This window comes from Lupinus angustifolius, chromosome LG06 (genome assembly GCF_001865875.1).
Source record: "Lupinus angustifolius cultivar Tanjil chromosome LG06, LupAngTanjil_v1.0, whole genome shotgun sequence".
Classification (NCBI taxonomy): Eukaryota; Viridiplantae; Streptophyta; class Magnoliopsida; order Fabales; family Fabaceae; genus Lupinus; species Lupinus angustifolius.
In genome coordinates, this window is record NC_032014.1 from 11,889,022 (window position 1) to 11,959,121 (window position 70,100).

Below are 70,100 nucleotides of genomic sequence, written 5' to 3' on the forward strand. Positions count from 1 at the left end.
TTTTAAGAAACCCAAGATTTTGTATGTTTGAATATTTTGAATATATATGATTGTTGATGAAATGTGTTGAATATTGTATATGAATGTTGTTGGGAACTTTTCTGGGTGTAGATGTTTGAAAAATCATGTTTAAATGTGTTTCGGTTGTCGAAAAGGGCGAAAGTTGGTATTCTGTCCAAGTCCCTATCGCTTGGGCGAGAAACTCTCGCCTGGGTGAGCACAGTCTCGCTTGGGCGAGGACTGGGCGAGGGGAAGTTTTTGGTTCTGCAACTCCTCGCCCGGGCGACCAATCCTCGCTTGGGCAAGCAAGCCTCGCCTGGGCGAGCAAGGGTCCCGCTTAGGCGAAAAATGCCCAGGATTTCGATGAAAATTGAGAATTTTCTCGCTTGGGCGAGCAAAAGCCCGCTTGGGCGAAAAAAATCCAGAATTTTAATGAGACCTCGCTTGTTGTGATTGAGATGTTACCTTGAGCACGTACGGTTGACGTACTATCGGGTCTCACGAGAAGCATTCCTTGTCGGGAGATGGCTTAAGGATGGGCCGATCATGTGTTTGATTAATACATTTGCATTTGATTCTGATTAAGAATGCATTGCATTGTGACCATGAAGTAGTGGAGAGGAAATGACGGGACGTCTTAGAGCACCGTGATGTAAGCAGGGACGACACTGATTGGACGGTGATTCGCCAACAATGTCTTGAGGGAGAGTCTGGGTGAGACGAGTCCCTTTGTAAGAAGTTTTTGGGATCATTTTGGGTTTTTCAATTTTTAAATAACCAAAGTAGTAAGGTCGAAAAACGTAAGAGACTGAAATGAACGTTTACTCTATTTTTTATAAAAGAAATCAGATAGAATATACGTATATTCATAAAGTATTATAGGTTGAGTAGAGGAACACTCATACCTTATGGAGCACCTAAGAATTTTTTGTGGGAGTTGATAATCTACCAATATATGGTATCTTCATTTATATAACTTGTGAAGAGAAATTAAAAATCTTAAAAAAGAGATAAAGAACTTGTTTGATGTTATATATAGTCGGTCTCAAGCATGAATAAAACGTTAAAGTTATAATAGATAATTGACGATTAATGTAAAAGTTTATTAAATCTCCATGACATGTGTAAATAATATGATAGGTTAATAATAGGTCGTTGTTCAAAACAAGGTGTTGCATCACTCAAGTATAATGTCAATTGAGGAAAAGTTGCTAAATCAACGTCTCGATGTAGTAAAAAATAAATAAGGTAACCAAGTGTACGTGAACGAATGCTGATAAGGAGGCTATTTCACCAAACGAGGATACAAATTGGAACATGGAATATGACATTCTTATAGGTAAATCAATGAAAATAGTAAACATGTTTATGAGGAGAACCAGTTTCATGTGCTTACAAGAAACTAAATGAATTCATTGAAGGTCAAAAGAATTAGATGCTCAAGGGTTTAAGTTGTGATGCACTAGTAAGATAAGATTGAGAAACGACGTAGGTGTAATTGTAGATAATGTATAGTAGAAGAATGTGGTACATGTAAAAAGAATATGAGATGAAATCATAATCCTAAAGTTTTTAGCAAAAAAAGTAACATTTAATGTGATTAATGTTCATGCACCCAAAAAAGGCTAGAGGAACATCACAATATAATTTTTTTGGAAGAATTGAAAGGTGGTCTATAGGGAATACTATTAGTAGTAAATATTTTCCTAGGAGGGATCTCAATGGATATGTAGGGAAAGACGGTAGATGATATAAAGGTTTGCATTGCTTATGACATATGGGAGGCAAATATAGAAGGTAAGGCTTTTCTAGATTTCTCACCACCTTTTGATTTTACAATATTTAACAAACGTTTTAAAAAGTGAAAGAAACATTTTATCACATATAAGAGTGTGGTGACATGTTCTCCAATCAATTTTTTTATAAGGAAATCATATTGAAAATTTTGCTTAGACTACAAAAGTTATATTTGCATACAACTTAGTGACAATACTAGAGTTTTGTTCAAGAGTAGAGTGGAGAGAGAGAGAAAATATAGAATCTCAAAGAATCAAGTGATGAAAAGTAAAGGGTGGAAATAATGAGCTTCCAAGTAAGGCTTTTAGATGAAAGATTTTGGGAGGAATGAGGAAATGGTAACTATATGTACATGTAATGGCTAAAAGAATTACTAAGATAGAAAAATAGACAACAGGTGAATCTATATGTTCTGAACCAAAGAGTGATAGAGAAAACCCTAATAATAGCTCTTTGGAATTACATTGAAGTAATTGTGTCTTCTACTTTTCTTTTTAGTGCATGGTATGTATAGTCCCTTCACTGTAAACTGCTTTACTATTCATTAGAAACTTCTCCGAATACTTAAATCCTTTTTTCCTTCCATTTTCCATGTAAGTTACGTAGTGTGTATCATCTAGAGATGACAATGAATATCCACACTCACGAAAACCTTAAGCCATAGAAGTAATTAGTTCAAATCCTAAAAACAAACTCTTTATCTGCAATAATAATTGCATGAATGCGAGTCCCTTGGCTTACATGACTTGCCTACATCAAATAGGCTGTAGTGGTACAATCATTTTCCTGAGAAGCTAGACTCATCTGAAACTAGCAGTTTTGTGGCTTTTACCATGCTACAGCCTTTTTGTCGACCATATTCTATGATTCACCAATATATTAATTTCCTTTCCATATATATATACTCTATGATACATATTTTAGTCAAATTTATTAAAAAGTAATTATATTATAAATCACATATTTTCATATTATATTAATGTTGACAAATAGATGAATTTGGATTTAGATGAAAAGTTATGCATGAATCGATATAATTCAATTTAAACTATATTTTAAGTTATCAAATTCATCCATATCCTAATGGATGTATTACAATCCATCCATAACTCCATTTTCATATATTTGGATGGATGAATATCCAATCCATTTAATTTTTTTTATTGGAACTAAAAATAATATTGAAGAAAATCTTTATTTTAAAAACTACAATCTCATCAACAACAAAAATTAAAATCACCTTTTAAAAAAACACAATTAAAAATCTATTTTTAAAAAGGTGATTTTTTGAACTCTTAGAAGAAAAAAATATTTTTGTCCCCATATTCTATAAGTATGTGACATTTAAGGTTCTATATATAAAGTTTTTAATCAACACTTCTCACAATTTATATTGTATTATGAAAATCCACATTTTAGTGTTATATAATTTCTTTACTCTATTATTGTGAAGTTGTTGCATGCATTTTCACAAGTAGGTTCAATAGTCAAGATCTTTGAAGCCAGTGATACATTATCTTAAGACGGTTTGATTCTAATGTGTAGATTTTTAACTATGTAATATTTATGTAGTCTTAGTTTAAAGATTTATATATAAATATTACACCATTCATCATTTATTTAGATTATTTTTTTAAGACCCAATAATGATTAAATATAAATTATAGATGATGCAATGATAATATATAAAACTCAAACACTGTTATTACATACATTTTTTTCTCAAACTTACATATGTTACATATTTAAAAATAAACTTTTAATATTAACTACATACATATGTGTAGGCGTGTAAGTAGTTACGGTTTAAATCGCGAAACCGATGGAAGCAAACCAAACCACAAAATGTGGTTCAGTTTCACGGTTTGATTATTTTTTCAAGGAACCATTTATGTTCGGTTCGGTTTATAGTTTTAGAAATTTAGGAACCGTTGAAACCGAACTGAACCACATATTAAAGAAATAGATACTATGAAATGATATTTTATTGTTGTTTAAATTCTTCAACGAATTTTGTGGCTTAAATTATCAATTTTGTGTAAATTGCAATGTTATATATGTTATTAAATTGTTATATATATGTTATTCCTTACTAAATTATTTTCTAGTGTCTTGACGATTTGGAAAATATCTTCCAACTTTTGTGGTATTGAGTTTGAAACTAACATATACCATATATTGTTATACGTGTTACTAATTGTGAATTATGTTGTAAGATTATATATGTAACAATTATTGTATTTTACTAATTGATATACGTTACCGATAGATATATATGTTACGAGTTGTGGATTATATTGTTATATATGTGATAATTCGTTTTTCTCCATAAATTACATAATTGTTATACATGCTACTAACAAATCATTATGAGTTTCAATTTTTTACTCATCTATATATGATTCATAATTTTTTATAATAATAGTAGTAGTTTTTTTTCTTTTATGGATAAACAAAATTTCGTATAATATATTTTGAACTTTCAATTGATACAATATTTTTTTATAAAAAAATAATTGAAAACTGTGGAACCGTCTTTTTATTGTAAGACCCACTTTTGACATGCAACCTTTTAGACCCATAAATTTATTAAGCATGTCACCCACAAGCTTAAATACCTCTGCAGTATTTTATTTCCCACAAAGGGGAGCATTTCGCCGCGACTCGAACTCGTGACCTCAGGGATAAATAGTCACTATACCACTGGGTCGCTACCATTAACTTAATGGTAGTGATTCATGAGAATACTGACTATTTGTCCCTGAGGTCATGAGTTCGAGTTGCGAGAGGCTCCCCTTTGTGAGAATAAAATACTGTAGAGATATTTAAGCTTAGTATATTCATGTGTCTGGGAGGTCACATATCAGAACTGAGTGTTGCACATATGTCATATAATTGATATCAATTTAATAAAATATTAAAGTGAGAGTGAGAATCATAGATGAATTTGCTTGAATTAATTTTCTTAAATATTAAATGTAATTGAAAAGCAAAGAACGTCATTTTTTAACTTTTTGTTCTTTTAGATGGATTTGATCCATGGTCCATGGATATCTATTGGATATGACGAATGAATTTGAATCCATATCCATTATAAACACTATCCATTATATTATATTCATTTAAATCAATTAACTCTAACAAATGGATTTGAGTGAATTATAGATTATGGATCATTTTACCACCTCTAGATTATATCATATTTAAACTCACCTATTTAGATTTATTATTTGTGGTCCATATTAATGTCACATGGATATATTATAACGAATAAGGCTATCTCATATCCGAAAGCTAATTTATTGGGGAAGGTTATTCATGTCGTTATAAATGATTCATTTCTCACACAGTTAGTGAAGTAGACTGAAGAGGAAGTACTTCAAAACAAAAGGATAAAATAATATAATATGACACTTTATTTATATATGTAATGATAATTTTATCTTAAATATAGAAGTGAACAGAATAAGTTGCATTTTCCTTTATGTATGGGAAGGGTATAAGTTTTAAATCGAGAATATCCGAAACTAATTCAACCCAAAATAATCTAGCTCATAGGGGAGGGTTACAGTTCATTATTCATATACTCAACCAATGTGGGAGTGTGAGACTTAAGCACTTAAAAGTCCATGATTCCTTATGCTACACTAAAACTGCTAGGCTTAGATCATATTTGTCTTCTTAGATATTTTATTCGGATACTCAGAGTGACTAATTTGTTCGCCTCATTTGACATTAAACATGAACCCAGGTATATTCAATGAAGGGAGAACTTTGCATTAATTGGTTTCAATATATATAAATCTTTTACCCTTCACAATTACCCAGCAAATGTACTATATATATATATATATCTAGAAGAGATATTGCAATACACCACTATGCTCAATTTATTGATGCCATTATGTATCCCATGCTTAGTTACTCTTCCATCATCCTTTTGTGTACTCTTCCATCATTCTTTGTAACCAGCAATGTAGTATGCTGGAACCATAAACTAATCGATTGATCAGTAAATAAAGCATTGAACAATTTCATGTCCTGTTATATAGGAAAGGAAACTTTAAGAAGAGAAGGGTGTTTATTTAGTAATGTAATGCTATGAAACCTAGGCACTTCAAATATTTTTAGTATTTGTTTGCGAGTTGTGTTTTGGAAGGTAAGAAATTGAAAGAGTAGGCTTTAGAATCCTCTTACAACTCATAAGTGTGTTTCTTAGCTCTCAAACATTTCCTTTCATTTATTTCTCTCCAAAACTCAACCCGCAAATAAATTCTTATTGTGTGTCGTGTCCATATTTAGAATGTTTTTCACATACACTTGAGATTGAGATGCTTGTATTTTACAACTTTTTACATTTTTTTCTTTCAATTTTCAAACTTTTAATGTGTAGAAATGACACAACAATTAAATAACGTTGCACTTAGCATTTTATTATGTTTACAATTACCCACACTAACTTTTAGAATATTATTTCTGTTGTTGGTGTAAGATTTGTATTTTTATATTAATTATGTACTGAATTATATTGTTTATCATATCATATAATTTTTAAATTTTGTCATATTCACATGCGTTACTTCATATTTGTGTCGTATAAGTAATTCTCAAAATGAAATGATGTAATGATTGAATAGTAAATAGATGGTACTTTTTTGTTGTTATAGGGATTAAACAGAACTTTACATCATAGACCAACAACTTATTGGTTGATAGGTTGTATTTGCATTAATTTACATGTTATTATGCTCCAGGTTCTGCTATGTCTTTATGGTGATGGCTTTCTATTTATGTGTTAAATGTGTGTATGGTGAGGAGCAATGAATATATCCTACCTCTCCCTTTTTCTTTTCATTTTTGTAAGGAATATGGTACTAATAGAATCCATCTTATTGGATAAGAAACGAAACGAAGAAGGAGTGTATTTGATTGATTGAATTATACAAGTGAGAGCCTAAGATATATATATAGCTTGAGATTGCTTGTAAAACAAGCAATATAACTAACTAATAAACTCTTAACTAAAACCAGCATATTTAACATGTGCTAGAAAAGGAAGCCAAGATTAAGTGAGACTCTACTACTAAAACCAATCTAAAGAATAACAATCAAACAGAATGAATCTTGATGCACTAAAGCGTGCAAGACAGAACTGCAGTGATGCACCAAGGTACTGATGCGTGCCATGAGCCAAGTTTCCTTCATCCATGCTTATCCATCCAAGCTAAGGTTCCTGCATCCATGCTGATCCATGATGATTCAATCCAAGCTTGTCATTGTGAACCTGTTACAATAAATTTGGTGCATCATACCTAATAAGACATGTGCATGTGCATAATAGATAACATAACAAAATAAGGTGCAAATATAATGTATTCAATAGGTACCTCTACCTACTTCTTTTTTCATTATAATTTGGCGTCCTATTTGTTTACATATGAATGATAATGATACAATTAGTGTATAGATTTTATAGTAGTAGCCGGAAGAGTTAATGTTGAATGCTGAACAAAGGTTTTCAATAAAAGAACATAGGAAGAATGTTAACACAGGAGTACAGGACATTAGATTTTGACTTATAGTAAAGTTTGGTGAACATTTATTAGTGCTTTTCAGGCGGCAACAATAGCTTGACACATATTATTGATGAATTAAAATTATGATTTTATTCTGTTTATTACTTTGATACTTTCAATAATTACCCCCTCACACTTAGTTGTGAGTACATTTATTCTTTACTCATAGATGATAAATACAATAATTAAATTTCATGAGAAAATAGATGTGTATTCCACTTAACTATTTATTGCTCAGAGGAATACATATATGATTTTTCACTCTTTTGTGTGACTTTATATACCATGAGATATGACTGACCATAAAAATATTTAATAATTATAATTTTAACTTAAATAACTTTTTTATCAATAAAAAATGATGATACATATAGTGACATAAAAAGTGAGACATAATATAGTAAGCCCAATAACTGATTTGTCATAGGTGCCTCAGTCTTGGTCCTATATAAATGGTGTAATGGCTTACATATATTCAGAGTTTCTGATTATTTCTTGTCTTCAGTATATTGATCATGGTTTAAACAATACAAGAAGTTTTATCTTAAGAAATATGAGTTACTAATCATTAGTCATTACTTTAGAATTTGTATTAGCTTTAAGAAAATTTGTTAACCAAATCTTCATTCAATTAAATGAGCAATCTAAATTCTTCTATCACATTCTCCTAATTTCTTTTTAATTACATATAGAAGCTTTTTCAAATAACAAAACAAGTACATTTTCATTAAATTGTCCAACTTAGACCTTTTGACAATTGACAAACCTGAATAAAAATGAATATGGGAGCCCTCTTGGATTTTCTATTTCCTCGTAAGATGATAATAAAAACTGAACTTGTGAGTACCCGTCCGAACTGAACCCGAATTTAATGGGGAAAACTCGATGTGATTGGATTCGGGTTCGGGTTTTACCCGAGTTTAAATTTCGGGTTTGGTATAGCAAAGACTCTAATCCGAACCCGCCCCGAAGTAAGGTAATTCAATTTAAAATTGAAATTTCTACCATTTGCCAATTGTTTTTAATTTTTAATTTTACTTTACATACTATTGGATTTTCACACATAAAAGAAATGAAATAATACAACAGAAAATAGAAATGTTAGAGAAAAATTACACGAAAATTAAATCATATTTTCCTTAATATTTTATTTTTTTCGGGTTTTTTTGGTTCGGGTTACCCGAAACCCGACGGATTCAATAATGATATTTTTATTTTCAACCCCATTAAGTTTGGGTTCGGGTTCGAGTTTGGATATGTGCAAACTCAACCTCATCCCGCCCTGTTGTCATTCCTACTTATTCGTATTTGAAAATAAAAAGTTACTATCATTGAATTAAATATTGACAAATTTATGATAAATATCAGACTGATGAATTTAATTTAGTCAACGATGAAGTCTTTCATGACTCCAAGAGTCAAGAGTAAAAACGAAAAGAAAAAATAGGATATCTTTGGTGAAGAAAATAAATAGCACATATACCCAATCTTTTTAGTAACCAAATCGGAATACGAATTTTTTTTATTAAATTAAAATATTAATATTATACTAACATCAACCGAACTTTAATTATTTTTTCTTACTTACTATATAAAAGCAATAAAAGATGGTAATGACACGTGGAATGAAGAGTGAGAAATAGAAGGTGTGGGTCCAATTGAAATAGCGTAGAAGATTTCGAGAGATTTCTAGAGTGTGAACTAAACTTCTTCCACACTTTTCTAGTTGTTGTTTATTTATTATTTATATAAATGAACCATAACTAAAACAATCACAATAATCTCTGAAATTCAAAAATGGCTGGTTCTGGAATGAAGAGAAAAGATGTGTTAGACAAAGTTAGCGACGATTTCTCCGAATTCTCTCTCTCTTCTCCCCCTACGAAGATTCGTCGTTTGGTTAGTGTAATTCTAATCTTTCTTTTCATCTTTCAATTTTTCAATTCTGCTATTTACTCACTCGATTATTATTTGTTAGGATGTTGAATTGTGTCCAATTCCGGAAATTGAAGATGAAATGGAATCAGATGAAGTAGCTAATGAGGAAAGAGCTATTGTTGTGTTCAATCCTCTTCCTTCTCCTTCCCCTTTCAATTTCATCGTTCAATCACACCTTCTCTCTCCAATTAACAACAGTAAGTAACTTCCTTCACTATTTGTTCGTCACTTTAATATCTATTATAAGGTTTTTCATTCGATTATGTGTCTTATTTTTATTTTATTTAAGAACTGATTATTATTCAAAGTTGATACCTTAAAAGCTCTTAACCCTGTTTTTGAAGTTGGATTTAATATGTATATAAATTGTTTTTTACTCTATCATCCACTATTCATATATTAAACAATTATTGATTCACAAAAAAGTAATATAAATTAATAATAATGGAAAAAATCATTGTATACATTTTAAAAAGTTTATGCTGGTGGCACAAATAATTTTTTAACAAAAAGATTTACTGACACTATTATTAATTATTTTTTATTCTTCAAAAAATATTCTAAATGAATAATAGATAATGAAATATAATATCTGGATATAAATCTTTAGATTAACACTCTGAATTTTAGTTTTTAAGGTACCAATAAATAGAGAAAAAGGTGCAAGGACTAAATTAATGTAAAGTATCAGGACCAGAAGGTTATATCAATTTTAGTCTTAATTAACATTTTTCACTTTCTTTGCAGATTGGTCAAAACAATACGATTCTGACTGTGACCGACTCATAAGATCAGAAGAAGAAGAAAAGAAGAAACAGTGCTTGGCTCTTGTGCCTTGGGTATCCTCTTCTTCATATAATTCCCATGTTGATGATTCCATTTCCAACAACACAAACACAGAAGAAGCTGATGAAGAAATTGGAGATATGGATATAGAAATAGAACAACAAGATATGGATAGTATTGCTAATATTAACTCTTCTTCAACTTCAACTTCAACTATTCACCCACTAAGTATGCATCAAGGTTTTTCTGGGATAACACCAGAGGAGTTTCATCAATGGCAGCAACAACAACAACATTGCTTTTTACCACAGTTTTCTCAAAACACCTCAACTCCAATCACGTGGACTCGTTGAAGTAATAGTAATGCTCAATTAGTTAGTTATAACAATATTTCTTATGTTGTCTGTCTTAGACTCTAAAATCATTTTTGGAGGTTATGAGTTTAACTCCTGTAAACAAAATAGTCTATTCGGTTCTATCTTCTCTAGAAGGAAGAAGTGGGTTTCTCTTATCCTTTCCTTTATGCATCACCAAAGGGTAAGTGTAACTTGGGGAAGTTGTAGGAATCCTTGAAGAAAATTACATCCAACTGAAAGAAGTTCATGCCTGTGTTTTATGTTTCTTTGCACTCAGCTGCTTCATTGTTTTTTAAGTTTCTCTTATCAGTGACTTGAGTGCTTTCTAGTTTTAAATTTGATGTAAAATCACACTTTTGAAGTAATAAAAACACCCTTGCCAAAATGTTTCTGCAAATCATATCCATACTTACAGAAAAAATGTGTACACTATTCCATCATTCATCTTTTATGTTTTATTATTTTTTTTAAAAGTGATATGAAGAAATGATGGATATACAATATGTAAATCTTTATAATTTTTGTGTATCTCTTTTTAATATAGTACAAGATTACTAAACAAGTAACATATAACATTAAGTTGGTTAATATGAGCATATGGAAACTAAGCAATACGTTTCATTATTTTTCTTCCCTTCCTCTCCTCTTGCAAGGGCCTCAATAAGTGTTCCGTTAATGAAAAGAAAAAAGTGCAAACTGCTACAGGAAGTAGCTCCTTTTTTCATTTACTCATCCTTTTAAGTTTTCTACACATACAATTCAAAGGGATACTATGATTCATTTAGAATAATGCTTCTAACTTATTTCTACCAAGTACCATCAAATTGAGGTAAAAATAGATACTTTCATGCTGCAATTCTGTTACTTATAATACACTATCAGAGTAATCAGTTCTTAATTACAGTACTCCCAATAAAGCTAAACCATATGTCATAATATGGGAGCCATTCAGAGGACAAGCAAAAATATCAGATTTCTAATTATAAAGCCACAGTGCTCTTCCATGTCATAATCTGCATTCTTAATTCATAGAGTGTGTGTAGATTCCTTCTATGTTCAGCATGTTCATGACCTTGTTAAGCTCAATGAAGAATGAACAGTAGCTAACTAAAGCTGCATCAATATTATAATTTATAAATATGCTATTCTCCAGAGACATACTTTTTTTCTTCATAGTATCTTTGCTCACTCAAACCCTTCTTAGCATTGCGTTTCTGCATTAGGAAACAAAAAAAGCACACAATTATGCCACCTCTAAAACTGAGAATTTTCAATAGAAAACAAAGATGAGTGAAGCTCCAATGTTGTATTAGTTTGCTTTGAGAGGGATCATGGGTTTTAATATTAGCCTAAGCTATGACAAATTTGATGCTGGTCACATACACTACAATACAAAAAGAAATTCTGAAGGTTGCTCAAATATACAAGAAAGCCAAAAGGGAAAAAATATAAATAAATATGATATAGAAATTACCATGTAAGCTTCATGATTAGCCATTATCCTTTGGGCTACTGAAGTAGTAGTAATATCTTTAGGGCTTTCAAGCAAGTGGAATATTCCCATGTTCTTTGGAACTTCATATGAATCACTTTCATTCTGCAAAAACAACTCCATAACCAATATGCCAACAATGGAATTTGATGGTGTATTCCAGGTGAACAAACAATTAACAATGGACAAACTTACATATAATGAATTCTCAGCAACAGTTCCATGCACAACCACTGAGATGTCGAAAGTTGTGATCTGTTTGATTCCAAATAATAAAGAGAATGAAAACATGCAATCTATATAAACACCTAACAAAATATGCTCAGTGAAACATAAGCATGTTTTTCTCTCTCTGATAGTAAGTATGCATGTACTTGTACATAGAAGTTTTATTTGTAGAAAATGAAGAAAACAAGGGAAAAGCTATGGATGATGTCTAATGAGACTGCCACACATAATGAGAATTAAATCCTTGGCTTGAGTACATAACAAAGCAATAGCAGTTAATATGAATTTATACTACAAAAAGTAAGAAAGTAATCTTTTTAGCATTTCAAAGACGTAATTGATTAAATAGTTGATAGATTATCCCGAGGTTCTATGAGAACCTTTGCTGTATTTCGAAATGACTACAGTGATAAACCCCACAATTGATTTTAAATGAAGCAGCTAATTCAATGAAATCTAGCAAATCTAGAATTGAATGCATACCATGTCCTTTGTGATTTGCCAAGGCGCACCAATAATGACTTCATCGACATGACGACAAGCAAGTACGCTAAGGCTACGCTCGTGTAGATGCATGATTGGATAGTGATTCCCACGATGTCCACTGCAGGGAAATTGTTAGTTTCATACATATGGTTCGCACGAATATATGGACTGCAGGGAAGGTGTTAGTTTCCGACGATGATCACATGATTGAAAAGGAAACAACACACACCTCACAGTCTCATCTGAGTGGATACCAACTAGAAGAAAATCTCCAAGCTTCCTAGCCCTTTTAAGTATCTGAAAGAACACAGAATGATGAATAAAACACAACAGTCATACCAAAACATTTAATTCAAACAGTATCTTCTGGATCATGAACTTTAGCATTTGACCAAGAGAAAACAAATTACACCCTGTATGAAAGTTATGCATACCTCAACATGCCCTGCATGGAAAAGATCAAATGCCCCATCAATGTACACAATACGAGCATTCGGTCCAGGTGCCTAAAATAAGATGAAGTAACAAAGGATTTTCATATGAATTAGTTCCACAAACGACCTTGAAGACAGTAAATTTCCTCTACTTGTTTTCCACTTGAAACCACTCATTGTGATATAAATATCAATTTAGTGTTTGTTGGTTGCATTAATTAAATTTGTAACTATACAAATAATTATATATTGATATGATTTAGCATACCTCTATAAAAGACAGTAGAAAAACATCAAGCTAGATATTCACCTAAAGAAACTCACTAATCAGCTAGTAGAACTATGAACCGAATACACAGCATTTATTTGAAACAATAGACCACACAAGCAACCAGAATACCTTGCCATTTGAAAACTGGACAATACGTTGGGAAGTTGGTAGGAATTGATAGATTATCCCGAGGTTCTATGAGAACCTTTGCTGTATTTCGAAATGACTACAGTGATAAACCCCACAATTGATTTTAAATGAAGCAGCTAATTCAATGAAATCTAGCAAATCTAGAATTGAATGCATACCATGTCCTTTGTGATTTGCCAAGGCGCACCAATAATGACTTCATCGACATGACGACAAGCAAGTACGCTAAGGCTACGCTCGTGTAGATGCATGATTGGATAGTGATTCCCACGATGTCCACTGCAGGGAAATTGTTAGTTTCATACATATGGTTCGCACGAATATATGGACTGCAGGGAAGGTGTTAGTTTCCGACGATGATCACATGATTGAAAAGGAAACAACACACACCTCACAGTCTCATCTGAGTGGATACCAACTAGAAGAAAATCTCCAAGCTTCCTAGCCCTTTTAAGTATCTGAAAGAACACAGAATGATGAATAAAACACAACAGTCATACCAAAACATTTAATTCAAACAGTATCTTCTGGATCATGAACTTTAGCATTTGACCAAGAGAAAACAAATTACACCCTGTATGAAAGTTATGCATACCTCAACATGCCCTGCATGGAAAAGATCAAATGCCCCATCAATGTACACAATACGAGCATTCGGTCCAGGTGCCTAAAATAAGATGAAGTAACAAAGGATTTTCATATGAATTAGTTCCACAAACGACCTTGAAGACAGTAAATTTCCTCTACTTGTTTTCCACTTGAAACCACTCATTGTGATATAAATATCAATTTAGTGTTTGTTGGTTGCATTAATTAAATTTGTAACTATACAAATAATTATATATTGATATGATTTAGCATACCTCTATAAAAGACAGTAGAAAAACATCAAGCTAGATATTCACCTAAAGAAACTCACTAATCAGCTAGTAGAACTATGAACCGAATACACAGCATTTATTTGAAACAATAGACCACACAAGCAACCAGAATACCTTGCCATTTGAAAACTGGACAATACGTTGGGAAGTTGGTAGGAATTGGGATATGTAGGAACTTTTTGACTGGTTTTCTTCTTGACGTCTCTCGTCAGCACCATTATGGTCGTCACAATTTGTTGGATCTCTTAAAGAAGACATTATTCTACCTGTATTGAAGCATAGTTAAATAAGATACATATGCTTATCTTAACAATGATTAAATGATATTAGTGTGGGCATCAGTTATCAAGCCTCACAGATTTGACACTTTAGGTATATTTTTTCAACTTAGGAAGCCTAACCGTACACAAACACAGCCAATTCTTCTCTCAGAAAAGCACTTGGAACAAAATAAGATTTCATCAACAACCCCAATGATGTATTCACGGTTCAAAAACATCTGGCTTTCCTCTGATCTAAATAATGAAACTTAGTACCTACGATATCTGTACTGGAAACTCCTTCAGTACGCTTAATTTGCTTGTAACGGCCAGCTTTCTTTGCTGCAGCGTAAGCATCTGTTCCATCCGGAAGCATGCAAGGGTCATCACCATGTATGACATAGTCAATTTTGTATTCATGAAATAGACGATTCAAGAATTCCTCCGTAATTGCATATGGAGCCTCGGTTATGACCTCATCCACCCACTTCAATCCACTGACAAGGGCCAGCCTGAAAGATAAAATACTCTTAATTCAACATTACTGTAAGGGGAAAAGGCAAAGATACACAATTTAGAATTAAGAAGACTATGATCTTAATTTCTGGAATCAATTACATGATTGTGTAAGTTTCACCCATACAACTCGATAATTTTAATTGTGTTTTACAAGCTTCGCTGGTTCTTAAGTTATTCAAGCAAATCCAATCTTTTTCATGTTATGTAACTTCTGTTCTTACAGTTAAATTGAATGGTGGTTTCAGCTAAGAGAAAAAAACCAAAGGTTTAAAGAACAATATGCAGCATCTCACGAGTACAAGGTACGAAAACCAACAACAAATATTTGTACCTCTCCTCCATGGACAAAACAGGTGGTCCTTTATTGGCCAAGATCTCCTCATCACTGACAAGGCCAACAACCAATTCATCTCCTAGAGCTTTTGCTTGCCTGAGTGCATTGGCATGACCATAATGCATCAGATCAAAACATCCGTCCATGTAAACTCGAACACGCCTCTTCCCGGATTTCTTCTTATCGAAAATCCCCATATTAGACCATGAGTAAGGCAATGGCAAATGAACACCAATCCCACCAAAGAAGCTTGTTGACAATCCCAACAAGGCTGCTGTGACCATTAGAGCACCAAACACATTGGGGTAATAGTATATCCCCTCCCAAATCCAATTGTTATTTTCATAATTCATGTGGTCCTTCTTATTTTTTGATCTTTTGTGTCAGAAACTAAGTTCCTAATGCTATTATATAAGAGGAGGCACAAACCTGCAACCAAAAAAGCATAGCAAAAATTATACACATAGTTCATTATTTTCAAACTCATTTCATACAAAGATAACTTAAAAACCTCAAAAGAAGAAAATCATGCTCCACAAATTGTAGAAAAAAATTGGCCAGCCATGACAGTAAAATTAAATAACCAGTGCACGTAAAAATTAAAATCAGAAAATTAGCAATTGGGGTATCCTCACATTCCTCATAAAACACATAAAAATTATAGCTTTATTGGGGAAAAATTCAAAAACAAATATCCAAAATAGGAAGGAAAACAAACCCAAATGAAATCCTAAAGAGAAACAATAACAAAATTGAGAATTGATGTGTAAAGTGTAGAGAAGTGCAAGAATAATTGAAGATGGTAAAATGAGAAATGCATTTAATGGCATGCAAATTAAAAAGTGAAAAAAAGGAACATTTGAAAAAGAATGGGATCGAATCTGAACTTTTTTAATGCTTTTCTGTTTCTTTTGTGTCTGTGTCTCTCCTCTTTCTCTTTCCACTATGTTTGGATTCTTATGTAAGAACTTCTCACAGTTTTCTTGGCAATCACAAAGCTTTGTCTCAACTTAATATATATGTCACATTTTTCAAACAGTTAATCAATTAACTACTACATTTATTTATAATAATGTTGATTCCACAACCACTCGCAGTTATAATAGCAAAGTATCTTTCCTTTTTTCTACCACTACATATTATTATTAATTAATGAAATATACTTGCCTTACGTTATGTCTACCTTTATAGTTTTGTTATTCGAATATGAAAAGTTGGCTGGCCAGAAATATTAATGGACCCACATTTGATGCCATTGAGAGGGTATTTTTTTCTATTATATTCAGCATTTTCACTGTCATATTATTCTAAAACTTTTCATATAGTGTTATAAGGTTTCATTAAATTTCAGAACGATAAAAAAATGAAGAGTTTGATTCCTATAAGTAAACTGTGGTGTGAGAAATAATCACATAACTAAATGATTTATTTTTTACCAAAAGATGAAAAAATACAGTACCAAAAAAATATTATGCTAACATATTTCAATTATATGTGCGAATAATATTGAGAATTCAACGTGCATGTTGAAGCTTCATATAAATTAATTATGAGTAATTCAAAGGCTTTATAAAAAGGATGAACACATGTAATTCATGCCTTAAGTTGTTTTATTCAAGTTGTGATGTGAATTCTATTTATTATGGTTGTTCTTTAATCTTTGAGTCATTTATTCTTAATTTTCAAAGCTGTATTACTTTCGATTGAAGTAAATCAAAATCTTAACTCAAACTTAGAGGTCACTTTACCTATATCATTTTGATATTTGTTTGGAAAATGAAATTTCACCCATCTTTTGGGCATTTTGTTCCAACTTCCACCCACAAAGGGTACACTTGCATGATCGGCTCTTATTCTTTATAGAGATCAATAATAACTATGTGGTTCCAATTTTCATTATAAAATACTAATGTATATTATTTGGAGTACATCTGCTGTTCCATAAAGTGTGTCACTCTATGTGTCACTGTTTGTGATTGGTTGAAAAAAAATATTTAAATTAAAATTTTAATAACTAATATACCAAGGAGCGTTGGTTCAAGTGATACATGTTTGATTCCCCTTAAGTAAGGTCTCAGGTTCGATTTTTGTGGATGAAAAAAATGTCTGTTGGGAGAGATAGTCCCACGTACCTGTGGATATTCCCAGCTCAGACAGAATTGCCTCAAGTACGAGAATACATGTGAGAAACAAAAAAAACTCAAATATATTTATTTATATTTGGACCTGTTTTTTGTTCCGGAATAGTATGGATACCTTTGTGTTATTATTTATCCTAGATCCGTGAATATCCAGAAAACGGAAAATATTAAAAAAATATAAATAACTTGTATAATTATGCACATTTTTATGTGATCATATATATTCTTTTTGACAATCAGAATATGAAAAAAAAATATAAAATATAATTCAAACACAAATACACAATTTATAAATGTCAAATAAAAAATTTCATTTTATTCAAATAAATGTAAAAATAAAGTCAATTAATATAACATAACATGCCAATTGTGAATTAACTCAATATTTCAATTATGAATATTATTGTTATAATCAACATTATATATGTATAGATTTAGAAATTGAAAGTATGAATACATATGGTTTATCTATTACTCATACCTAATCCAATTTTGTAAAGATTTCAAAAATTTCAATTTCAATTATCTACGGATTCCAAAACTCCAATTTGATCCATTACAAATATTATGTGTGGGTACCCACAAGTATGACACCCATTATCTTCCTAGTAATTAATAAAGTGAATAGAAATACAATAATAATCTATCATTTTCCTATTATTATAAAATTTTAGTAGTAATTTCTGTCCAAAAGATTAGATAGATTAGTGTGTAAACTTTTTTTATTTAATTATACATAATATTTTAATTTGTACTTTATATCAATCGTATGAAATTTGACAAACTTGATCCAATTATATTAGCAAATTACAGTTGAATTGATTTTGTTTAGCTCATTCTATATACATCCCGTTATTTTGTAATAGTAAAATTTTCAAATATAATCAATTATAAGCTTGTGTTAATGTATGAGTTTAAAAGTTTGTTGTAAAATCTTTTTATTCATTGTTCATTTTAATAATTGGTAAAAATATTGAATTTTAGGATAAATGTAAAAAAAAATATACACAAATAACCAAACTGTGTTTTTATTAGGTTGATATTGTTTATAATACTATTTTTTTGCAGTCCTAATTTTACTTATTAAGATTTTCACTCAAACTTTTGTATAGAACCCAATTATGGAAATACATTCATAAATTTGGTAGAGAAAAGGTTACAAAATGATAGATTTCTATTATGATTCAAAGTATTTTAGTTATTACGGGACCATGATTGGAAATAGTAGCTTATTAGGATGAATTTGCCTGTTTTAGTAAAATAACAAAAATTAACAAACATGGCTGAGAATGAAATTTCTTATCTATAAATATTTGTAAATTAGTCTATCAGAATTTTTTTTACACGTGCTATTTTCTGACTATTGATTTTTAAAATTTCCATGTTTTAGAAACTATCAAAGCTTTAATTTATTTTAAATTCAATATTTTAAAAATTCTAAATATAATAATTTATCTTTTTGATTTTTTTATATATATTATCTTTATGTTCTCTATTCAAAACTACCAACTATTGAATACGGGTTAACCTTAGCTTGGAATTTGGGGCATCTCAAAGTTATATCGGAGAGTGACTAGCTGGAGGTAATTTACATCATTACAGTTAGGATGCAAGTTTGATCGGTGCGTCTCTTGGAGGTTAGAACATCTTCATTAGCAAATAAAATTTTCATTCTTATTTAGGTTCTACATATTATTTTATAATTTATTATAACTCCTTATCAAATAAGACCAACGTATATTTTTCTCATAATGGCAAACATCATTTTTATTGTTATTTGGCTCCCACAACATTTACATTTTTCCCATAACATATAGTTCTCTCCTCACTTTCCCTCAGCTAAGAACCCAAAATTATTCTTTTTTAAAAACAAAAACTAAAAAATAAAAATGACATAATGAAAAAAACAAAGTAAAAATATTCTTTTTTTTTGTTACGAGCAAACCCTAAGAAAGATAAGTGTGGTTGCTTTTATAATGAATGGTGATGATAATGTAATGCAAAGCTTCTTCTAAAAATATAAAATTTATTTTTAGTCCCTATCAAACTTAAAATTTTGCTTTTGGTGCCTGCAAAAATTAAATTTTGCTTTTAGTCTACCCTCCAAATGACATGTTGATTTGATGATGGTGAAGAAAACCAAAGCCAAACCAAAGTACAACAATTAAACACTTAAAAACAAGTATTGATAAATTATACATTCAATTTCTTTCATTTCTTTGTTTCCATTCAATTTCAATCACTGAAAATGTTTCTATCACTTCCCACAATTCATTCAACTTCTTTTCTTCATTTATTACCAACCACCACTTCATTTTCCATCAACCGCCGCCGTTACCTCACCACCGCCACAGCCACCGGCAGCGACTTTGACAAAACTCCGCCACAGCCTCTGCTTCAAGTCAACGACCTCAAAGCTAAGATCGTTGAAAACGGCGTTGACATTCTTCACGGCGTTAACCTCACCGTTAACCATGGTGAAGTTCACGCCATTATGGGAAAGAACGGTTCCGGAAAAAGCACTTTTGCTAAGGTAATTAACATTTATCTATGCCTATCATGAGTGTATTATGTATGATTTCAACGATACAAGGAAATGATAAATTGAAGAAAAAAATTGAAGGTTTAGCTTAGTGTAATTAAGGTTTGATTGTTGGTGTAGCTTGATTACACTCGAGAGAGGTAATTGTAATTTGTGCCATAATAAAATGGTTGATTTAAGTTTGAAGTATTTTTTGAACTCGGCTAGTAGGATTAAGGCTCGGTTATTGTTCCCCTTTTGCAGGTTCTTGTTGGGCATCCGGACTATGAAGTTACCGGAGGCAGTGTCGTGTTTAAAGGGGAGAATTTGCTTGACATGGAACCTGAAGAAAGATCCCTTGCTGGTCTTTTTATGAGCTTCCAATCCCCTGTTGCGATTCCCGGTGTTTCAAATGATGAGTTTCTAGTGATGGCTTATAATGCTCGAAGAAGAAAGCTTGGCCTCCCTGAGCTTGGACCACTAGAGGTATCTCAGTGTAATCAATTATGTTATTTATTAGCATCACTTTCGTAGTTTTTGAATTGTGAATAATACCTTAATTCTGTCTTGCAGTGCTTTTCGTACCTGATGGAGAAACTCAAACTTGTTAATATGAAGCCTGACTTTCTCAATAGGAATGTTAATGAAGGATTCAGCGGTGGTGAACGCAAACGCAATGAGATTTTGCAGCTTGCGGTATCTTTTAACTTCGATTTCAATGGTATATACTTGCTTTGTACTATAACCTTTTGCCTTTAACTTCCATCCATGGTGCAGGTTTTGGGGGCAGACTTGGCTATTCTGGACGAAATTGATTCTGGATTGGATGTTGATGCACTTAGAGATGTAGCAAATGCAGTCAACCAGATTCTGACCCCAAAGAATTCTCTATTGATGATAACTCATTATCGACGTCTTCTTGATCTCTTAAATCCCACACATGTCCATATTATGGTAAGTTATAAGTGATCTCCAATATTATTGTAAGTTTTGGAGTTGAAGAGAATGTATCGGGCTCAGAGTGAATAGAGAGAAAGTAGTGTTTTCCCTTGCCCAATGCTCTCATTAACTTTACTTGGATATAAGGTACACTGAGTTGCTTCCAGAAACAACATTCAGCACTCTGATATTTATATATGCAGAAGAATACATACAATTTACATTTTGGTCTTGGGGGTTTTGGTAACTAAGAGGAAATCACTATATATCGGAAAAATGTCCAAAGAACATGTAGACATGAGAAGACTACTAAATCTAGAAATTCAAGTAAAGGAGGAACTTGATAAATTAGGTTCGCTGAACCATGTAGTTGGTTTATCAGATCTTTTAGCTCCCAATGCCTCAAATGATAATGAGATAGGCTCGGACTTTAGTTGCTGTCAAATAATTTTCAAGAATACTGTGTATAATATAAAATTTGCTGCATAGTCATTCAATGGTAACAGGCTGTCACTTAATCATCTGATCCTAAAAATGTTTTTTTGTCTAAAATGGCAACTTCTAGAAGAGTTGGAGACCATAGAGTCTCTGCTAGTTACATTTAAGATTATTTTTCTTAAGGGAAAAAGGTGGTTTTAGAATTTAAGGTATATCTTTGTCATTATGTTGATCTGTTTGATGTTATTACCATTACTTCTAATTCCTCCCTGTAATACAGTCATGTGTATATATGTTCCTTTATTAGCCCTCTGAAAGGATTTTGCTTTATTTTGACTGGAAAACAATCATAGACAGTGCATTGATGTTGAGTGTGTGTATGTAATGCATCTATGATGTAAAGTAACAGAACCAAACCTTTTTTTCTTAAAATTCAGGACAAAGGGAGAATTGCAAGGACAGGTGACAAATCACTGGTAGCATTTATTGAGGATGAGGGATATGAAACAGTCTCCGCTTTAACTTAGTGCAACTACTTTTGGTATGATGGTATCCTCTCTAACTTAGTTGCGAAATCTATGTGCTTGTTTCAGTTGAAGTAACTTCTTATATATCTCATGTTGTGAATATTTACATGACTTTATCATGATTGGGAATCTATAATAACATCTAAATAGGTGGAATGGTGAGTAAAACTTTCTTTAAGCACTAATGACAGACCTAGTAAGTTGTACTCATCTGATGAGTCATATCTGTTCAAACTTGACACATTTTATTTATCTGCTTTGATTTTGGCGTGCTTGCTCCAAACTTAGATGAGCGAGTATTGCATTGGGCTATATATTTAGTAGTTGAATCTTTTGGAACTTTCTTCTAGAAGATTGGGTTTTGGAAATTGATTGCTTCACTGTTGGAAACTGTCATTATTCAACATTACCCTGTCAAAACTTGATATAGTTGCGTTTTGATGGTTAACTCTTAACTACATTTGGAAAAAAAATGTTTCAATGAACACAAGATTTTGTACTTTTGCATGCCAGAATATCAGTTATTGTCCCTATGCTATTATTGAAGTCATGCCTGATGAAGTGTTATTTATATAATCATACTTTATACACTCATACTTGATACACGGGGTTGTTATTTAATATTACTGAAGTCATGCTTAGTGTCGAGCTTGCAGTGTTAAGAATATGGTGTGCGGTAAATATTTAATCGTTTACTTATTTGCCTACTAATTTATGGTTTCAAACTGGAGCTTGTTGTAGATGCCTTTCTCTGTATTAATATGCTGAAGTTAACAAAAAACTAGGGTTGAAACTCATTGCATCAATATCACTACTGATAATGAGCAGATTTTTTTCTTCTTCAAGGTAGACCAGTATATGCTTGAGTTCAGCCCGACTACCAGGTAATATTCATTGATGTTGAGTTTCAATAGGTTTTGTTCTAAATTCTAAGCTATGCATTTATTTGAAAATTGATAGTAGAAAACGTTACATTTTTACATTGTTTCATTACTCGATAAAGCTTTCGTAAATGGTAGTATGTTTGTGTTGCAGATAGGCGTTTTATAATAAAGCAGTTGCACTAATATCATGATGTCTCCTTTCACTTTTCTTTCCCAATTCTCTTCGCTGCATTTTGAAAATGAGGAAGCTCATGTTGCGGATGCTGATGTTTCATCACTCAGGACATCCTTCTGAGCATTTTTACACTAGGCTTTGACAGCAAAGTACAGAAATGTTGAATCATGAATTTACCAACTTCTCAAAGGAGTATGTAGCATGCAGATTTTGAAGTTTTCATTGTGTTTCTTTTTTTATTTCAAGGGCTTTTTCACTGTTAATTACCAACTTTTGGATCTGCTGTGCAACGTTTGCTGCAAATGCAGTTAAAAGTGTAGAGTCAGTCAAACTACATTAGCCACAAAATCTTCGTCCCTATTTACAATTGCTTTCGCCTAATACCATGTGTAAAAATCTTGAAAATTGCATTGAGGATACCTTATTTATCTTCATGGTCTGAGAGCACTGATAACAATAGACAAGGGTTATCAACACATGTCCTCTTAAATTGTTTGAAATTATACGTGAAATCAAGGGGGCAAAGAAAAAGGTTCATCCAATACAAACAATACTAAAGGTACCTAATTTACTAGCTGAATCAACCGAGTCAAAGCTCCAGAGGCGTAAGATTATGCATTTTCATGAAATTAACAAAAACATATTAGTACCAGTTTCATATAAATGGAAACTAGCTTTCTATAACCAACTTACATAATACATTAATACCATTGGAATTTTTGGATCTTGACTAAAGCGGTTCAAAACTGAAAATTATACACCATTATGTTTTTTTCTATAAATGGCCCGAAACACTAATCCTCAACACAAATTATTATTTCATCAGTACAGACATCATTCTGCAAGATACAACGACAAAATTGATTTCTATATAGAAAACAGCATAAAACAACAAAAAAGGGTGGCCTCATAGCAAAAAACTCAAGTTGCCAATTATTTATCTAATCTAAAGCTGTACAATGCTCAACAAGAGTAACTGTATATACAAACTTTAAGAGGGAAAAAGGGTAGAAAATGTGACTTATTTTGACATGCAATGCCTCTGCCAAATTGTAGTCACTGAATCCAGAACCAAGTGGAGCCAATATATATTACTATGATCAAATCAAGGTGCAGAACAGGTAGTTCCATAATTTCAATTCCAAAAGTATGCTGCGTTTTACTTGTATAGACGTAAGTCGGCCAATCAGCATCCACCATGCTTACCTGAAAGAGAAAACATGCATATTGAAAATCTCAGCAACCGAAGAAAAAAACGTAAAAAATACTACATGATACCTCATAACACAGCAAAAATCCAACTGGAAGGTTGTATTCAAAGAGCAAGATGCAGGTTTAAAGGTGAATCTCTAAAAGATGCGAGTAAACATACAGTCTCGTTTCTAAAACAATAGTGCATGAATATCCAACAACATAATAACACTGCAACCAATTCTCATTTTCCAACTATACTAGCTTGAATAAGTATCCCATGCCATGTGATTATTACTTTTATTTTTTATACTTCAGGAATTCATTAGCTCTTACTGATTCAGTGCTTCTTCTGATGCTGATGTCGGACCAGGTAAGGAGCAATTATGATATCTAACTTCACTAACCACAGGGCAAGTGCAGATGATGTATGAGGCATAGATGCAAAAGATGAAATGATTTCTTCAACCACACCATCAGGAAAGTGGCATTGAAACAACCAGTCCTCATTGATAGCATCAACAAAATCAGTAAGGACCTATAAAAATTACAAGTTGGAAAGAAAATAAATGAAAGTCAAGGAAAATAAAACTCTCTTGTGATGGTAAATTCTATCAAACAGAAAGTTAAATAAAAAAACCTGAAAAAGCTCCACTAAAGTTGAGGTGCGTCTGAGCCGTTTGACCCATAACTTATGAGCAGACTTCCTCCAAGCACCCACCAGGGCATCTTCAGGCATAACAGACTGCACAAACAGGTGGAGTAGCATTAAAAGAATTAATATTTGGATACCCATATGCATAATAACATATATGGAAACAATTATAAATTATTAATTATCAATATAAAAAATTAAGAAAGTTGGAGAAGCAGAGGAAAAAATTGGACAAATATCACTGCAGTATAGATCTCTATTTTGCATCAGAAGTAACAAAAATTAACAAAATATCTGATATATTTTCCAAAGCAAAGATGCCATGTCCAAACAAAACCAAGTGGCAAGAAGAATGACATCTCAGTTTTCACACATAGTCTCGGTGTAACAGTAAAGTTGTTTGTCTTGTTACCTGGAGGTCATGGTTAAAATCCTGATAACGGCCTATTGGCTTGCAAAGGTAACATTGTGTACATCTACCCTCCCCAAATCCCACTAGGTGAGTGTCTGGTACATTGGGCCGCCCTTTTTAAGCCGACCCCACCTAGTGAGATTAAGGCTTGGTTGTTGATGTTTTCTATCTATCTCAACAAGACACTTGTGAACATTGCATTCCTACCCAAAAGTGACTTACAACAAAAATCAAAACCTTTTTCCCATTAGGTGCAGTTGGTTGCATAGAAGAATGACATTATTTCGTTCTATCAAAAAACTAAATCCACCAATAGGCCATTAGGTCTATGCATCCTCTCCCTCCAATTATGGGATTATCCTGGTCAACTCCTCTAATTGGAGTTTCTAATGATAATCTTATCAGAGTTCCAACCATCTTAAACACAATTCCAACATTTGTCCCTCCAAATGTACTACTCATACTTGCATTCATTTCTTGTAACCTGAATAAGATATCCATGCTAGCATGCATTGGATGAAATAAAAAATCAGATGAATCACAACTCACCTCAATATCATAAATTGCAGCTTTCAGTGATTGAATCTGTGATGACAATACTTTATGATTTGGAAATACACTGCTGTCTTCTTTCTCCCTGCATGTGGCTATGTGGATTGCATATCTTTCTTCTAGATCAAAATCAAGTTCAAATGTCAAATGGCAAATTTTGCAGTGTCTCTCGTCTCTCCAGTATAGATCGTGACAACTCTTACATCTGGCTAGAGAGTCAAGATACGACCTTCTACCATATTTAACAACATTGAGATCTAAATAAAAGGAACTCCAAATCCAAGAATCATATTGTTGCATGCAGAGCCATTTTTGCACTTTCTCCTCTCCCTTCTTTCCAGCTGCAATTACCACAGCCCCAGTTGAAGGCAAAGAGTCTTCGGCAGTCTCAGTCATGTTCAGATTGTCTACATCAGATATAGGAGAGAAACTGTCTTCTGTGATTATATCCAGCTCAGATTGATCAGAATGTGACATACACCTCATTCCAGTACTATTAACCTTAATCCTAGACATAGATCTGCATAGAGATGCTTGTCGTCTCTCCAAAGATTCAATAAGAAGAGCCTCCCGTTTCCCCCGATCATCTAGAACTGATACCAAGGCACACAAGGCCTGCACACAGGTTAAACATATGCAACTGATCATTAGCACTGAAATAGCAATGCATACAACACACACTAAACTAATAAATTCTCCCTGTCCTAAAAAGATTGTAAATTTTTCCAAAAAATATAGTCCCAAATAAAGTTATGATAATGAATAAAAAAACTTAATGGACTACGATACATTAAAAGCATGTTCCCTTGTTTCTTTCAACTTTTCAAAGCTTTACCATCTTTTGGGGATGAGGGAGTAAATGCTTAGTCAGTTAGTCAAAAATATTCTCAAATACATAGCTAAAATGTATACTATAATAGAAAATAAATGTCAATTTTGAAGCAGATCTACAGATAAATAAAAAATATAAAAAAAAACATATTTACCTCTTCAGTATCAATCACCTCCCAGTGGCCATCTTCAGAAGATTCAAAGTAAACCCTTCTATGGCCAGGATCATCTGCATTACAAGGGCCCAAAAAAAGCCAGTATCTATTGTACCTACGATCAGATCCCAAAAACACTGATTGAATGGGGTGTGAATCAGTTGAATCTATTCCCTTCTCAGAGGAACCCTCATGATTATGGACATTTGAGATTAATGATGAGGAATCTACTGGATTGGGATGAAAAATAGAATGTGCTTCTTTAGCACATTGCATTTGTGCAGTCTGGTTCCAAACTGGCCTGGGGTTCTTTACTACTGATCTCTTTATTTTTGCTCCTGAACCACGTAATTGGATGCTAGAACTGCGATCAGCTGTAATTTTCATTTTATCCTGTAAAGATATCATTTAGAACTTCAATGGATCAGGTCAGTCTACAACATTACATTTTAGTGTATGTTTTGGAGTTTGAAATTACAGGCATTTTACGGGGGTATCCAAGGCATGTTACTTATATGGATTCAAATTTTGTTTCGATTTGAGAGGGGGAGACAATCCAAGGCATAAATATAACATTTGCCAAGATATTCAATATTTTACCTTCACCCTGATGCTGGATCCAGATGAAAGAAGATCAGTTAGAGCCACCAATGCATTCAATTTTTCTTCAATGTTCAAATCTGAATACTCACTTTCCATAAGTCCTAACAGCCACACTTCCCCTGGATGGCTCTCATCAATTTCATTGTAAACTTTCAGCATATTGTTTTTAATTTTGTGACTGTTTGCACACTTCAGTTTTCTTATATTGGTGATTCTTAAATCATTTTCAAAATCATCACCACTGCTACAAGTATCACTGTCATTGAGTTCATCATCAACACTCCCAGAGCCCTCCATATCTGACTCCAATTCATCATTCTCCTTTGTAACAGTGCTCATTCGCAACCGATATGCTGATGATGAGATCTTTTCAAATAAAGTAACATCACTAGAAAGTGTCGAGCATATTAAGGACTCCAGCTCATCTGTTGTTCTGACAAGGTTTAGTTCTGCAATCTTCATAATATCAAAACATGGTTCAATTTCATTACTACTATAGAGAAATATTATACTAAAAAATGAATCCAATACAAACAACCATTTAACTTTTAAGATAATTTAAAATCGGCAACAGTTAATTAACATCCAACTTATGCTTTTCTCTTCTGATGACACTTCCTTTTTAAATTGGCAAAGTTCTAAATTTGAACCATCATACAAAATACAATTAGTTACCTGCATTGACTTCGATAGCTCAGATACTTTGCATCCAATGTTTCCTCGCTCTAACAAGATCTTAAACAACTCACCCTTCAAGGTTGCAGGACGTAAGCCATAGTTTACAAAAAGATTCAGTTCCTATAAAACAAAGCGTATGACTACAAATTAAAATCAAATACAAGCACTTACTGAAAGACTTGGACTGACAACTAAAAATCCTATTGAAATTTGAGAATGGAACAGAACAAACCACATAAATAATTAACAAAACCTCCTCCAGCATCTCTGGCCATTAATGATTTTGCACAGTAGAAATGATGAATATTTGTTTGTGTTACTACTGATTAACTACAGGTGATTGCAAACGATAAATTACACTGCCGCATTTTACTTTATTGGATAAAGATACATCACCGCGTTTAATTTCCAATGAATGCTGGCTTAAATTATTGGTAGGACAGAAAAGTGCCACATCATTAACAGTTTCTTAAACAAGTGGTAGTGGCACCGCATGGTTCATTGGTAAAGAACTTTTTACAATGCTCAGAACTAAATCCAAAAAGAGAAATTGGCAAAGGTTACCCACTACTCGGTACTCAAATTCCTTGGAGCCCTGTTTATCGTGTATTGGATAGTAAATCGTAGAAAGGAACGTTTAGGGGAAATACTTGTTTGCAAGGCCAAAGAGACATTTTCTCTCCCTCTTTGTGAAATGTGAAAGTGTGGATTGTAGAGGGACAGAAGCTTTTAACATTTTAACCAAAGCATTCTATAACTAAACATATATCCCATGAATAGCCAGCAGTTCTATAAAATAAAAGATCCAGATACTATTTTACCAGAACATCTGCCAAAGCAGATGAGCACCATTTACAACATAACATTAGGCAGATTTTACAAAAATATATTCTAATGACCAAAAGCCACACGAAGGTTTGATCTTATACACAAAACATACACATATATAAACTTTGTTCCAAATACCTTGTTAAGGGTCTCCCTCCGTAAGGCACCTTGCTTTGAACCAAATCCAGAAGCAACTAGCACTTGACGGAGTATTTCAATCCAAGTAAGAGAATTAAGAGATTTTCTCCAGAAATTCAAGGAATATTCTTGACTTTCGACCTGCCAAAAAATCATTATCAAATTAAACATGTAAAGAATTGGTACTTATCATGTAAATCATTATCAGCAAAGACAGAAAAATGTTAGTCAGTCATTCCATATAATAGACAAAGAGCATTTTACAAGTTACAACCTCTCAAAATGAGGTAAGGAAACTCACCGAGTGAACCAGTGCAAGAAAGTTGCATGACTTATTTAAATGGGGTGAAAACCCATTAGTAAGCTCCATTTCAATGTCAGATAGAAGAACCATAAGAAGGGCCACATGAATCTTTCCAAGTAACATTGAGTACTGAAAGGCACATGCAATAAGTAGATGCATTTTGACCGTTAGTTACAATTTGATACGACTCCCATAAAGATTAAACTCAAATGACAAAATAAACATAAATCAGAGACAACATATTATTACCTTATCATGAAATGCTTGAACAAACTCATCAAGAGTGAAGGGGCATGTATCAACAACTATAGCATAAGTATATAGGAAATGAAAAACCTGCCAAAATAGAGTTAGTTCTATGCCAATTTAAGGTCATTTGCTATTATAAATAGTTTCAAAAGAATAAGAATGAAGCAAGATAGTAGCTCTAGTAAAGTAAGGCTTGTTAGAATATATGAAAGTATCTCATAATATCTAAAACTATCTTATTTAGAATATCTAGAGGATACTTACAATAGAGAGAGTATCTCATATCATGATAATTAGATCATAGATTTGTTTAGAGTATATTAGAAGATCTCTTAGGATTATGATTACTTTATTTTATAGTTTATGATTTGTTTCCTTATTTAATTATAAGACTAGTATTAGTATAAATAGGGGTTACTATCATGTCTTCGGTATCACATAATCACATTATCACTCACAATAGTATCAATAAAATTACTATTTTGAGCATTCCTTTTTCACCTTCCATATTTAAGCCCTATAATTTCAATGAGGCTTATCAATGATTGTTCATGCTAATCAATGAAGAAACTCTTTATCTCCTAAGTCATAACAAACAATGTCAGCAGGGCAACAAATAAGATCTAACCTAGAGTGGTAGTATACTACCTATGGGAAGAGGAATATTAATAATTCATCCAAGCTGAGTAGCTTGAATTAGGAAGAACTTCAGTTACTTTAACATTATCACAACTTCATGCATTTATCCCATGTTCCAATTTCATAAGCATAAATGAAGCGGAAAAAAGAAGGAAGAATGTGGACCTTCTACTCATAGGTTCCTTTGTTATAGCAGGAAGGATTCATAAGAGGAAGAGAACTAGTCATGGTCTCACAGGGCAGAAGCAAGTACAGTAACAGGTAGAGAGCAAAACTCCTCTAATCACATGGAGGGTTCAAAGCTCCCAACCATAAAGGTTTCCAGGCTCGGTTAATTTTTAATAGCAGATGGAAAAGGCACCATGACAATCCTGAAAGTGGATTTCCTCATCCTCCCTTCTTTAAAATCAATGCCTTGTCATCTTTTGGAGTGTTTTACTTTTAATCATGTGTTTAATTCTAACAACACATTTCCAGCATCTTTCACAGATAAGCTACAATGGTGGTGTAATGTTCTCAATTTCTCTTTGTTTCGACTTCACTCAAAACAGCCACAGATCTGAAGTTCTCGTATGTTTTCATAGCATCCACTTATTAGCATAATCTGGCTCATCAGATTTATCGATGGCTATTCTGGAACTTTCAAAAGGGGGCAGAGAATGGGATATTGATAGGATGGTAGAGTTATAAGACAAACCTTCACTAGGTTCAACGCAAAGTTTAAGCTCTCATCTTTTTTTTACTCTTTTTGAGATATAAGACAACGGGCCATACAATAATAGACCTTCCCCCAAATTAATCACTATACTAACCTCAAGAAAAAAATATGTTATGATGAAGATTTAACAAGAAGAAATAAAGGTTATTCAATGATGAGTACATTTGTTTGAAAAACTAATGTTTGTAGTTCAAGGTATAGACTATCAGGACTTTTCATTTACTACTAGTGTTTATTGAATTTTACACTTATCTCTAATAAGGTAACCTTCCTTCCTCCATTAGTTGACATACAACCTTCCAAAAACTCTGGGGATTTTGGGCCTGCTGTATATGCCATTGATGAATGACAATTCAAATAAAAAGAATTCAACTACTAGTAAATAAAAAAATTATATTATAGAGGATAAATTCGAGTAGGCGAGTATAGAAACACAAATGCACAGAAAGCACAGTAGATATGTACATAAAGAAAAGGCAAAATGTTTCTCCCACACCACCTTTTAGGGTGTAGTTGGAGTAGGAAAGAGAAAGATAGGAAGAGATATGATTGGTGATGTAATGGGGAAGGAAGAAAGATGGAGGGTGAGTAAGAAGTGTAGGATAAAAGAGTGTAGGAATGTCATTACTCAGATAAAAAACATGTGCATTCACCAAATCAGATATTCTGAGTCATAAGTGATTGGTTATATGCACCTTAAATAATTTCTTCACAATTTCTGGAGAGGAGTCCCAAGGTTGCAAACAGATAGGTTTCTTCATCTTGACAGTATCTGGGGGGAATTTAACTAGCACATCTGTAAAAGCCGCGAGCAATTGTTGATTGGTGATAATCAGAACATTTCAGCTTCACGCAGATAACATATAATATTAGTGATACTTATTGTTCCTTCCAAAATTACCTTTACAAAGTGAGCAGCCAAGTATTCCACTGGTAGCAAGATGATCAGAACACATAAGCAGGTCAGACCCAGCCTGTAAATCTATCATCTCTAGCTCTTCATCATCAATTAGCGTCGAAATCCAATCAACTCTCTCTGTAGATATTGCACTATCCAAAGCAAGATCACATTTTTCCTTCGGTAGATGGATTTCTCTCACATATTGGCTAGATTCCTCCTGCCAGATAAGAGCACCTCATAAACTTGCCAAAAGATCATCAAACATTAACCACAAAAATGCAAACTCATCTTTATTTACCACTCTTCTTTGAATGGCGAAATTCCTCTTATCCTGTAATTTATTTTTCTTATTCAGCATTTTACCTTTTCGCATTCCCTGTTATGAATAAAAATGACCATCAAGATCTATTGTCATTAACGAAAAGGCACACACATAAATGTACATGGGGAAAACAAAGTAACACTAACTTACACTCATGGTTACTGTTTTCCGAGAGCTCTTTTTATCACATACTGGTTTATGTAGAATAGAATTTGAGGTTAGACGAACTTCCTGGTCGACCAAACCATATCCAATTGGAAGGTCCCTAGCATCAGGATTTGTTGCCATCCAGACTGTCATCAAACCCTTGCCAACACCATGCTTCTTCACAGGTGCTTCCATGTTACAATCAGGATGACTCACTATTGCACTCTTGTAAACCTGAGGAAAGAGAACCTGAGACAAATGCAAGGGAGTGAAAAAAGAAACATCGGAAAACTTTCTCGGGATACCAAATGTTACCTTCTTCCTTTTAGTGGGTTTTTGGTTTTCTGGACAAGCAGGAGTATAATCTTTGGGCCCTGAGCAATCAATAACAAAATTGACAAAATAAGGCCAGTTATAAAAGTTAAAAAGGTTACTTGATAAGAAAATTAAAGGTATAGTTAATAGAATAGAAATAGGTTATAGGTAAAATAAAAACAATCATTTGCTAGGAACTAAAGCACGTAGAAAGGAATGAAAATGAAGTGCCCATTTTTAGCACTCAATTTCCAATTAAGCTCAAATAAATTATTTTCATGCATAAAAATAGAGAAATTTGTAGTAATAGATAATCAGAACACAATAAATACCTAGTATGACTTCATATTTTCTTAGAAATATTATGCCAAGTTGTGAAGCTGGAATAATGAATATTAAAATAAATACTCCACTCCATCTTCACTCCCAGCAAACAAAGAAATGACATTTATTACCAAATGGAGGCCAAGTCATCTGATACAATGTTCTTTTCTATACAGAGAGTCATATTCCATCTATACCCTATCATTCATACCCAAATCATTACCTACTTTATGATCATTCTGTTCTATTTTAGCTCACAATGAGTAAGAACATACATAATATGACTTGTAAAAAAGATTTAAATAAGAATATCACCATTAGATTTATGAAGTATAAGCTCACTCTACCTTTACTATGTAATACAAGGTATAAGCTCATTCTACATTTACTATGTTATACAAAGACCTTGGTAATTGACTAGAGCAGTTGTTAGCATAGGTTTCGTACACTCTTAAACTTCAACAATAATCAAGTGTAATCTACTCTAAATATTAAGTAATAATTTTATGCTTCAAACTAAACACTGCAGTTTCAAATTACCAAATAGAGGGTATCTATTTCATTAATCCTACATTCTTATCTAAATTACTGTACAACATGTCAAAAGGCACAACACTCTTCACTTACTTCGGCAAAATACAATGAATCTAGCCCTGCTCACCATTCATCGCCAAGTGGAACTACCTTGTATTCCTACATCCATAGTTCAACGTATAGTAGATAGTTGGTTCATAGTGATTATATACCAAAACAGTTTTTCTTTCAAAAACATTATTTCGGATTTAATCTGATATGATTGGCAAACAAGATTAAATTATAAAAAACATTTTTATGTGGATAAAAACAGTTTTCATGCTTATTAATAAAATTACTAATATGTATAAACAACTTTTACCGCTGTTATTTCGTTGAAATGTACTGTATAAAAAATCACTTATAATCTAAGCATCCAACGTAAAACTAGTTCTATTATAATCAATTATGAATATAATTAATCATCGAACTAACCGATTTTTCGTAACTAATCCAAACACACTCATAATCTAATCTAATAAATTACTCAGAATCTAAAGAGAAAAATAAACAAAAAACGCACCAGACGGAAGAAAGTCAAAATCGTGACCAAGAGCAGGACCATCATTACGAAAAACGTTGTTTGCAATATAATCTTCTGTTAATAACTCTTCCTGAAAACCGTTACGTTTTTTACTCTTTCCAGAATACGAAGAAGTTGCATTAACAACAACATTCATCTCTTTCTGTAAATGTTTCTTCCTAATAGCAGCAACTGTCACTAAGCTTTTTCCGCCATGAGATGGAAATTGCTTACACGTTGTTCCATTTCCTCTCTCCATAGTTCTATGCTTCCATCAAACTCTGAAAAAACATTGCATCTCAGAGTAATTCAATTAAGATGATAGAAATTAAGTACTATTGGCGATCAAACACGGAAATTACATCAGTGATTGAAGTAGAAAACACTGAAAATTATGAAAATGGAAAATCGAGAAGTGTTGAGTTAATGTTAGAGAATAGTGAATGAGAAATGAACCTGAATTAGTGAGGTGTGTGTGCATGAAATGGAATGAGAAATGAAGCAGAGGATAATATGATATGAAAGTGTTAGAAATAGGGTTTTGGGTTTTAAGGTAATGAAATATGGATTCCCATTTTCTAGCAAAAATAATTTACAACCTAACCAACATGTCATACAACCGTCATTTTTGTTGGGCTTGATTTCAGCCCATGGTTCATACTTGGTTTTCAAGTTTTCCATTGTTTGTAAACAAACTTTAAATGATTTTTTTTTATAAAGATGAGTCCACTTACTTTATATCTTAGTCATTCATTCGAAGAAAATTTAATGATTTAGATTTATCCACTATTTCAAACCATTAGATTTTTCTATAATGAATTACTACTATATTATGGAGTAACTTTTTTTCACTTACTTTTGGAGTACGTGAATTCATTTCCTTTCTATAATAGTATAAATCACTAATTGTTTGTTTCCTTTAAATATATAACAGCTAATAGTGGGTAGAGAGGAGTCAAATTTAAGTTGGCTCTTCATACCTTAGCTTGATAATGAATGATTTTTTTGTACTATTAAAGGTATCTTTTATTTTATGGGTAAGAAATTAATCTCTTTCGTGATATATGGTTGTCGCTTCCAATAAATATCACTCTCAGGAATCAAATATTTGACATTTTGATATTTCTAAGAGATAATGAATGGTTTGACTAAAACACGACAATGTATTATATTTTCAACTCGAACTTAGATCGATTAAAGTTCATGAATTGTTTAATTGTGATTGAGATCCAAGGGTGGACTCTCTAATGTGGCTCATAGTAATGTGTTTGTGCAACTCGAATTAGGATATATTATGTCTCATCATGCATGACCTCACGAGAACTCGATTTCCAGAGTTTTTGGGTGATGCAAGCAAGAAATGGCCAAGGATCATTTTAATAAATCTTATTTAGATAGTCATATATTAAGAATGAGTGTTTAGTGGTTGGATATTATATGCTTAGTTAGCACTTTAAAGAGAGACTTGATGTAGGAATTTATATAGTAAATTATGTAATAGTCCCCCAACCATATGAATCCTTCATGGTTATGAATTAGTATCTATGTGAGTAGAGATGTCAAGTATTTAGATCTCATGTTCCTGATGAGGATCTATGACCTCCCAACTATTGTGTTCCACTGTTTGTGAGCATCATACTACTTGGGGTGAATGGTGTGAGATGTGATGTTTTATTGATAACGTTTCATTCAAGGTTGAAGTTTTCCTTAGAAGTATGAGATTATCCATGTGAAAATTTCCTTAAGTGATTTTGGTATCCAACAAGTTGATCTCGTCTTCGTGTCAACGAACTTGAAAATAAAACAAACTTGGCATGAGAAGGCCAAGTCGAGGATCTTGGTCAGACATTTTTTCTCCACATTAAGGTTCTTGTTGCCTTGCCAACCTTGTTGGGGTGATAATTGACCATGGTAGCCTTTGCCACAAAATAGAAGTTGCATTTTATCGTTGTTGGTATATGTGGCCCTTTTATGGAAGGTCGCACCCTTAATGTGTAGGTAAAACTAATTTAAGTAGATAAAAATTACTTTTTAATCAAAAGTTATACATTTTGAAAAGAGTTTTTAGTTTGAAACTCAACTAGTATCTTTTCACTTTGAAAATATTGGTCACCATCGTCACGACCATACTCTCATAACATAATGTTAATGACAATTGTACTTGCATGCTATGCAACATTATTTGTTACAACTTTTGCATTAACCTAAATTGTGTGTATCATTTGCTTATTGTTGATTGTTCCATCTCGGTCAACTGGGTACCTCACCCATCTGGGGTGAGATTTTTTCCGACCAACCAAAGGCCGAACAAGAACAGCTTGGAACTTGCGTCACCCCCAAGTAAGCATCATAATTGACTCTGACACTACATTTAATACATCTCTAACAAGGCACTGCCACACCACATGCAGATCCAGCTTGTCTCTCTGCTGTATGGTAAGGACAGATCTATAATACGACGAGGACATGCCTATTATACGCCTACTATGCCTACTATATGTCACAATCAACCATTATATAAATGACACGTCATCCATCTCAATTACTATAAATACGGGGTGTCCCCTTACACAAAATATTCATTTTCACTCATTCATCACTAACCACTTATTGCTAGTATTTATTCTCATTATTCCTTACTCCATCTCTCTCATATTTATTCTCTTACACTTCTTCTAAGTCTCATATTAACTTGATTGTCAGAGAACTTTTCCAAGTACCTCTCTCATCGGCTTCAAGCTTCAACCAACCATATTCTAAGAGAAGATCATTCCAATCGGGCTTCCAACTTCAGTCATCTGACCAACTACATAAGAACATTGTCCTTCATCATTGTTAACTATGTTTTATTATGATTATGAGTAGTGCTATTTGGTGGGTGGCTTATATGTGTATTATAATATATTGGTACAAGATTATGATAATGAATTGAAATACAATTATGGGTTTATAATGAATTTGAAATTTAACATTATTGATTTTTTGGGTAATTGCACCCACATGTCCTTGTGGATTAGAACAATGAAGATTTGATGAATTTGGTATTGCAATATACAAAACTTGAAAGGATACCGAAAATATACAATTTTATAAGAGAAATAATCTTATGTCCCCATTTGAACCAACCCAATATTGGCAGGATTGGTCTAGTGTTGTTCTTTAAAACAAATTGCAAAACATAAACAAACCAACCCAAGTTGAATTGATCAATTTGGATTTTTCACTCTTACAAATCCAAACCAGGTAAACCAACTTGTGGACACCACTATGACTCACCATAGATTTTTGTAATTACAAGTATAAACTTGTAGTTTATAATGATTGATCTTTACGAAAAAAAGTAATATCGAAAATATACTCTTAAACAAATAAATTTAACGATAACGAAATAAATGTCTACCTCTCTTATTTGGATCAAGTAATGTATTGATTCTTTGATGTATATAGGATTGACTAGCATGTGACTAATATTTGCTGACGAACCAAATTTTTTTTGAGAAAGAATGAATATAATCTAGTTGATATTGAATTTTTTATTAGGCCTAAGTTTGGCACAATGCTCTTATTAAAGTTATGAACAAATGGGGCTAAAGACATTTGACCATATTCATAAGGAGAGAGAATAGAAGATAATTTACCAAATCAAAGTTGCTTTTCTATGTAACAACCTTCTTGCAAATAAGGGATGGGAGGAAGGGTTTAGTTATGAATATTGGATATAGGAAGTTAGAATCCATGGAAATTCTTTAGTTGGCTATCCCTTTATGGACATGGATGGTGTGATCATGTGATGGAGTCAAGAGTGAGTTATGCAAAGCATGAATTTTTTGTCTTTAACTTATTTCTCATAAAATCTCCAACTTCATGGTTGTTGACCACAATCTTAATTGCCCATTGATGTGAGTTTGAATTTTAAGAAGTTGGTGAACTAATTTTTACTCAATTATTTATGCTATAAAAATTTAGGGGTGAACATGAGTCACATGTGTCAGATAATTCGGATTCCTCACTCCATCTTAAATATTACCATAAATTTAAATTTGAATATAAGAATGTGGGAAACTAACTTTAGATAAAAATAAAACTGGGATCATTTTTTCTTTTTGAAAATGATATTATACTTTGGAACAATCAAAAATATATTTTGAGGCTTAATCTTTTTTCTAGGTTATTCAGCATGTTTGATATTTTTTAAATTTCATATATTAAAATTGATTTTAATTTTTAAAAAATAGTTTGAGAAATAATAAAAAGTTTAATCGTTTTTAAAAATAAAATATCAATTTGATTTTTAAATACTATTATTGATATAATATCACCAAAATATCAATTATATTATATTATCTTCAACTTTATTTACTATTTCTAATAACTTATTAATATTTATCGTCATTTCAATTTATTTAGCATGTGTGACATATTTAAAATTCTACCAATTAAAAATGACTTTAAATATCAAATAATAGTTTGATAATTAATTAAAACTATTGTCTTCATTTAATAAAACTAAATTTGAACTTTAAATACTTCTATTTATATAATACTCTGGAGTAATTATGAACTTTAAATTTGAACTTTGTTTAATGTCATTAATAACACACTATTATACTTCAACACTTTGATATAAAATTATAAAGATGAAGATTGAAGTTATATTTGGTTTATTTTCCTTTTTAATTTGAAAATTTATTTTTGGGAATCAAAATAGTAATAAATTTAATTAAAAATAAAATTTATGTAAATTTCACTCATTAAAAATAATATTATAATTAGGAAGTTTATTCAATATGATTAACATTCTCAAAATTCCATTAGTTAATATTTACTTGAGTTCAAAAATTAGTTTGAGAAAGAACAAAATATTTGATCATTTTAAAAAAAATATCAATTTGATTATTAAATACTACTATTAATATAATATGATCAAACAATTATTAAATAAACTCTAGTGTAATCTACTTTATTTATTATTGCTTGCAACTATATAAATGTTTATCACATTGAATCCACGAGCAAAACACAAATCAATTGTGGATATAATTTATGATCCTACTAAAGAAAAAGCATGAAACATAATAGGGAAAGGAAAATTTAAAATAATTAATAAGAGAACAAAAAAGTACAAACATTTACTAATAGTCCAAAAAGAATAATATCTCTTCTTTAGTCAAGTAAATTTGCTGAAACATATGAGTGAATTATTGACAGAAAAAGTAAATAAATTAAAAAAATAAGGTAGAAGGAAAACGAGAAAAGAAAAAAAATCCATATGAAAAGGAAATTAAAAGTAATGAGCCAAGAAAGGTAATCCATGGTTACATTTGGGCAGAGAAATTTGTCCATAACAAAACCATTTACAATATATGTATTTGAAAAGCTTGAACACACTTACCCAAAGTTGATTCATAACAAAAAAAAATCAAATAAAAAAATCAACCATTGAAATTTTAGGTAATAACTTATGAATTCATGTCTACTTCGAGTAATTTGTGTTTCTTAGGGTGCGAGTAACTCGCAAAAGCTCATCAAAGAATGATAAGGTAGACGAAAAATCCTTAGCAAAGACTTCTAAAAAATATTCTATTTTTCATATTTGTTACATATAAAAAAAATAGATTCGTGTTCACATACATAAAAATTATATAGGAATAAGAAAACTCTTAGATTTTTTCTTTTATGGCTAATATTCATGTTGCAATATGATGAGAGGCTATACCCCTAAACAAAAGGATCAAAACCTTCCACTCTCCATATAAGAGATTTATGGATTGTACACCTTACAATACCAGCATCCAAAATATATGTACTAGAGCAAACCAAGTTCCAACTACTTATTTTCTAGATTCACAAAAACAAACACCAATTAAAACGAAAAAACATAGACTAAAGAAGAAAATCAATCCCAAAATACAATCATCAATCAAAACCCAAAAATAAACATCAATAAATTCAATCCAACACCTTTTATGATCATGTCAATGTCATTGTCCAACAATTGGTAAATTATATATATATATATTAATCTATTTAATATATATATATATATATAATTTTACACACTTCTTATGCTCAATACAACCAAATTTATAGATCTAATATCTTGTTTTTTAGTTAAGACGTAAAGTTCACATATATAATTTTTAACATAACTCATTTATTAAATATCTCATTTTTATTGGAATCTCTATATAACACAATATAATTTAGACTTCACTATAATATATAAACTTTTAGACAATATCAAAAATATTATTCTTTTGTATGTTCTTTATCAACACTTTTATTATGAACTATTATATTAATTCTGGTTGTATGGAGTTCTCCATGAAAACAAATTATGTTGTCTTTTAGTTTTGTTGCAAAAAATATTTTCTTTACTATGTTTTTATTGTAGAAGTTAAATTTAATTAGGTATACAATTAAGAAAGGAAAAGTAAAATCCATATGGTTTAATGTCTTCTAATTTGATTTGATATATTATTTTTTATTGGACTTAAAATGACATTATGCAAAATAGAAAAAATAATACAATGTTTAACTTTATAACATTATTGCAATTTATAAATATTTATAGTATAAACATTACTCTATTTTTTATTCAAAGTTCATAACATAATATTTATTACCTATTTTTTATTATAAGTTGTTTTGTAAAATAATTTTTATCTAGTGCTTATTACCAAGCCAAATATTCCAAAAAAATATTAAAAGAATAAGGAAAAGCAGGTAGCCCGAGCCTGTCGGGGTAAGTCTAGCCCGAACTCGATTTTAATATAGCCCAAATACAATAAAAAATATTTAAAATGATAATCAAATCTTATAAATTTCTGGACTTTGGCGGGTCAGCCCAACTGGGCTGACCCATTTTGACACCTCTAATCACACTACTAAAATATGATAGAGAAAGTATCAAATATTGTAAAGAATAAAATGATATACATTTACAGGAATGGGAATAAAGAGACTATCAGACAAATTTAAAGTGTGGGATTAAATAAACTTGTGAGGAAGGGAAGAATGAGAGACTAACATGTAAGTTACTTAACATTTGGAGATTATATTTAGATTTGAAATGTGGAGAGAATGTGGAACATTTTCGAAAACTATCATACTTAGAATCCAGTTGAAACAAATTAAAGGTAGACAAATATTGTAAAATACTAAATATGAATATACAAATATAAATATAAAATTACTGAATTCGTAGAAAATGTTTTGGCTTTATATAAAAAAAGAAATTTATGTTTTTAATACAAATAGGCATGTATAACTGCCACATAGTAAAGTTGACCATACTCTTCCATTCAACAAGATTAGTTCTAATTTATAAATACATTCTATTGGTCCTATTCAACACATTAAGCAAGGTTAGTTATAAATATCCTATCCACCAACCTTACACTTGTATAATATGATAATTGTATTATAAAGTAATTAAACTTATGAAAATTTAAAAATATGGGTCAAACCATGTTGGACCCTACTAGTCAAAAATAATTTGAGCATGAAAAAAATTCATATTTTCAAAATGACAAAATAAATGATTTGAATTTAAATTTGATGTCGTTCTTTGATACTACTAAGGGTATCCCATACTTTTTGAGTGAAGAATTAATCTCTTTCGGTGTTTGTGACTTACCCACCCAATAAGTGTCGCTCTCAGGAATCAAACACTTAATCTTTTGGTTACTGTCAGGATTTAGCAGGACATTACACCACTGACTAACGTCTTGTTAATAACTTGATAGTCATTTATAACATGATTAATGGTTGAAACATTTTAATAGTTGAGTTATATGTTATAAATAATAATATTTTATATTCACTATATTATATTTAACTATATGAATATATGATTTAATTAATAAACCACCAATTCTACAACTCACTAGTATAATAACCGCTACAATATAATAATACTCAACATGAAGATATATCAATTTTGGATTATAATTATAGTATTGTTATTTAAAAACTAAAATTTGACAACTTATTTTATAATAAAAGGACAATCTAATGTATATGGTCCACATCTAACAAGATATGTGATGATATGCTTTCACCAATGAAAAAATATTTTTAGAATTCGAACTCATAATCCTAACCTCGATTTTAACCTTATGTCAATCTTCAGATTCTTAAATTTAATATGAGAGATGATTCACTTACTTCAATAATAAATTTAAAATTGATGACCAAAATATGGAATAAAATTTTAAATTTACTCTTAAAGTAAGTGAATTTTCTTCCATTTAATATTTTTATTGCGGCATGGTAATCAATTACTCATTCACATTTTATTTTGCGCTTATATTCAACAGCCCATGTTGATTGGGCTATATAACTTCCCTTTTTGGCCCAAACGAAGGGCAAAGGCAAAAACTAGTAACACCACAACAAAATTTTATTTACCGTTTCTACCCTCGTCTTCAAAATTTAAAACCCTAACGTCCAAATTAGGGTTTCTGAACACAGTGCAGTAGCAACTGAACTAAACTGAACTCAAAGATGGAGAATAACGAATCTCCAACACTAGGAAAGAGAAAGGAACCCGAACCTGAATCCAAACCTCAATCCGAACCTGCACCAGAATCCAAACCTCCCACAAACCCTAAGAATTCTCGCACCTGCGTCCATGAAGTAGCGGTTCCGAGCGGTTACCATTCGAACAAAGACGAAGCAATCCATGGAACTCTCTCGAGCCCTCTCTTCAATGGTTCAATGGCTAAGTCCTATCCCTTCACCCTCGACCCCTTCCAACAAGTCTCCGTCGCGTGCCTCGAACGCAACGAGTCCGTCCTCGTCTCCGCCCACACCTCCGCCGGAAAAACCGTCGTGGCCGAGTATGCCATCGCGATGTCGTTCCGTGATAAGCAGCGCGTGATCTACACCTCCCCGCTCAAAGCCCTGAGTAATCAGAAGTACCGTGAGCTCAGCGGCGAGTTCAATGACGTTGGACTCATGACCGGAGACGTCACGATAGCGCCGAATGCTACTTGTTTGGTTATGACCACTGAGATTCTCAGGGGAATGCTTTATAGAGGAAGTGAGGTTTTGAAAGAAGTGGCTTGGGTTATTTTCGACGAGATTCATTATATGAAGGATAGGGAAAGAGGTGTTGTTTGGGAAGAGAGTATTATTTTTTTACCACCTGCTATTAAGATGGTTTTCCTTTCTGCTACAATGTCGAATGCCACCGAGTTCGCTGAGTGGATTTGTAATATTCATAAGCAGCCTTGTCATGTTGTGTACACTGATTTTCGGCCGACTCCATTGCAGCATTATGCTTTTGCTATGGGTGGGAGTGGGTTGTATTTGGTGGTTGATGAGAATGAGCAGTTTCGGGAGGATAATTTTATGAAAATGGAAGATACTTTTGTTAAGAAGAAATTGGAGGGTAACAAGGGTGCTAGAAGCAATGGCAGAGGTGGGAAAGGTGGTTCTGGAGGTGGTGGTTCTGACATATACAAGATTGTTAAGGTCAGCCCTGAAATATCTTATTACTGTAGTGGTCTTAGAATACTTAATATAATGACTTTGTCTATTTTAGATGTCGATGATTTGACTATAAATGACAATATGTTGAATCTAGGAAATCTTTATCATGTTTTTGTTATTTTTTGTGGTCTGTTATCATTTTATATGGTTGAGGATATTAGTCTTTAATATCTTAATATTCTGTCATCAGGAACTAATGAGTATCTGTTTGTAATTTTTTGACATATTGGCACATTCTTAGGGTGAATTATATCATTAGTGGTGTAGTGGTGTTAGAATAGTTAATGATGAGTGTCTTGTTAGTGATGACATGGGAATTTCATGTCTGATATTGTTGAAGATGTCTATGATAGGATAAAAGCTACAAATGACTATACTTGAAATCTAGAAAGTCATCTATGATGTTCTTGTTCTTTTTTTGGTCTGTTGTCAATTTATATTGTTGAAGAATGAAGATCATAGGGTGTCTTTGGTTTAAGAAAAATGTTTTTCATTTCCTTTTCTGTTTTTGTTTTCATTAGTAACTAATAATTACAAAAAAACCACATTGTTTTAATTTTGTTTCAAATCTTCCAATCAATGTATGTGAAACAGTGAAATCTTCATTGTTTTCTGTAATAATCTTTGAGCAAATGAAACTAGATGAAGACAAGGTGATATTTTTTGTAATTATTATTGAATGGTAAATATTTTCTTAAAGGAAACAGGCCACTAATTTGCAAACTCATTGTTAAGAGAAGGGTGTTGACTTAATATTTAAGCATTTTAAGCACGACTAGCGTGTAGGAAATATGCTTGTCGATGAGTAATCTACCCATTTTACTTTTCTGTTTCGTACTGTGAAATATGTTCTAGAGCTTCTGCCTATTGTTGAAAATTACCTTCAAGATGAAAACTTTGCATACATGAGTCATGAAAATGAATTTTTGCATTGGACACGTTAATAAGAAGTAGAGCATTGATTCTGCATTATAAAAAAGTAGATTAGTGCGCTAAAGGAAGAAATATAATTGGGGGAAGAAAGGAAGAGTAGGGTGGGATAGGATATCTTATTAGCAAAGGAGCAAAGAAAGAAATTAAAGGACAGATAAACATATCCAAACAACAAACTTCTCCTAGGGGCCATGTGATGATGTGAATATATGCTGTTTTGTAGTTACGAACTAGTTATAGCTCTTTATTTGAGTTAAAATGTTTATCGATTTTCAGATGATTATGGAACGGAAATTCCAACCTGTAATCATCTTTAGCTTCAGTCGGAGAGAGTGTGAACAGCATGCGATGTCTATGTCCAAGCTTGACTTCAATACCCAAGAGGAAAAGGATACAGTGGAGCATATTTTTCATAGTGCAATACTCTGTGTGAATGAAGAAGACAGGAGCTTACCTGCTATTGAGCTAATGTTGCCACTCCTTCAAAGAGGAATTGCTGTCCATCATTCTGGCCTTCTTCCTGTTATCAAAGAATTGGTTGAGATTCTTTTCCAGGAAGGCCTTGTTAAGGCCCTATTTGCCACTGAGACAGTAAGACTTTGTCCAGCTTCTGATTTCTTTCTTCGTTTATCTTTTCTGTAAATTTTGGAATGATTCTCAGAGGCATTTTCTACAGTTTGCAATGGGTTTAAATATGCCAGCAAAAACTGTTCTGTTCACAGCTGTTAAGAAGTGGGATGGTGATAGTCACCGTTATATTGGATCTGGTGAATATATACAGGTGAGTGATACACACACACACATATATATACACGCACATATATATATACACGCACACATATACATGTTTATGTATATTGGGGTGAAGGTGGCAGTGATTTATTCATTTTATTATCACCATGTTCATTACACTATCAATGATTTGGTACCTTCAGATGAGTGGAAGGGCTGGGCGTCGTGGCAAGGATGAGCGTGGAATTTGTATCATAATGGTTGATGAGCAAGTGAGTTTACTACTACTCAATGCTGTTTTCTGTCATATAAATCTGTTAACTTTCTGTTTTATTCAATTTTGCAATTAGATATCTATCTTCTCGTCGTCTTTTTGAATCCTTAATTTAGCCTCATGGGATCTGTTAGTGCTAAAACATCTTTTTTTGTGTGCTTGCAATTGGTCTTCCTCTCTGGCTCTGCAACATTCTGAAATTATATGTACATATGCTCTTGTTTTGGACATAACTATATCCTATGATGCATTACATATATTATGTAAAATCTATTATTATTATTATTTTTTATGCAAATCTTGTTGGTTTTATTGGTATCTCCTACATCCAGAAGTTAGGGGTTGCAGACTATAGGTTCTTATGATGTATCTTGTTTTGACATTCTGTTCAAACATATTATCAATGACTTCTTTGATCCTGGACTGGAATTCTGAAAAGTGATTGGTTTTACATTAATCAACTAGATATTTGTCTGATTATTTTGTGCAGATGGAAATGAACAACCTTAAGGACATGGTTCTGGGTAAACCTGCTCCTTTAGTTAGTACGTTCAGACTTAGCTACTATTCGATTTTAAATTTGATGAGCCGTGCAGAAGGCCAATTTACTGCTGAGCACGTAATAAAAAATTCATTTCATCAGTTTCAATATGAAAAGGTTTCTACTGGACTATTTCCTTTAAACTATTGTTAGCATTTATTGCAATATGTTTTATAACTTGTGGACTCCACATTCTTGTTCAGACCTTACCTGATATGGGGCAAAGGGTGTCAAAGCTGGAGCAGGAAGTAGCCTTGCTTGATGCTTCAGGCGAGGTAATCTGTGATCCTGGGTCTTCAGTTTAGTTTTCTTAATTATATGTTCTTTATCATATTAGTATATTGAATTGTTACAAATTATGTAGGCCGAAGTATCTGAATATCATAAGCTAGAACTGGAAATAGCGCAGCTTGAGAAGAAGATGATGGAACAAATAATGAGGCCTGAAAATGTTCTTTTATATCTTCTCCCTGGCCGATTGGTAAGTGATAGTTAGCATCAGTAGTAATGAATTTGGATTTATTTTTGTTTCTCTAATCAATTCTGATCATAAGTGTGAAAATAAGTGTATGACATGTTGATCATGTATTAATAAACAGCTGTTATTTGTTTGTTTCTATTTTCCCCTTTTAACATATTTGCCTATGTTTGTTATTTTACAATTTTTGGTTCTTTTGTATTTACTATGTTTTGCCGACCCCACCTAGTGGGATAAAGGTTTGGTTGTTGTATTCACTATGTTCTCTGCTGCTTCTGTTTCTTCATACTTTGTTGATATTGACATTTTAATCTCACAGATTAGAATAAGAGAAGGTGGAACTGATTGGGGCTGGGGTGTTGTTGTCAATGTTGTTAAGAAACCTTCTGGTGGTGGTTATATAGTTGATACATTACTTCATTGTTCACCTGGTTCAAATGGAAACAATACACGGCCAAAACCTTGTCCACCCCGCCCTGGAGAGAAAGGTGAAATGCATGTGGTAAGTCAACATTTCAAGCAGTTACATTACTTTCCCCCTGCTCTGTTGTGTAACTCACATCACATATATGAAAAACTTAAATTACTTTCTATGAACTGCTTCTTTTTGCAATAGGTCCCTGTTCAATTAGCATTAATCTCTTCCCTTAGTAAACTTAAGGTATTTATACCTTCTGACCTTCGGCCCTTGGAAGCAAGGCAAAACATACTGCTTGCTGTTCAGGAGCTGGGCAATCGTTTTCCTCAAGGTTTTCCAAAGCTTAACCCCGTAAAGGTAATTATTTTCCATACTCAGCTATCGTATGTTGCTGGTTTTGTTTCTCTATCTCTATCAAAAAGTGTCACATATGTAAAACTCTATTATTTTTACATTGAATTAGTGGTTGATTACACTTTACTTTTTTATGGTTCACCTTGTTAGTGTACATATTGTTGGATTTTTCTATTGTGTGCCCATGAACACATTTTTAGGATTCTAAAAAATCAAGTTTTCATAGGAAAAATAAACATATCACCTTCCAAGATACTAAACATACATTATTTCTCCATGAAAACTTACCTTTTCAGAATCCTTAACATGTACCCATGGGCACACAATAGAAAAACCATGATTAGTTTTAGTTTATCCGTTTGTAAAGTGTGCCGACGTATCAACATATGGTTGGTACCAGCTTACTGTTACTTAGACCAGTCAAGTTTTTGTTATGTTCTTGAAGCTCTAAAGCTGGTATATACTACTAGAAACCGGTCACGGTCAGTGTTCCATTTAGTTAAGAGTATTATTTATACTTTCAGGAGCCGATTTTCTCTTTTTATCCAAACTTTCCTCCTATTTTTGTCATTTTCTATGTTCATGAATTTCAAAACAACATGCTTTTCATAACTTGTATGATGGCGGCTTAGCAAATTTATTAATCACTGGCATTCCACGTTCCTCTTTATTGTCTGTGTTTTGGTATTTGCATTGACATCTAAAACCTTGAATGCCCTTTCTGTATCATATCTTCTCTCCATTATTGTTTATCTTGTAATTCTTTCTCAGTCTCTGGATTTTAAGCTGGGACATTTCCTTTAGCACATGATCATGCTGAGCTTGAATAATATTAATTTCAGGACATGAAGATAAAAGACCCTGAGATAGTTGAGTTTGTCAATCAAATAGAGGAACTTGAGCAAAAGTTGTTTTCCCATCCCATGCATAAGGTTTGTTAAGATGAACACTATGACCCTGTTCCTTTTCATTATCAATGCAATACATCTCAGTCTTTGGTGTGAGTGTGAATGTTTCCTTAATATTTTGCTGCAAGATAGCATCAAGATGTCGACCAAATTAAATGCTTTCAGAGGAAAGCAGAAGTGAGTCATGAAATTCAACAACTGAAGGCAAAAATGCGGGATTCCCAGGTATTGTTATGTCGAGGATTCTTTCTTTGATATATTTAGTTTTCTTTGGATCACATGTTTGAATAATGGAATAGAATGCCAGTCAAGACAATATCTAATATGCATTATACCTGTGATCTTATGGCCCAATGTTAATTAACAATTGATGGGATGCTAATATGACAATTTTATTCTTGTCAAATTTTGAGTGCGTTACTGTAGACAATGGATAAATTTACTCCTGTGTTTTATTTCCTGAATTATCTGGTGTGACTCTTTGTTTTGATGGATCCCCTAGTTTCTCAAAGAAAAAATTAATCAAATTTTCAGCTACAAAAATTTCGCGAAGAGCTTAAGAATCGCTCACGAGTCTTAAAGAAGCTTGGTCATATTGATGCTGATGGTATAGTTCAGTTGAAGGGGCGGGCGGCCTGTTTGATTGACACAGGCGATGAACTCCTTGTCACTGAGTTGATGTTTAATGGTGAGTTGATTTGCATTTCTCAATTGCTTCTTTGTTTCAAGCAGCATATTATGTTTATATAATCTGGTTTTTCCGTTTTTTAGGTACTTTTAATGAACTTGACCACCATCAAGTTGCTGCCCTTGCAAGTTGTTTTATACCAGGAGATAGATCTAGTGAGTCTCAGATACAACTGAGAACAGAACTCGCAAGACCTCTACAACAGCTTCAAGACAGTGCAAGAAGGATAGCAGAGGTGTTTTATCATTTAACATGATATTTCTTGAGAATCTGTTAATTAAATTTTAAATGGACTCTTTTTTATCATAGATACAACATGAATGCAAATTGGAAATAAATGTGGACGAGTATGTGGAGTCAACAGTAAGGCCATTCCTGATGGATGTGATATACTCCTGGTCAAAGGTTTGTTATGTCAAGTTTTCAATTCCTTGTCTACTTTTAATTTATTTGCTTGATTTCTACTATAATATTTTTGTATTGCTGTTTTAAGATGTGATAGTGTCAAACTTTGATGGGAGTGAGTTTTAGGATACGTGGCATTCCCGGGGGATCAAGAAATAGAAAAGGCTTAGCAGTATCTTTTCTCTATGTATCAAATTGTCACACAAATAGTCAACAAGTCACATCATTTGTTTTAAAGTTAGAATTATTCTTTCTTGATGCACAATTGCTGTTTTTTCTCTAGTTTAAAATTTTGAACTGTGACAATAAGACCTGAAACCATTTATTTAGCATGCCTTAATGTATATTAGTTAACCCAAAAAGTGAGTAAAAAAAAGTAGTAAACTTCAGGCATTGGCTGTAAGCGCATAATTTATAATCGTTTTTACCTTTTAAGCTCATATTAATATCTGGTCTTTCGTTTCATTTTTTCCCAGGGAGCAAGTTTTGGAGATGTTATACAAATGACTGACATCTTTGAGGGGAGTATCATTAGGAGTGCTAGAAGGCTTGATGAGTTTTTGAATCAGGTATACAATTTTCCACCCATGTAGCTATAATAACCACATGGTTTCAATTCTGATGGCTGGATTTCTTGAAACTTGCAAAGAAACTCTTCTATTTAATTTGAAGTGGAAATGTGAGTAAATGTTGTTCGAGTTGGCTGGTTAGTGGAACTTGACTCATTGAGTGTGCTATTCTAGACAGTTTCATTTTCAGTTGGTTTTATAACTTCACTACATTCAAAAGGGAGTATTTGATATACGTGTGAACTGTGAAGCTAGGGGTGTTAATTGCCCAAATTGGAAGCACGGGTGTTTTTACCAGAATCAAAGTTGAACTGGTTTACTTGTATTTTGGCAATTGATTTTATTTTGAGAAAATTCTTTAAATCTTCCTCTAAGTTGAAGAGGTTGTAGAATATTAAAATATTAAACTTGCCTTTAGAGGTTTATACATTAAAACACTAGTATGCTTGATCATTTTACAAGTTATCTCTACGTCACATTTTTTGTCTCATTCATCTTCTGGCCTCTTTCCAGCTGCGAGCTGCTGCTGATGCAGTTGGAGAGGTTGACTTGGAGAAGAAATTCGCAGCAGCAAGTGAAAGCCTCCGGCGAGGTATCATGTTTGCAAATTCGCTGTATCTGTGAGACTGAGACTTGTTTCCATGCAGATCACTGGCAATATTTGGGCTTATTTTGGCTGGCGGAAAGTTTTTACTATCACATCCCATCTTTCTTGGTGCGCTAAATTCCTTCTTTCAATCTTTTCCTTGTAATTACTTTATTGTTATTTTTGCTGCACATCGTATACGACCAATTGTAAAGGAAGATGTTGTAGAATCATAGAAAAGTCCAGAATATGGAAGACCTAGTGTTGTATGTGACAAATGACATGTTGGGTTGATCTAGTTTAGAGTCTTAGCATTTTTCAGCTGTAAGTCTATCTTTAAAACCCTTTGTCTGCCCTTGAGAGTTATTGTAGCAGTCATTATTTTGAAGACTCATTTTGGCCTCTGAAGAAATTTCAGAAGACAGAAATTTTGGTTGACAGTTTATTATGTAGTGATTATTTAATAACTTGAATGGTTGAAGTGTGAAGTTATTTCTTATTTTCCACATAGTTTTCATTTGAATTTGCCTTAAACTTGAATTGGATATAGTTAAAAGTGAAACCACTTAAGATGAAGTTCTTTCATTGTTAAAATTGTTTTAATTATTGAGGAAGGGAAAATGCAGTTTATCTCAAAGGTTAATATGTATCTCAATGAATTAATAAATCTTGGGATGTATTTGGGAGTTCTCGAGAGAGGATAGCATAGCATGGAATGGAAAGATATCAACAATGAAAGTATTTGACTTCAATTTCTATTACTAAATAATAAACTCCTAATCAATGAAATATTATTTTATAAACATATCATTATTATTATTGTTAAAGAGAAAGCTTGCCCTTTTAGATTGTTCTGATGGGTTCCTGTGTTTTCTTGGGACCTTTTATGTAATACAACTTTTCTAATACCTGACTAATTATACCTTGGTATTGGATATCTATGTTTAATCTATACATGGTGGCTCAAAATTTGTAGTCAATCTAGATAGCTGGTCACATTGTAGAGCATTGTTGAATGTGCTAAATCTTAGTTCTGCATTCCATTATTGTCTATATATATTGGTGTGTTGCCTATACAGGACTTTTTATTTTGAAAATCTTATTCATATATCTTATTTCTGCATTTCATGTGTCAGGACGTTATGATTGGTTAGAAAATTACTTAAAAAGTTAAATTTTAACTTAAATATATTTTTTTTACCCAATTACAAAGTCATGACATATGGAGTTGCACTAAGTGTGAGACAACAGATATGCACTCTTAAAATGCTGAGTTTTTTGAACTGAAAAAAGATATGATGGGTATACATGTCCTATTTTGTGTATCGGACCAATGACATATTGCCATATTAATAAAAGAAAATATTCAAAAACAAAAAACAATAGAATATAACATTCTGATTGACATAGTATAAAGAATGAGACCATTAGATTCTAATGTGATCTTGGTCAATTATGATTGACTCATTCCAAGATTAAACTAAAGAAACTCCACTAATTCATTTATTTATGCGCTTGGTGATTAGTATGTTCCATGCTGATTTTAGGTTGTAAAATAAGGAGAAAGGATTGTGTTAATTACTCTTTTGGACACATAAGATTATGTTAAGTCTTTACAACTAAGATAAAAATGTAATTAGGTGTTTTGTAAGGGGAATTGTATGCTTATAAACTACTCAACTAGTTTATCCGATAAGTATTTTAATACTTAGTCGTATTTGAAAAATGGTTTATGTAATAAGATATATGATAATAAATTCATATCCAATAAATTTATTTGTGATAATTTATAAGTTAAAAACTTATTTCACTCTACACTTACTAGCTTATCATAGTTCTACATTAGTTATGAATATATTTCTTTATATAACATATGATAAAAAATATTAATTTTAAAAATTATTTGAGTTTATGATAATTAATATAATTTGAAAACATGAAATTGAGATGTACCTTATTGAATTATTTAATTTGTTATTTATTAATCAACTTAATTCAAAGCTTGTGGTTTTTAAAATATACAAACTGTTGTCACTCTTTATTTATTAAACATTCTACTAGTTTATTGACCATCATAAAACCAAAACTTACCAAATAAACTATAAGTTACCAAATAATTCCCAAAAGTTATATTTAATCATCTAGCTAATAAAATCCTAATCTATTTCCAATTGATCTATAAGCTTTGAATTAAGTAGCATGAAAGAGTTGGTTACACTCACACACTCAAAATCAACAAGGTATTGATCTAGTAATGTAACCTTGCTAGATCCTCGGACAACAAAATGATCAAGAATTTGATTACTAGGAGCAATACTTGTTAGAAGAGGCAACCACACACCCCAAAAGAAATTAATTTCTTACTCAAAAAAAGAGAGTGAAAAAATACCATACAAAAAATTTAAAACACTAAAAAAATGTAAGAAGAAAACCCAAAGTATTGGGCTAACATGTATTGAGCCCATTAGTCCATGTTCTGAAAACAGAACTTTCCCACATTCATTCAAACACCTCTTCTCAATTCTGAAGTGTCAAATCAGATTTAGATTTAGGCGGAGCTTTCAACACTCTCACTTTTCCTAGTTTCCATCGACACAACCACCTTTCTTAAACTTCACTTCTCATTTCTCATCACTCACTTTTTTTAGGTAAACTACATTAACCATTATTTCATTCTTTCCCTTATTCTCATACATTATACTCTCATTTTCCTCATTCCATTTTTTCATCTATTGTTAGGAGCAATATGGATTCCACTATTTCAATGTCACTCTGCAAATCTCTTTCTTCACCTTCTGTTCCTCTTGTAGTAAGTCCAATTACTCAATCATCGTCATCATCATTATTTATTTTTATTACTACCAGAAAAGATGTATGCATCGACAGTGTAACAGTTTTGTATATCATCCATTTTTTACAATACAAATGAATGATAGATAATGTATTGAATGTATATAAATCTTTGAGAAAAAAGACGTGCACTGTATTTGAGTTTTATATACAGTCCTCCATGTTTCATATTTGATCATAATTGACTCTTCAAAGTGATGAATGATTTAATGACTGTGTATAAATATTTACACTGATATATTATTCTCTAAATCTTTACACTGATATTACACTCTATTGTTATTTATTTATTACTTAATTACTTGTGTATTATTCTTTAAACAAAATTTTTGAAGGGTTTATTTGCTGTGAGAAGTAGAGGAATGAAGAGTTCACAATGCAGTTTCTTACCTGGAACTAATAACATGAGTTTTCCTAAACAAACTGCTGTTCAACAAGTTAGTTATAAAAAAGAACAAAGAGCGCGTTGTGGGGCTCTTGGTGCAACTTGTCGAGCGGATAAGATTTTGATTGCGAATAGAGGTGAAATCGCGGTTCGTGTTATTCGAACTGCTCATGAATTGGGGATACCATGTGTGGCAGTGTACTCTACAATTGACAAGGATGCACTTCATGTTAAATTGGCTGATGAGGCTGTTTGTATTGGCGAAGCGCCAAGTAACCAATCGTAAGTTATATCTTACACAGAATTTTCATATAGATGATACATGTATAAATTGAATGTGAATATCATGATAAATAAGTGTTTGAGCATGCCTATGGGATTTTTTTATGCAACATTTCTAGTTGTATATAATGTTAGGACAACAACATGTGGTTTATGTGAATATGAGTGAGTATTGAGTTACTGTGTGTTTCGGGATAGAGTAGAGAAATGTATGTATATGTGATTTTTCGTACCAATTGTTGTCTAAATATGTTGTACAGATATCAGAACTTGTAAGGAAAGATGGTACCATAGAATTTCATAATGAATAATTAATTATAATGATCATTTGTTTTTTTTTATATTTATGCTTTGGTGCATTGGTAAAGTTGCTGGATTGCGACCTAGAGGTTACATTATCAAATTCTGAAAATAATCTTTCCGCTTGTGGGAGCATCATATACTGGGCTGCCTTTTTTTATGCACGTAATATATCCAAATTATTAAAATATTTAATTTGCCACAAAAGTTGTAAAATTATTTCTGTTGCCTCTTTTTTTGTGCAGGTACTTGCTTATCCCAAATGTCCTTTCTGCTGCTACTAGTCACAAATGCACGATGTTGCATCCTGGATATGGTTTTCTTTCTGAGAATGCAGTGTTTGTTGATATGTGTAGAGAACATGGAATCAATTTTATTGGGCCTAATGTGAGTACTCTATGTGCAATTTGTAGAATATCCTGTTGGTTTATTGTTTGATGATTGGCTTAAATCAGTGCCTTATGATTGAGTTTGCAACATTAACTGTCAAAACTCCAACTGGTCAAACAAGACTTATTTGAACTTCCCTATTCAATCTTAAAGCCAGCTTCTGTCTGAAGTATTATACATGAACATTATTATTGCCTGAAACTGACGTTGAGTGATTTTAAATTATAGACAAAATGATACTGTGTGATGAGGATTACTGTTTAAATATAGTTCTTCAGCAAGTGGTTGCCAAGCTTGTCATGCCTAAAATAACAGTATTCTTAACCCATAGTCAAATGTCTACTTAATATTCAATATTGTTAAAGATAATTGATGGTAACTTTGAGGCATTTCCTAGCATATGCCTAATCAAAGGAGGCTTCCAAATTATCTGATATCCCCAAATTTTATTTGATTTTAATGTATTAGCATTAACGTTCAATGTTTTTCTGTTACATATATATTACTTCTTTAACTCATAATTTTATTAGAGAAAATTCATGGTTCAAATATTTCCCTTTTCAAGTATTTGGTAGAACTTAATATTTAGTTTAATCTTTCAGCCTGACAGTATTCGGGTTATGGGTGACAAAGCAACTGCCCGAGAGACAATGAAGAAAGCAGGTGTTCCCACTGTTCCAGGAAGTGATGGGCTTTTACAGGTAATATATTAGAGAGTCAGTTGTATAAATAGCTTCAAATAACTTTTAAATATAATGTTGAGATCAATTCATCAGTTATAACATCAATTTGATGAAGTGACCTAATGTAACAGAGCACAGAAGAAGCTGTCAAGGTTGCAAATGAGATTGGTTTCCCTGTGATGATCAAGGTAGAAAGCCTTATTACTATGTATCTGTAAACTTGTGCCTAATTGATTTTAATTTCAGTTTTTCTGGTTGACATATATATTCCACTCATACTTAAATTTTTATATGCATATACTGATATACATATATAAGTATATATATATATATATATGCATATACATATATAATATATATAATCATGTACATTAGTATATGCGGCAGTCAAATCATATTCACATACATTTTTCCTTCCTTATACTCTCCAATCAGTAAATATACATGTGATATTGACATATTAATGAAAGTAAATTTTATTGTATGATCAATCTAAGTTTCTTGTGGAAATCAGGTATTTTGAATTTATTGTCAAATATAGTATCTTACCGAAAAAAGAGTGAGCCTCCACACAACGGTTATGTTGATTGCCTTGTGACTTGGAGATCATGTGTTCAAATCTTGGAAACAGTCTCTTCACTTGTGAGGGACTGTGTACATATACCCTTCCCAGACTCCCACACCCCACTAGGTGGGAGCCTTGTGCAATGAGCCACCCTTTATACAGTATTTTAACGAAAGAAGAAAATAAGCCTTATCTTCTAAAAGGACCGTCCACATGTATGTTTCAGGATTATTGTTTCAGTGAAGCAATGAGCAATTTTACACGCTTTGCTAAGTCATCCATTCTTTGTTGTGACATTAAAACTGTAAATTGAAGAATGTAATGGGTTGAATCTTTTTGCAGAAGTATACACTTACTACGATGATTACATTGTTTAGTTCATGATTTATTGAAAAGAAAAATTATTATTGTTTGTTATGGTCTTCTTTTTGAGTTTCCAACAGTTGAAGATACAGATCAAGTAGTTGAATTTGAGTTATTTGTGGAAACATATCAATTGATAGAAGAATCATTTCATTGGTGATTGATTTAAACTGATTAAATCGGCCATAAAAATCCCCTGCATATCATTTTTATAAAGACTCCACTGTATGGTCTTATTTAGCTGATTTGTAAACTGAAAATCTTATTGTGTTTCTTAGGCAACAGCAGGTGGCGGAGGACGTGGCATGCGTCTTGCTAAAGAACCTGAAGAGTTTGTGAAGTTGCTACAGGTATCGTTAGTCACTCATATGCTAGACCACTTGTGAATTATGATTAAGGGGCACAAAAATAATTTTCATTATAACAAACATGACTTATGCGGCGAGGAGTGAGGGAAAGCAGGGAATAAGGCTTAGGAAGGTGGGGAATGGAGAGGGCACATCAGAATTTTAAGTGGTTTGGGGTGGCCTAGGCCAAGGGGGAGAGTTGCATCTAGCTTCTTTATATTTTATTTCTTTCCTCTTCTACCTACATCTGGATCAAGACATTTTCTGTTTTTTCCTTGTTATCAGAGCTTTGCACCTTAGGTTTTTCTCTACATTTCCTCAGCAAAATACCAGTTTCTATCATATTTCCATCTGAATGGAAGTATTTTTTATATTGTCTGAACCATAGTTTTCTATGTTTAGTTTCTTGTCTGTTATAATAGGCACAGATAGTCAAAAGCTAAAAAAGGTAACCTGAAACTCAAATCTGGTTAAAGCAAAAAACCCGAACGAAATAGCTATTACTTGTACCTTGTGTATATATTTTAGCATGTGTATATTCAAACAAAGTCATAGAGAAATAGTTCTCACTTATCAGTGATTTGTTTTGGGGCAATAGGCAGAGCAAGTTCTCTAGTAGTTTGTATGTTACAATTCTTGTCATGACATGATGCCATCTTTGGAGCTGAAACAAGTTTTTGGGCCATACCATTAGAGTGGATTCTGATGTAAGGGTGATTAGCCAATGATGTTATTCTGCTTGCAAATAGTTGCAGACTTCATCCCATTGATGAGGAATACATATTTGCATTTTTACTAAAAATAATAATAATTCAATTTCATTACTTGCAGCAAGCTAAGAGTGAAGCAGCTGCTGCCTTTGGCAATGATGGTGTTTATCTGGAGAAGTATGTCCAAAACCCAAGACACATTGAGTTCCAGGTAATGTTATCCATTTTTGTTAATGAAATCTATAATTTGATTTTACTGAAGCCTGGGAATTAGGAGAAACACTTCGATTGAATTTTTCTTATGATTGTTATTCATTGCTTGCAATTTGTAACTAGTAACATTGTATTTTAATTTTCCAAATTTCTAATATTAGAGTCCTCTTTACAGTTTAACTTGTCTTGTTGCTGTTTATAATTCATCCATCCTTCTGCTTCATGGCTTTCCAGGTTCTTGCAGACAAATATGGTAATGTTGTTCACTTTGGAGAACGTGATTGCAGCATCCAGGTACTGTCAATTCTCACCTGTCTGTATCGTTGTGTTGTTTTCAAATTGGTTAGTTATATTACCATACTCATACTCATATTTATTTATTAAATGATATTTTACAAAACATGATAATATGTGTTCTGTAAACTAGATGTAATTTCTGATCATGATGAATTGAAGAACGAAAACTAATGTAAACTGTTCAAATATATGTGATGTTTGATTAAAGTTTGGGGCTGTAATTGAAGTAACTGCCATAGCCATCCGTAGGAGTCTCACATGTAAATCTTTGCTGATGTTACTGGATAACAATAGCAGAGATGCATATCTGGTAAAAATAGAAAAGAAAAATCGGAATTTCATCCACTTCGTACTGTCAATGTTATCATGTTTGAGAAAGTTCACAGCATAGGGGTGCTGATTATTTACTATCCCATTTTGAAATCCTGTTGCAAGAGATCATACTTGAAGTAATTAATTGGTTCTGTTGATTGTGATTGTTCAGAGGCGTAATCAGAAACTGATGGAAGAAGCACCTTCTCCTGCATTGACCCCAGAGTTGCGGAAGGCAATGGGAGATGCAGCAGTTGCAGCGGCTGCATCTATTGGTTATGTTGGTGTTGGAACAGTTGAGTTTCTATTGGATGAAAGGGGTTCCTTTTACTTCATGGAGATGAACACTCGTATTCAGGTTGAAATTGGTTTCCAAATACACTTGCCATAGTTGTCTAGTATGAAATGAATCTGATACATTATATCAGGCTTTCAATTTTTGTAGCTATGCTGAATAGTTTCTACTATTTCTTTTCATTTTTTTGGGGGTGGGTTGGTGGGATCAGGTTGAACATCCTGTTACAGAAATGATTTCCTCTGTGGATTTGATAGAAGAGCAAATTCTTGTAGCTATGGGAGAAAAACTTCGATACAAACAGGTATGTCATAAAGGAGTTATTTTACCTGAAGTTGTGGTTCTTTAGAATCTTGCTCTTATTGTAGTTTTTCTGCAGGAGGATATTGTGCTCCGTGGACATTCTATTGAATGCCGTATCAATGCAGAAGATGCGTTTAAGAATTTTAGACCTGGGCCAGGTATCTTGTATCAGCAGTGTATTTTTGCAGACATGCATTAAAAGATGCTATAAGTAATTACATTCAATAGGAATTTTAGAAACATGTATTCTAAATTTGTTATGGAACAGTTGTGTTCATTAAAATTGACGTTTGAAGTGTTAGGCATAGTCATTTTACATTTTATGGTTTTGGTTTATATTTTATTTAAAGGTTTTCTAATTACGAAGGAATTTCTCCTCTCAAACAACAGGTAGAATTACAGCATACTTGCCATCTGGAGGTCCATTTGTCAGAATGGATAGCCATGTTTATCCCGATTATGTGGTTCCTCCAAGCTATGACTCCCTTCTTGGGAAGGTGTGCTATTCTGTCTCGTTTATATCATTGATTGTTCATCCTCATCTTTGCTGCTATACTGCATAGTTTATGTCTTTGTGATGCATATGAGCAGCAAATGCATGTAACCCGTCTATATCTAAATTATCTAATGCAACCACTAATTTATACAAACATATATTAATCATATAGGTAACGACTATTCTTATGCAAATGTCAGTATTTTTCTTTTACAGCTCTTTCTCATTTCCTTATAAAGTTTGTTTGGGATTGTTTGAATTTAAGCAATGATAGGTTATAGGTATAGATACTAGTCAGGTGATGACTTGTTTCACTTGTGAGTTTAATATCAGCAGACGTGCAAGCAATGTCTTATTTATTTGTAAGCTACCAATGCAAATAAATACTGAGAATTTATTGGTATATGATTTGCAATTGATTGTCTGTATAAAGCACGTTTCCCACCCATCCAACATTATTAAGTCTTCTTCTAGTTCCTGAGTGGTGACAAATTAAATTTATCAGAAGTGACAGTATTGCTTTCCTCACCCTAGTAAGTGGGAAAAATGAGTGGATGGAAATAGCAGGAAATAAAAGGGTTCAAAGAATTTAACGAGCATGATCTAATAATCTAAATGCGACTTTCACTTTTTACTCAATGGAACATGATCTAATATAAATTTGTTTGCCTTTTATATGCTGTGGTTATGAGGACGTGGATGCAATACACCAAACTATCTGTGAAGTGCTCATTTTATTTGAAAACCTTGCTCATGTATTGACTTTGTGAACCTTTTCTAGCTGATTGTATGGGCTCCAACAAGAGAAAAAGCAATCGAGCGCATGAAAAGGGCACTTGATGACACTACTATCACAGGTAAAATAATATTTTTTTATAAGTGTGATTATTCCATAAGGTACCTGTACTTGGTGTAAGTCAATTGCATGCCAGAAGCCTGAAAAGAATGAAAAGAGTCAAATACTTTTCCTATGCACCTTGTTCAATGCACTGCGGAAAGAAAAGTTAAATTTGTTTTAAATCCTTCCCCGGGAAAGCTTCTGTTGTTATTGTTGCTGTTTCAAACCCTTCAAATTCTGTGATATAATTATTAATAAATAATTTTTGGTTGCAGGAATTCCTACAACTATCGAATATCATAAACTTATCCTTGACATTGAGGTGGGTGCTCCTTTCATTTCCTTTTTGTACCAAGTATGCTTTAACAATATATGCTCAGAAGTTAAATTATATACGGAATATCTTCATTGTATAACAGGATTTCAGAAATGGCAAGGTTGACACTGCTTTTATTCCAAAGCATGAGGAGGAATTGGCAATGGTGAGCAAGAACCTAATATAGCTCTAATGATTATTATTTCTAGTGGATGGGTCCCTATACACAGAAAATTTTCAAATTGGGTCCATTGGACACTTTTCTGTTAGGGTACTTGTGATTTTAGGTCCTTGAACTTTTTAGAAAATCTCAAATTGGTCCCTCTACTTTTACCGCAGCCGAAAAGAGTATGAGAGACCCAATTACAAATTTTCTATGCATTAAGGGTCCAACTACAATTTATTTAAATTCAGGGTTGTTCTATTTGAGTTTCCCCAAAAAGTTCAGGGAGCTATAGAATAATTTAACCATTATTAAATTTCCTTGATGGTGCTGCTTCAGAACATTTTTGGTAGGAAAAATTCATTCAATCATACATTGGCATCCTTCTATACTGACTTGTGTATAATTTGATGTCCTTAAAATGCAGCCACCCCAGAAGATTGTACCATCTAACAGGGCATAAGAACCAGCTTGCTAAACTTGCCTGATGCATAGGACTTTGTGATGCCATCCTTCTGAAGAATCGCTTTGTTGTAATAACTATGCGTGCATATGAAAGTTTTAATTAAATTTTGATAATTAGTTTCGTCTTTGTTCACATCATTATAGTTGTAGAATTAATCAATTTTATGTTTGATTTTATCCAAACTAGTTATTAGTGCAAGGAAAGTGGGAATAACTCGCAATTTTTCATAATTATTGTTGTCCGCAGGCTTGATCATAACTCTTGTATTCAGAGTTTTTTCTTGTCTTTAAGATATAATAATAAAAAAGTTTACCTTATTGTATTATGTTGCATTTCTTACATGGATCAAATGAATCATTAGACATTTAGATTTTAATTATCAAACTTTCAGTACAATTTTTATAGTTATTTGAGTGATTTTTCTTTATGCCAAGTCTTATATACTCCATTTCTTCCATATATATCAAGTGTATTTGTGACTTTCCGTTTAATGGACCTGGATTTGTTGCAGTAATTGAGAAATTTCTTAGGATGAGTGTGCAGTTGTCATATAGAACAATGAATGACTGTGGCAATTGGTATGTTTTCTTAATCAGTAAGATCCCAAGATTGAAAATGCATTTCGCAAGTTAGATAATAAAGTATAGACGTGGGTTACTGTCTTTGTTTTTTAGAGAATAAAGTATAAACTTCACGTATTGTTGATTTTGCTTAAAACAAGCAAGTTCTATCAGAAGATTTGATAAATTAGCATATGCATAAAGATAAGGTTAAAACTCCATTTTCAATTACTACTGGAATAGCTAAGTACACCTTGAACAATTACACTTTGCGTTCCTTTTCAATAAAAGAATCAGTTTTTGCTTAGTTACATTCTCAAGTTTCTTCCAAGACATAAAAAAATCCACCTGTTTGTGATTTTATGATGCTTTTATCAAATCATCTTTGTTGCAACAAAACTACTATTGTTACTCAGTGAAGATGAGGTTGACCGACTTTCGTAACTAGACGATCCAGACAATTGAGATTCATCCTACAAGAGAAATATGTGATATAAATTGTTATGACTATATAGTATGAACTGAAAAAAAGTATGACTACATAATATGAACTGAAAAAACAAGGTGTGATATGCACAACGACTCACTGTGGACGAGGAAATTGTCGAGCGCGAGTAATTGTTAGTTCTAGTAGTGAATCCTGCACCAAACATCATCATCATAGGCAAGTTTTCTTCAGCAAAATCTCTGAGCTTATTGAGCTCGGGCAATACAACTTTCCCGAGATCAGGCCTATCTTTTCTTCTCATTTCGGCACACTGCAATGCAAGCTTAGCAAAATGCATAGCATGTTCAACTGGCCACTCCTCAATAGCAGGGTCAAGCATTTCAGCAAAAGTACCTTTCTCAATAGCTCTTCCAACATGATGAGTCAAACCCATTGGTGGCTTGGCTGTTATAATCTGTAGCAGCATGATCCCAAGCGAGTATACATCAGACTTGATTCCTAGCATGCCTGTTTGCTGGTACTCGGGATCAATGTAACAGAATGTTCCGGCAGTTGATGTCATGCGATATTGTGTTACAGTGTCTGCAACTGAAGGAGGGACAAGCCTGGCCAATCCAACATCACTGATCTTGCTCACGAAGTTGCGGTCGAGCAAGATGTTTCCAGGTTTTAAGTCACGATGCACCAGTGGTTTTGGCTTTGCTTGATGGAGGAAATTGAGGCCTGTAGCAATTTCTGCAGCAATTCTGAATCTTAGTTGCCAAGGAAGAGCTGGTACCTTACCTCTCCTGAAGAGGCAGTCATCCAAGCTTCCATTAGCCATGTACTCGTACACTAGGCAACCATACTCCGGACAAGCTCCAAGGAGGAGAACCATGTTTGGATGCCTCATGGAACTTAACACTTCAACCTGCATGAGTCAAATGCCAAATTTATTACCTCAAATAATATGCATAATGGCACCATGTTTCTTTTTAGTTTTCTTCATTTTAATGTGTGTTAGGATTAGCTTATTCTAAGTTCAAAACAATTTATAATCAAAAGCTTTCTAAGAGCTTTCAGGAAGAAAGAAAAGACCTTTTCCTAAAAAATAATCTAACATGAATTGGTGATGTACTTTTAGGAGTTACATATGATCCTTTACTTGGTTTTGTTGCATTTTTTCATACCTCTTGCTGAAACTGTGACCTTCCTTGAGCTGCATCTGGCTTAAGCACTTTAATTGCAACTGGTGTGTGATCTAGTTCACACCGAAACACTGGCCCATAACCTCCTTCACCAACCTTGAGAGAGATATCAAAGTTGTTTGTTGCTTCTTCAATCTCCTCAATACTGTATTTTCTATACCGGACAGGACTATATGAAATAGTATCATCTGCCTTGTTCTTCTGATCAGATTCTATTTTCATTCTTTGTTGTACTTCAAACTCTATAATTTTCTGATTTGCTTCTGCTGCCTCCATTGCGGCATTAGCTTTTATTTTCTCCTTCTCGGCTACCGTCAATGCTGCTTCTTCGGTCATTCGTAACTCTTCGGTTTTCCTTTGTTCTTCCAATTTCCAACGCTGAAGTTCCATTTCCTGTTGGAATATCGCGACAATTATTACTATCTTTTCTCAAATGATTATTCATGTTTTAATCGTGACAATCGCATCGAAGACAATATATCGTTAGAATTATATTTGGACTAAATTAAAATCTGGAAGGCACCTTTTGCTTTGCTGTGAGAGCTTCCTTGCAAGCTGTACTATACATTTCCATAGTCTGCTTCAGTTCTAACTTGAGTCTCCTCATTTCAGCTTCTACATCATCCTATAACTTCAAAGAATACATTCATCAATTCTTGTCCTCTAGGCATATATATGTTTATAAATATCTCATTACTATGAGTGTATGACATAAAGCCATAAAAACTTTGATCGTGACAAAGATAAGAAAGGTGCACACGAATTAGACTACATCAGATCATGTTAATACAGTAGATTAGTTCTCCATTTTGATTATACATCTTTATGTTATACAATGTGCTCACCGAACTTGAGAACCTCGCAGATGGTGTTGAGAAACCACTGTCTTGTGAACAGAACGAGTAGTCACCCTGATCAATCGACTTAGCACCCGAGAGCGATGAACTGTAGCTTCTGGCATCCAAATCTGAGCCTGATGAAAGCCTTCCAGAGTCCATTTCATCATAAAATGAAGGGAACATCCTGTCAACGCTTGGCCTTCCATTGCTCACGAATGATATATCAGAATCCGGAACCGAGGATTCAAAAGATCTGTGGTATGATTTACTAGATCTTGTGAACGGCGATCTGTTCATAGAATATCAAGTTAGCAAAGTATTCATCCATTTGTTTTAGCATTCATATGATAGCATGGCATTATAGCTTACTTGAATTTATACATTAGGTTTCTACAATCATCAATGATTTTTGGAATTCATAGTCATAAATCAATGCATATTCCACAATATCTGCATTATATTCCTAATCTAACTAGAGATGAGTATTCAGCATTCATATGGCTTAAACTTCTTGACATTATCAAAATAAGACATGCTTGTGACTTGTCACATATCATTATCAAGGATTCACTGGTCTAATGCAGTGATTTTTTTTTACTACCACTTCAATTAAGGATTCACAAGCTATTAGAGAATCAATGACTATTTGAGTTTTACATAAGATCCTTGTGTGCTATGTTTTGCTGACTAACAAGAATGTTGTAGAATTATCTATGCATCAAATCTCTACATTCCTTACTTGATTTCGTCCTCCGATGATAGTCGTGGTGCACCATATGTTGGTTTCTCTGTTATTGCTATAATAAACACAAATACATAATCTTATGAGCAACATTATCATTTTCCAAAAAAATAAATGTTACGCACAACTATCCTTAAAGATTTCAGGATTCAGAATTCAGCTTTTGTCGCTTTGATTCGTGATTTTTTTTTTAAGGTAAAGATTAAAGAGAAATTGGCATACGTCGTGGTGGATGGTTTTGCATGTGTTGTGCATCCATTATGTCAAGACTAGGTGCAAGTTGATTCTGTGGTTGCAATGTATTGCTAAGGATTGTAGCTTTAGAAGTAGTAGTTAGTGAAGCAGTAGCAGATTTGACAGTTGAGATTTTTCCTTTGGAAATAATGTACACAGTGCAGAATGGTGGTGCCCCTTTTGACACTTGGTTTGGGACATCTGTTGTTCTAAACCTCCTGTTATCATATAAAAAATAGTCAAAACTAGGATTCTGTTATTTAAAGAAGAATGAGTAAATAGCTAGTTTGGTGGTTGAAAAATAGAAAATTGCTCCCAAAAATAGTAAATATAGGTCAAATTAGTTCTTTTAGCATGTTTTATGATACCTGATAGAGATTATTTTGACTTACATTTATGATCATTGAGTACTAATTTAGATTATTTTTTCAGGGATCAAATTGGTATACACAAAAGTTTTTAAGGACTAAAATGGGTATTCACTCAAAAAAAATAAAATATGTGAGGAGTAAAAGTAAATATAACTCAAAAAGTTTTTATTGCTAGTTTTAAGGTGTCTAATAAGTGCTACCACATTCATGCAATGTACCCTTTTTCTTTAGGAATCAATTAACCTTGGCTTGCATGTGCATAAGTTTAATAAGCATAGTTTGCTTGGATTATGTTTGGTAAGTAGGAATGAATATAGTGAATTACCTAACAAGACCACTTTTTGATGGTGCCCCAAGTACCATAAGCTCAATGGAATATGTGTTAATACTTTCCATTAATGCCTTATGTACATCTGTGTCCTCCAACAAGATCTCTTGGCATTGTATCTGTTGTAAATATAGACAAAACATTGAATTAAAAGGCTTTGTTTAGAAGAAGAAAACAACCACAGATTCATTTAAAAGCAAGCTCTTTAAATGGATGAAATTTGATTGCTTATTTTAGTATTGTATGTATTCCTTCTCTTTCTGCTTTGCTATTTTGATTCTATTGTTGAAGAAAAATGAGTTGGGAGTACTAACATTCTTTCTATTGCAGAAGACGCGAAATGTAGCGAAAAGCTCTCTCGACTCATTGTACATTTGTTGCTTGTATGCTCTAGCCACATCGTCGTTAGCATCAAGGGATATCTGGCTTCCTGCTGCACTCATAAATGATTCAAATCAGTAACGTGTGTTACAAAGTGATTATTTTTTATTAAAAATACCAAAGGGTAGTAAAAAACCATCATCAAATGATAAAGGCTTTTCTTCATTTGCTCATATTGAAAAAGAGAAAGAAAACATGCTACAAAACAAGCTTTTCATAATTCAACTCAAGCTATATATATATATATATAAGCAATTAAGATTATTAATTACTTGGTGTAGCAATTGATGATGCTCTTTGTCTAACATGGATTAATAACAAACATTGGTCTTTTGGAAGAAGATTATCAACTGCCCATTTTGCAGCATATTGACTTGTTTTGTTGTTTTCAATTGCCACAGCCACAACTCTTCCTGCACCCAATTTCTTCTCAGAATTTGTCCTTGACATTTTTACCTTTTCTCTGTAGCTTCAATTAAATTCCCTTAACAAATTCACAAAGCCAGATGAAAATAATTGATTCTTGATTAGTACTATGTCAGAACAGCTTATTCTTCAATTCTTTTGCTTAAATTTTGATGGATTTTGGTTATATATATGTAAGTCTTCAAATAACAATAATGTGTCATAAGGTTTAATTTAAGAAAATTGTTGAATCTCCAACATGAATGTGTAGTGTTACATAGTTACAACCCTTTAAGGTTGTACCTTGTTAGTAGTTATTGGCTTCCAAAATTAGTGAACATTGACTCAAAATACTTTGAAGAATTTTAGAAGCTATAATAAACTTAAATATTATATATAGAAAAGTGATTGTGTTGCAGTGTTGGCATGAAACAAACTTTCACAAATAGATTTTATTTTAAATTCTGGAGTGTGCTTTTAAGTTAAAAAATAATTATTAAGTATTTTTCTGACCAATTATAAATAATGACATATGAAGTGGTACATTTTTATGGGACAACATATGTTCACTCGCTTTTACTCCACATGTTTTTTAATTAAGGGCTAGTTTAATAAAAGCACGTTTTTATATTAAAACGCTTTATAGAAAATAAAAGAAGTCGAAAATAATTGCTTTCATGGAGATTTATAATTCCATAATTTAAAAAAAAAGCTCCTAAAATTTTTCTCATAATAAAAATAAAACTCCCACAGGATTTTGTTTGAAAAGAATTTGTTCTGCATTCTTCAGTATCTAGTTTGTACAACAGTTTGGTCTATGTAAAAATAAAGCTACCAAATAATTCTTAAAAAGAATATGATTAGTTACCAAATCCTCCTTGAAAATGTTTACTTCACTCAATTAAGTCAAAAATTCTAAGAATTTAATTATCTGATGAAAAAAGTTACGGAGAATCAAATTGTCTCGAAAAAGAAATATTTTTCTTTGGGAATCAAATTGTCGTACCAAGAAAATCTCCATAACTTATTTAATGTATTGTTCATGAAATTTAGGAAGGGAAGTAAATATTTACTCAATTTTACTATGACTTTAATGAGTTAGGAGCCGACATGCTCCCACCTAGCTACCAAAATAACTTTTTGAATGATTTATTTTCTAGTACACTTAGTATATATCGTTGTTGTAAAATTTTAATTATGTTTAAATATGAATAATGAATGATGTAATAATAATATATATCGACAATGTACCATAATTAAACTAGATTTTTTGCTTCCAAAAATGTGTCATTTTTAAAAGAAAAAATATATACCAACATTGTATTATTATTGTATGTTCTATTATTTATTTTTAATCATCATTTATTATCTTTAAATGAATGATAAATAATATATTTATGGTATATAAATGTTTAGATTAACAGTACACATATATTATACTTTTTTTTTTATAAAAAAAACACGTTTTATGTAACCTTATAGTTTAATATTCATAAGTTCATGATTTTGAATCACAAAAATAGTTTTTCCATTAGGTATATGTATTTTTCAGACCTCCTAGGTGAGCCTGATATACTAAGTGACTATTTTATTTATAAAAAACTCTGTTCTCATAAACATAGAGCCAAGTGCTGTAACTTAAAGAATAATATTTTCTAATCATAAATGTTATATTTTCTTATAAAATTATTTTACATCATAATTAAATTAACATGTTACAAAATAGTGTGTAATTGACTTACAAGAGACAAATATCAAATGCAATGTTGATTTTTACTAAGATTTAGTAACTTTTCAAATATATCAATTAATAACTTTTTTTATTGCATCACCTTCATCGACCAATTAATATTTTTCCAAATTTTTATATATATTTGTATTACAATATTTTTATTTTTGAATTATTAACAAGTATTCTTACCTCTAAAAAATGGTTAGCATTTTTCCAAATTATTGTATATCTATTATTGTGGAATCAACAACTAAATGTTTGAAGGTTGTGTAAGATAATATTTTATTTAGGATTTTTGTTTAAATACGTTATTCATGTTTTCTAAAACATAACACTTTCTTACTTATGTATAATTAAATATGAACACAGATTAATTTTTTAAAATTTCCGGTGTACCATATAAACTAACTTATAATAAAATTACATAGTTTAGTGTAATGGAGTAATATAACTTGTTGATTTGACCCGAGTGCACCATAAAATCTAGCGACTGTGTTAGTATAAAGTTGTTTACACTATAAAAATAATTGTTTACCTATTAAATCCATTAAACTTATATATTAATTAGTCAAAAGTAAGGAAATAAGAGAAGCAATTTCAATTAAATTACCTAAAACCCATGTCATTCAAACCCTATTGTCTTTAGTTTTACATTTCTTGCATCATGCATATATGGTTTACATCATGGAAGATCACAAGATTAATAAATAAATATATGCCCCTTAATAGTCCACCTCTCATTCATGTTGCAATGCTTTTAAAGGGATAGATACCCAAATAATTAAGCTATGTAGTGGATGTAATTTAATGAGGAAAAAATGTATATGAAATGACAGTTATATACTTTCGGTGCATCATTCATCATCATACATTGACTACGTATAAATCTTTACGGTATCGATGCTTGAATATTGGACTCCTCAATCATTCATGCATGGATTAGAAAATGATTTCACCAGATAATCCCCTTGAAGATCTCATATCAGCTTCACTAGCATAAGATGAATAAAAATCATCATCATGGTCCTTCTCCTTAACATCTTGTATTTTCTCCAATGCTTCTTTCAAATCCAATCTTTTATCAACATCTCCTTCACAACATTCCAAAGCAACCTTCAAAAGCTTCACCATTTCATAATCACTATTCCTTGTTCCTCCCATATCTTTATCAAACACTTCATTGATCCAATCTTCTGGGTCAACAGAAAGAACCCAATTTGCCAAACTTAACTCACTTCCTTTCCCTTGTTGCAAAAAGTTTGAAGGAAACTTTCCACTCAAAATTTCCAATATTAATATTCCAAGGCACCAAATATCAGTTTTCTTTGTGATCCTTCCATGTTGTAAGTACTCAGGAGATTTGTATATGACCATGATGTCTTGAGCTAGATCTTGGTTTATGACAGGAACCAAACCATAGTCACATAGGAGTGGCTCAAATGATTGTGTTAGAAGAACATTACATGATTTAAGGTTTCCATGAGGTGCAATTAGGCTTGGCATGTCTTTGTATAGATATTCAAGACCTGTTGCTATGCCTTTTACAATCTTCAACCTTGTTGGCCAATCAAGGCTTGGTTCTCCTAGAGCTTGGTGTCCTGAAAAAACAAGTACAAACATATTTATATTTTACAAGCAAAGGTGTGTATATACACTACTTATAAAGTCACATCTTCCCCTCAGTAATTTAGGAACTGAAAAACTAATGAAACCTTTTTTTTTTA

General features: G+C 32.4%; 8 protein-coding genes across 22 annotated transcripts in view; 4 read left to right on the forward strand and 4 right to left on the reverse strand.

Moving 5' to 3' along the window:
- On the forward strand, positions 9,114–10,762 carry LOC109349869. 2 transcript variants are annotated; one of them, XM_019590895.1, is made up of 3 exons: positions 9,114–9,278; positions 9,352–9,508; positions 10,059–10,762. In XM_019590895.1, the coding sequence occupies exons 1-3, from the start codon at positions 9,171–9,173 to the stop codon at positions 10,448–10,450; spliced, it is 657 nt and encodes a 218-aa protein (XP_019446440.1). In that variant the 5' UTR covers positions 9,114–9,170; the 3' UTR covers positions 10,451–10,762. The 2 variants fall into 2 exon arrangements, with proteins under 2 accessions (XP_019446440.1, XP_019446441.1); XM_019590896.1 differs by having other exon boundaries at positions 9,117–9,272.
- LOC109349870 (ethanolamine-phosphate cytidylyltransferase-like) lies at positions 11,216–16,421 on the reverse strand. 2 transcript variants are annotated; one of them, XM_019590897.1, is made up of 10 exons: positions 16,227–16,421; positions 15,506–15,937; positions 14,932–15,167; positions 14,510–14,661; positions 14,110–14,181; positions 13,905–13,972; positions 13,673–13,793; positions 12,141–12,200; positions 11,928–12,050; positions 11,216–11,667 (listed from the first exon to the last, which is right to left on the reverse strand). In XM_019590897.1, exons 2-10 carry the CDS (start codon positions 15,859–15,861, stop codon positions 11,596–11,598), a joined length of 1,260 nt encoding a protein of 419 aa, XP_019446442.1. In that variant the 5' UTR covers positions 15,862–15,937; positions 16,227–16,421; the 3' UTR covers positions 11,216–11,595. The 2 variants fall into 2 exon arrangements, with proteins under 2 accessions (XP_019446442.1, XP_019446443.1); XM_019590898.1 differs by lacking the exon at positions 16,227–16,421 and adding an exon at positions 16,020–16,220.
- Positions 19,803–23,567, forward strand: LOC109349872 (ABC transporter I family member 6, chloroplastic). 10 transcript variants are annotated; one of them, XR_002108049.1, is made up of 7 exons: positions 19,803–20,182; positions 20,435–20,656; positions 20,744–20,866; positions 20,948–21,124; positions 21,985–22,096; positions 22,903–22,958; positions 23,110–23,567. XR_002108049.1 is itself a non-coding variant. In XM_019590903.1 (6 exons), the coding sequence occupies exons 1-5, from the start codon at positions 19,898–19,900 to the stop codon at positions 22,072–22,074; spliced, it is 897 nt and encodes a 298-aa protein (XP_019446448.1). In that variant the 5' UTR covers positions 19,803–19,897; the 3' UTR covers positions 22,075–22,088; positions 23,094–23,567. The 10 variants fall into 10 exon arrangements, 5 of the variants coding, with proteins under 5 accessions (XP_019446448.1, XP_019446447.1, XP_019446449.1 ...); XR_002108052.1 differs by having other exon boundaries at positions 21,985–22,089; positions 22,905–22,958; positions 23,094–23,567; XR_002108048.1 differs by having other exon boundaries at positions 21,985–22,089; positions 22,905–22,958.
- LOC109349871 (homeobox-DDT domain protein RLT3-like) lies at positions 23,929–34,757 on the reverse strand. 3 transcript variants are annotated; one of them, XM_019590900.1, is made up of 17 exons: positions 34,649–34,757; positions 34,192–34,474; positions 32,772–32,830; positions 32,460–32,690; positions 32,286–32,363; positions 31,988–32,204; positions 31,782–31,882; positions 29,730–29,816; positions 29,478–29,609; positions 29,177–29,317; positions 28,208–28,330; positions 27,530–27,988; positions 26,930–27,322; positions 25,941–26,558; positions 24,965–25,069; positions 24,661–24,862; positions 23,929–24,339 (listed from the first exon to the last, which is right to left on the reverse strand). In XM_019590900.1, the coding sequence occupies exons 2-16, from the start codon at positions 34,448–34,450 to the stop codon at positions 24,665–24,667; spliced, it is 3,201 nt and encodes a 1,066-aa protein (XP_019446445.1). In that variant the 5' UTR covers positions 34,451–34,474; positions 34,649–34,757; the 3' UTR covers positions 23,929–24,339; positions 24,661–24,664. The 3 variants fall into 3 exon arrangements, with proteins under 3 accessions (XP_019446445.1, XP_019446446.1, XP_019446444.1); XM_019590901.1 differs by having other exon boundaries at positions 32,286–32,350; positions 32,462–32,705; XM_019590899.1 differs by having other exon boundaries at positions 32,460–32,705; positions 34,192–34,472; positions 34,648–34,757.
- LOC109349874 (DExH-box ATP-dependent RNA helicase DExH10-like) lies at positions 42,570–51,045 on the forward strand. The gene is made up of 16 exons (XM_019590908.1): positions 42,570–43,671; positions 44,899–45,213; positions 45,299–45,403; positions 45,558–45,626; positions 46,119–46,286; positions 46,373–46,444; positions 46,534–46,650; positions 46,967–47,149; positions 47,264–47,422; positions 48,262–48,351; positions 48,460–48,552; positions 48,862–49,015; positions 49,099–49,250; positions 49,325–49,420; positions 49,897–49,989; positions 50,503–51,045. The coding sequence occupies exons 1-16, from the start codon at positions 42,700–42,702 to the stop codon at positions 50,611–50,613; spliced, it is 2,949 nt and encodes a 982-aa protein (XP_019446453.1). The 5' UTR covers positions 42,570–42,699; the 3' UTR covers positions 50,614–51,045.
- LOC109349875 (biotin carboxylase 2, chloroplastic) lies at positions 53,072–61,474 on the forward strand. The gene is made up of 17 exons (XM_019590909.1): positions 53,072–53,223; positions 53,315–53,384; positions 53,761–54,092; positions 54,638–54,779; positions 55,385–55,483; positions 55,597–55,653; positions 56,672–56,743; positions 57,572–57,661; positions 57,898–57,957; positions 58,445–58,630; positions 58,779–58,871; positions 58,947–59,028; positions 59,261–59,367; positions 60,148–60,223; positions 60,480–60,526; positions 60,624–60,686; positions 61,111–61,474. The coding sequence occupies exons 2-17, from the start codon at positions 53,322–53,324 to the stop codon at positions 61,144–61,146; spliced, it is 1,605 nt and encodes a 534-aa protein (XP_019446454.1). The 5' UTR covers positions 53,072–53,223; positions 53,315–53,321; the 3' UTR covers positions 61,147–61,474.
- LOC109350461 (U-box domain-containing protein 35) lies at positions 61,934–66,689 on the reverse strand. The gene is made up of 9 exons (XM_019591696.1): positions 66,512–66,689; positions 66,173–66,291; positions 65,856–65,977; positions 65,148–65,377; positions 64,923–64,980; positions 64,190–64,472; positions 63,868–63,969; positions 63,327–63,737; positions 61,934–63,067 (listed from the first exon to the last, which is right to left on the reverse strand). Exons 1-9 carry the CDS (start codon positions 66,687–66,689, stop codon positions 62,183–62,185), a joined length of 2,388 nt encoding a protein of 795 aa, XP_019447241.1. The 3' UTR covers positions 61,934–62,182.
- LOC109349876 (pollen receptor-like kinase 1) overlaps positions 68,981–70,100 on the reverse strand; it is a 3,851-nt gene continuing 2,731 nt past the window's right edge. Inside the window, exon 3 of one of the 2 annotated variants that reach the window (XM_019590911.1) lies at positions 68,981–69,965. In XM_019590911.1, the coding sequence (XP_019446456.1) occupies positions 69,316–69,965 (650 nt within the window). In that variant the 3' untranslated portion in view covers positions 68,981–69,315. Of the gene's footprint in view, positions 69,975–70,100 lie in introns of both variants that reach the window. The other variant, XM_019590910.1, reaches the window with a different exon arrangement.

What these genes read in the sequence shown, in the direction of transcription:
- LOC109349875 (XM_019590909.1), top strand. Translation starts at nt 53,322, where the DNA reads ATGGATTCCACTATTTCAATGTCACTCTGCAAATCTCTTTCTTCACCT. An exon ending in TGATGACACTACTATCACAG is followed by an intron (nt 60,224 to 60,479) that starts GTAAAATAATAT and finishes TTTTGGTTGCAG; the next exon opens with GAATTCCTACAACTATCGAA. An exon ending in AACTTATCCTTGACATTGAG is followed by an intron (nt 60,527 to 60,623) that starts GTGGGTGCTCCT and finishes ATTGTATAACAG; the next exon opens with GATTTCAGAAATGGCAAGGT.
- LOC109349874 (XM_019590908.1), top strand. Translation starts at nt 42,700, where the DNA reads ATGGAGAATAACGAATCTCCAACACTAGGAAAGAGAAAGGAACCCGAA. An exon ending in TTTCCCATCCCATGCATAAG is followed by an intron (nt 48,352 to 48,459) that starts GTTTGTTAAGAT and finishes GCTGCAAGATAG; the next exon opens with CATCAAGATGTCGACCAAAT. An exon ending in CAAAAATGCGGGATTCCCAG is followed by an intron (nt 48,553 to 48,861) that starts GTATTGTTATGT and finishes TCAAATTTTCAG; the next exon opens with CTACAAAAATTTCGCGAAGA.
- LOC109349869 (XM_019590895.1), top strand. Translation starts at nt 9,171, where the DNA reads ATGGCTGGTTCTGGAATGAAGAGAAAAGATGTGTTAGACAAAGTTAGC. An exon ending in AGATTCGTCGTTTGGTTAGT is followed by an intron (nt 9,279 to 9,351) that starts GTAATTCTAATC and finishes ATTATTTGTTAG; the next exon opens with GATGTTGAATTGTGTCCAAT. An exon ending in TCTCTCTCCAATTAACAACA is followed by an intron (nt 9,509 to 10,058) that starts GTAAGTAACTTC and finishes CTTTCTTTGCAG; the next exon opens with ATTGGTCAAAACAATACGAT.
- LOC109349870 (XM_019590897.1), bottom strand. Translation starts at nt 15,861, where the DNA reads ATGAATTATGAAAATAACAATTGGATTTGGGAGGGGATATACTATTAC. An exon ending in TCCATGCAGGGCATGTTGAG is followed by an intron (nt 13,973 to 14,109) that starts GTATGCATAACT and finishes GTGTTCTTTCAG; the next exon opens with ATACTTAAAAGGGCTAGGAA. An exon ending in TTGCTGAGAATTCATTATAT is followed by an intron (nt 12,051 to 12,140) that starts GTAAGTTTGTCC and finishes TTGTTTTTGCAG; the next exon opens with AATGAAAGTGATTCATATGA.
- LOC109350461 (XM_019591696.1), bottom strand. Translation starts at nt 66,689, where the DNA reads ATGTCAAGGACAAATTCTGAGAAGAAATTGGGTGCAGGAAGAGTTGTG. An exon ending in TCATCGGAGGACGAAATCAA is followed by an intron (nt 64,473 to 64,922) that starts GTAAGGAATGTA and finishes TTCTATGAACAG; the next exon opens with ATCGCCGTTCACAAGATCTA. An exon ending in GGTCACAGTTTCAGCAAGAG is followed by an intron (nt 63,068 to 63,326) that starts GTATGAAAAAAT and finishes TGACTCATGCAG; the next exon opens with GTTGAAGTGTTAAGTTCCAT.
- LOC109349871 (XM_019590899.1), bottom strand. Translation starts at nt 34,450, where the DNA reads ATGGAGAGAGGAAATGGAACAACGTGTAAGCAATTTCCATCTCATGGC. An exon ending in TTGTGAAGAAATTATTTAAG is followed by an intron (nt 29,817 to 31,781) that starts GTGCATATAACC and finishes CTATTTTGGCAG; the next exon opens with GTTTTTCATTTCCTATATAC. An exon ending in TTCTTGCACTGGTTCACTCG is followed by an intron (nt 29,318 to 29,477) that starts GTGAGTTTCCTT and finishes ATTTTTTGGCAG; the next exon opens with GTCGAAAGTCAAGAATATTC.
- LOC109349872 (XM_019590903.1), top strand. Translation starts at nt 19,898, where the DNA reads ATGTTTCTATCACTTCCCACAATTCATTCAACTTCTTTTCTTCATTTA. An exon ending in ATGAGATTTTGCAGCTTGCG is followed by an intron (nt 20,867 to 20,947) that starts GTATCTTTTAAC and finishes TCCATGGTGCAG; the next exon opens with GTTTTGGGGGCAGACTTGGC. An exon ending in CCACACATGTCCATATTATG is followed by an intron (nt 21,125 to 21,984) that starts GTAAGTTATAAG and finishes CTTAAAATTCAG; the next exon opens with GACAAAGGGAGAATTGCAAG.